The 66203-nt window shown below is 47.2% G+C and overlaps 1 protein-coding gene and 1 long non-coding RNA gene across 2 annotated transcripts; both read left to right on the top strand.

The window, feature by feature from the left end:
- The first annotated feature begins 31580 nt into the window (after positions 1–31580).
- LOC112240904 (fascin-like) lies at positions 31581–60595 on the top strand. The gene is made up of 7 exons (XM_042316125.1): positions 31581–32183; positions 36473–36523; positions 36781–37192; positions 49017–49179; positions 57176–57297; positions 57798–57968; positions 60138–60595. Exons 1-7 carry the CDS (start codon positions 31788–31790, stop codon positions 60341–60343), a joined length of 1521 nt encoding a protein of 506 aa, XP_042172059.1. The 5' UTR covers positions 31581–31787; the 3' UTR covers positions 60344–60595.
- A 2336-nt stretch (positions 60596–62931) lies between these two features.
- Positions 62932–65566, top strand: LOC121845227. Its single transcript, XR_006082455.1, has 2 exons — positions 62932–64384; positions 64420–65566. It is a non-coding gene; the product is annotated as an uncharacterized LOC121845227 (long non-coding RNA).
- The last annotated feature ends 637 nt before the right edge of the window (positions 65567–66203 follow it).

A 66203-nucleotide genomic window follows, 5' to 3' on the forward strand; every position in this document is an offset into this window, starting at 1 on the left:
GCTCTAACAGTAACCCCCAGCTCTAACAGTAACCCCCAGCTCTAACCCCCAGCTCTAACAGTAACCCACAGCTCTAACAGTAACCCCGCTCTAACAGTAACCCCCAGCTCTAACAGTAACCCCAGCTCTAACCCCCAGCTCTAACAGTAACCCCCAGCTCTAACCCCCAGCACTAACAGTAACCCCCAGCTCTAACCCCAGCTCTAACAGTAGCCCCCAGCTCTAACCCCCAGCTCTAACAGTAACCCCCAGCTCTAACCCCCAGCTCTAACAGTAACCCCCAGCTCTAACAGTAACCCCAGCTCTAACCCCAGCTCTAACAGTAACCCCCAGCTCTAACAGTAACCCCCAGCTCTAACAGTAACCCCCAGCTCTAACAGTAACCCCCAGCTCTAACAGTAACCCCCAGCTCTAACAGTAACCCCAGCTCTAACAGTAACCCCCAGCACTAACAGTAACCCCCAGCTCTAACAGTAACCCCCAGCTCTAACCCCCAGCTAACAGTAACCCCCAGCTCTAACCCCCAGCTCTAACAGTAACCCCCAGCTCTAACCCCCAGCTCTAACAGTAACCCCCCAGCTCTAACCCCCAGCTCTAACAGTAACCCCCAGCTCTAACAGTAACCCCCAGCTCTAACCCCCAGCTCTAACAGTAACCCCCAGCTCTAACAGTAACCCCCAGCTCTAACAGTAACCCCCAGCTCTAACAGTAACCCCCAGCTCTAACAGTAACCCCAGCTCTAACAGTAACCCCCAGCTCTAACAGTAACCCCCAGCTCTAACAGTAACCCCCAGCTCTAACAGTAACCCCCAGCTCTAACAGTAACCCCCAGCTCTAACCCCCAGCTCTAACAGTAACCCCCAGCTCTAACCCCCATCTCTAACCCCCAGCTCTAACAGTAACCCCCAGCTCTAACCCCCAGCTCTAACAGTAACCCCCAGCTCTAACAGTAACCCCCAGCTCTAACAGTAACCCCCAGCTCTAACAGTAACCCCCAGCTCTAACTGTAACCCCCAGCTCTAACAGTAACCCCCAGCTCTAACAGTAACCCCCAGCACTAACAGTAACCCCCAGCTCTAACAGTAACCCCCAGCTCTAACAGTAACCCCCAGCTCTAACAGTAACCCCCCAGCTCTAACCCCCAGCTCTAACAGTAACCCCCAGCTCTAACAGTAACCCCCAGCTCTAACAGTAACCCCCAGCTCTAACCCCCAGCTCTAACAGTAACCCCCAGCTCTAACCCCCAGCTCTAACAGTAACCCCCAGCTCTAACAGTAACCCCCAGCTCTAACCCCCAGCTCTAACAGTAACCCACAGCTCTAACAGTAACCCCAGCTCTAACAGTAACCCCCAGCTCTAACAGTAACCCCCAGCTCTAACCCCCAGCTCTAACAGTAACCCCCAGCTCTAACAGTAACCCCAGCTCTAACAGTAACCCCCAGCTCTAACCCCCAGCTCTAACAGTAACCCCCAGCTCTAACCCCCAGCTCTAACCCCCAGCTCTAACAGTAACCCCAGCTCTAACCCCCAGCTCTAACAGTAACCCCCAGCTCTAACCCCCAGCTCTAACAGTAACCCCAGCTCTAACAGTAACCCCCAGCTCTAACCCCCAGCTCTAACCCCCAGCTCTAACAGTAACCCCCAGCTCTAACAGTAACCCCAGCTCTAACAGTAACCCCCAGCTCTAACAGTAACCCCCAGCTCTAACAGTAACCCCCAGCTCTAACAGTAACCCCCAGCTCTAACAGTAACCCCCAGCTCTAACAGTAACCCCCAGCTCTAACAGTAACCCCCAGTTCTAACAGTAACCCCCAGCTCTAACCCCCAGTTCTAACAGTAACCCCCAGCTCCAACAATAACCCCCAGCTCCAACCCCCAGTTCTAACAGTAACCCCCAGCTCTAAACCCCAGCTCTAACAGTAACCCCCAGCTCTAACAGTAACCCCCATCTCTAACCCCCAGCTCTAACAGTAACCCCAGCTCTAACCCCCAGCTCTAACAGTAACCCCCAGCTCTAACAGTAACCCCCAGCTCTAACAGTAACCCCCAGCTCTAACAGTAACCCCCAGCTCTAACTGTAACCCCCAGCTCTAACAGTAACCCCCAGCTCTAACAGTAACCCCAGCACTAACAGTAACCCCCAGCTCTAACAGTAACCCCCATCTCTAACAGTAACCCCCAGCTCTAACAGTAACCCCAGCTCTAACCCCCAGCTCTAACAGTAACCCCCAGCTCTAACAGTAACCCCCAGCTCTAACAGTAACCCCCAGCTCTAACAGTAACCCCCAGCTCTAACCCCCAGCTCTAACAGTAACCCCCAGCTCTAACAGTAACCCCCAGCTCTAACAGTAACCCCCAGCTCTAACCCCCAGCTCTAACAGTAACCCCCAGCTCTAACCCCCAGCTCTAACAGTAACCCCCAGCTCTAACCCCCAGCTCTAACAGTAACCCCCAGCTCTAACCCCCAGCTCTAACAGTAACCCCCAGCTCTAACCCCCAGCTCTAACAGTAACCCCCAGCTCTAACAGTAACCCCCAGCTCTAACAGTAACCCCCAGCTCTAACAGTAACCCCCAGCTCTAACAGTAACCCCCAGCTAACAGTAACCCCAGCTCTAACAGTAACCCCCAGCTCTAACCCCCAGCTCTAACAGTAACCCCCAGCACTAACAGTAACCCCCAGCTCTAACCCCCAGCTCTAACAGTAACCCCCAGCTCTAACAGTAACCCCAGCTCTAACAGTAACCCCCAGCTCTAACAGTAACCCCCAGCTCTAACAGTAACCCCCAGCTCTAACAGTAACCCCCAGCTCTAACATAACCCCCAGCTCTAACCCCCAGCTCTAACAGTAACCCCCAGCTCTAACAGTAACCCCCCTAACCCCCAGCTCTAACAGTAACCCCCAGCTCTAACCCCCAGCTCTAACAGTAACCCCCAGCTCTAACAGTAACCCCCAGCTCTAACAGTAACCCCCCAGCTCTACCAGTAACCCCGCTCTAACAGTAACCCCCAGCTCTAACAGTAACCCCCAGCTCTAACCCCCAGTTCTAACAGTAACCCCCAGCTCTAACAGTAACCCCCAGCTCTAACAGTAACCCCCAGCTCTAACCCCCAGTTCTAACAGTAACCCCCAGCTCTAACAGTAACAGCCCCAGCTCTAACAGTAACCCCCAGCTCTAACCCCCAGTTCTAACAGTAACCCCCAGCTCTAACCCCCAGCTCTAACAGTAACCCCCAGCTAACAGTAACAGTAACCCCCAGCTCTAACAGTAACCCCCAGCTCTAACAGTAACCCCCAGCTCTAACCCCCAGCTCTAACAGTAACCCCCAGCTCCAACAGTAACCCCCAGCTCTAACAGTAACCCCCCCAGCTCTAACAGTAACCCCCAGCTCTAACAGTAACCCCCAGCTCTAACCCCCAGCTCTAACAGTAACCCCCAGCTCTAACCCCCAGCACTAACAGTAACCCCCAGCTCTAACCCCCAGCTCTAACAGTAAGCTCTAACCCCCAGCTCTAACAGTAACCCCCAGCTCTAACACCCCCAGCTCTAACAGTAACCCCCAGCTCTAACAGTAACCCCCAGTTCTAACAGTAACCCCCAGCTCTAACCCCCAGTTCTAACAGTAACCCCAGCTCCAACAATAACCCCCAGCTCCAACCCCCAGTTCTAACAGTAACCCCAGCTCTAAACCCCAGCTCTAACAGTAACCCCAGCTCTAACAGTAACCCCCATCTCTAACCCCCAGCTCTAACAGTAACCCCCAGCTCTAACCCCCAGCTCTAACAGTAACCCCCAGCTCTAACAGTAACCCCCAGCTCTAACAGTAACCCCAGCTCTAACAGTAACCCCAGCTCTAACTGTAACCCCCAGCTCTAACAGTAACCCCCAGCTCTAACAGTAACCCCCAGCACTAACAGTAACCCCCAGCTCTAACAGTAACCCCCATCTCTAACAGTAACCCCCAGCTCTAACAGTAACCCAGTAACCCCCAGCTCTAACAGTAACCCCCAGCTCTAACAGTAACCCCCAGCTCTAACAGTAACCCCCAGCTCTAACAGTAACCCCCAGCTCTAACAGTAACCCCCAGCTCTAACCCCCAGCTCTAACAGTAACCCCCAGCTAACAGCTCTAACCCCAGCTCTAACAGTAACCCCCAGCTCTAACCCCCAGCTCTAACAGTAACCCCCAGCTCTAACCCCCAGCTCTAACAGTAACCCCAGCTCTAACAGTAACCCCCAGCTCTAACTGTAACCCCCAGCTCTAACAGTAACCCCCAGCTCTAACAGTAACCCCCAGCAGTAACAGTAACCCCCAGCTCTAACAGTAAACCCCAGCTCTAACCCCCCAGCTCTAACAGTAACCCCCAGCTCTAACCCCCAGCTCTAACAGTAAAGCTCTAACCCCCAGCTCTAACAGTAACCCCCAGCTCTAACCCCCAGCTCTAACAGTAACCCCCAGCTCTAACCCCCAGCTCTAACAGTAACCCCCAGCTCTAACAGTAACCCCAGCTCTAACCCCCAGCTCTAACAGTAACCCCCAGCTCTAACAGTAACCCCAGCTCTAACAGTAACCCCCAGCTCTAACAGTAACCCCCAGCTCTAACAGTAACCCCCAGCACTAACAGTAACCCCCAGCTCTAACAGTAACCCCCAGCTCTAACAGTAACCCCCAGCTCTAACCCCCAGCTCTAACAGTAACCCCAGCTCTAACAGTAACCCCCAGCTCTAACAGTAACCCCCAGCTCTAACCCCCAGCTCTAACAGTAACCCCCAGCTCTAACCCCCAGCTCTAACAGTAACCCCCAGCTCTAACAGTAACAGTAACCCCCAGCTCTAACAGTAACCCCCAGCTCTAACAGTAACCCCCAGCTCTAACAGTAACCCCCAGCTCTAACAGTAACCCCCAGCTCTAACCCCCAGCTCTAACAGTAACCCCCAGCTCTAACAGTAACCCCCAGCTCTAACAGTAACCCCCAGCTCTAACAGTAACAGTAACCCCAGCTCTAACAGTAACCCCCAGCTCTAACTAACCCCCAGCTCTAACAGTAACCCCCAGCTCTAACCCCCAGTTCTAACAGTAACCCCCAGCTCTAACCCCCAGCTCTAACAGTAGCCCCCAGCTCCCCCAGCTCTAACAGTAACCCCCAGCTCTAACCCCCAGCTCTAACAGTAACCCCCAGCTCTAACAGTAACCCCCAGCTCTAACTGTAACCCCCAGCTCTAACAGTAACCCCCAGCTCTAACAGTAACCCCCAGCTAACAGTAACCCCCAGCTCTAACAGTAACCCCCAGCTCTAACCCCCAGCTCTAACAGTAACCCCCAGCTCTAACCCCCAGCACTAACAGTAACCCCCAGCTCTAACCCCCAGCTCTAACAGTAACCCCCAGCTCTAACCCCCAGCTCTAACAGTAACCCCCAGCTCTAACCCCAGCTCTAACAGTAACCCCCAGCTCTAACAGTAACCCCCAGCTCTAACCCCCAGCTCTAACAGTAACCCCAGCTCTAACAGTAACCCCCAGCTCTAACAGTAACCCCCAGCTCTAACTGTAACCCCCAGCTCTAACAGTAACCCCCAGCTCTAACAGTAACCCCCAGCTCTAACAGTAACCCCCAGCTCTAACAGTAACCCCCAGCTCTAACAGTAACCCCAGCTCTAACAGTAACCCCCAGTTCTAACAGTAACCCCCAGCTCTAACCCCCAGTTCTAACAGTAACCCCCAGCTCCAACAATAACCCCCAGCTCCAACCCCCAGTTCTAACAGTAACCCCCAGCTCTAACCCCCAGCTCTAACAGTAACCCCCAGCTCTAACAGTAACCCCCAGCTCTAACAGTAACCCCCAGCTCTAACAGTAACCCCCAGCTCTAACAGTAACCCCAGCTCTAACAGTAACCCCCAGCTCTAACAGTAACCCCCAGCACTAACAGTAACCCCCAGCTCTAACAGTAACCCCCAGCTCTAACAGTAACCCCCAGCTCTAACAGTAACAGCTCTAACCCCCAGCTCTAACAGTAACCCCCAGCTCTAACAGTAACCCCCAGCTCTAACAGTAACCCCCAGCTCTAACAGTAAAGCTCTAACCCCCAGCTCTAACAGTAACCCCCAGCTCTAACAGTAACCCCAGCTCTAACAGTAACCCCAGCTCTAACAGTAACCCCCAGCTCTAACCCCCAGCTCTAACAAGCCCCCAGCTCTAACCCCCAGCTCTAACAGTAACCCCCAGCTCTAACCCCAGCTCTAACAGTAACCCCAGCTCTAACAGTAACCCCCAGCTCTAACAGTAACCCCCAGCTCTAACCCCCAGCTCTAACAGTAACCCCCAGCTCTAACAGTAACCCCCAGCTCTAACAGTAACCCCAGCTCTAACAGTAACCCCCAGCTCTAACAGTAACCCCCAGCAGTAACAGTAACCCCCAGCTCTAACAGTAACCCCCAGCTCTAACCCCCAGCTCTAACAGTAACAGTAACCCCCAGCACTAACAGTAACCCCCAGCTCTAACCCCCAGCTCTAACAGTAACCCCCAGCTCTAACCCCCAGCTCTAACAGTAACCCCCAGCTCTAACCCCCAGCTCTAACAGTAACCCCCAGCTCTAACAGTAACCCCAGCTCTAACCCCCAGCAGCTCTAACAGTAACCCCCAGCTCTAACAGTAACCCCCAGCTCTAACTGTAACCCCCAGCTCTAACAGTAACCCCCAGCTCTAACAGTAACCCCAGCACTAACTAACCCCCAGCTCTAACAGTAACCCCCAGCTCTAACAGTAACCCCCAGCTCTAACAGTAACCCCCAGCTCTAACAGTAACCCCCCCAGTTCTAACAGTAACCCCCCCCAGCTCTAACCCCCAGTTCTAACAGTAACCCCCAGCTCCAACAATAACCCCCAGTAACCCCCAGTTCTAACAGTAACCCCCAGCTCTAACCCCCAGCTCTAACAGTAACCCCCAGCTCTAACCCCCAGCTCTAACAGTAACCCCCAGCTCTAACAGTAACCCCCAGCTCTAACAGTAACCCCCAGCTCTAACAGTAACCCCAGCTCTAACAGTAACCCCAGCTCTAACAGTAACCCCCAGCTCTAACAGTAACCCCCAGCTCTAACAGTAACCCCCAGCTCTAACAGTACAGCTCTAACCCCCAGCTCTAACAGTAACCCCAGCTCTAACAGTAACCCCCAGCTCTAACAGTAACCCCAGCTCTAACAGTAACCCCCAGCTCTAACCCCCAGCTCTAACAGTAACCCCCAGCTCTAACAGTAAGCTCTAACCCCCAGCTCTAACAGTAACCCCCAGCTCTAACAGTAACAGCCCCAGCTCTAACAGTAACCCCCAGCTCTAACAGTAACCCCAGCTCTAACAGTAACCCCAGCTCTAACAGTAACCCCAGCTCTAACAGTAACCCCCAGCTCTAACAGTAACCCCCAGCTCTAACAGTAACCCCCAGCTCTAACAGTAACCCCCAGCTCTAACAGTAACCCCCAGCTCTAACCCCAGCTCTAACAGTAACCCCAGCTCTAACCCCCAGCTCTAACAGTAACCCCCAGCTCTAACCCCCAGCTCTAACAGTAACCCCCAGCTCTAACCCCCAGCTCTAACAGTAACCCCCAGCTCTAACCCCCAGCTCTAACAGTAACCCCCAGCTCTAACAGTAACCCCCAGCTCTAACCCCAGCTCTAACAGTAACCCCCAGCTCTAACAGTAACCCCCAGCTCTAACAGTAACCCCAGCTCTAACAGTAACCCCCAGCTCTAACAGTAACCCCCAGCTCTAACAGTAACCCCCAGCTCTAACAGTAACCCCCAGCTCTAACAGTAACCCCCAGCTCTAACAGTAACCCCCAGCTCTAACAGTAACCCCCAGCTCTAACAGTAACCCCCAGTTCTAACAGTAACCCCCAGCTCTAACCCCCAGCTCTAACAGTAACCCCAGCTCTAACAGTAACCCCCAGCTCAGTAACCCCCAGTTCTAACAGTAACCCCCAGCTCTAACCCCCAGCTCTAACAGTAACCCCCAGCTCTAACAGTAACCCCCAGCTCTAACCCCCAGCTCTAACAGTAACCCCCAGCTCTAACCCCCAGCTCTAACAGTAACCCCCAGCTCTAACAGTAACCCCCAGCTCTAACAGTAACCCCCAGCTCTAACAGTAACCCCAGCTCTAACAGTAACCCCAGCTCTAACAGTAACCCCAGCTCTAACAGTAACCCCAGCTCTAACAGTAACCCCCAGCTCTAACAGTAACCCCCAGCTCTAACAGTAACCCCAGCTCTAACAGTAACCCCCAGCTCTAACCCCCAGCTCTAACAGTAACCCCCAGCTCTAACAGTAACCCCCAGCTCTAACAGTAACCCCCAGCTCTAACAGTAACCCCAGCTCTAACCCCCAGCTCTAACAGTAACCCCAGCTCTAACAGTAACCCCAGCTCTAACAGTAACCCCCAGCTCTAACAGTAACCCCCAGCTCTAACCCCCAGCTCTAACAGTAACCCCCAGCTCTAACCCCAGCTCTAACAGTAACCCCCAGCTCTAACCCCCAGCTCTAACAGTAACCCCAGCTCTAACAGTAACCCCCAGCTCTAACCCCCAGCTCTAACAGTAACCCCCAGCTCTAACAGTAACCCCCAGCTCTAACAGTAACCCCCAGCTCTAACAGTAACCCCCAGCTCTAACAGTAACCCCAGCTCTAACAGTAACCCCCAGCTCTAACAGTAACCCCCAGTAACCCCCAGCTCTAACAGTAACCCCCAGCTCTAACCCCCAGCTCTAACAGTAACCCCCAGCTCTAACCCCCAGCTCTAACAGTAACCCCCAGCTCTAACCCCCAGCTCTAACAGTAACCCCCAGCTCTAACCCCCAGCTCTAACAGTAACCCCCAGCTCTAACAGTAACCCCAGCTCTAACCCCCAGCTCTAACAGTAACCCCCAGCTCTAACAGTAACCCCAGCTCTAACAGTAACCCCCAGCTCTAACAGTAACCCCCAGCTCTAACAGTAACCCCCAGCTCTAACAGTAACCCCCAGCTCTAACAGTAACCCCCAGCTCTAACAGTAACCCCCAGCTCTAACAGTAACCCCCAGCTCTAACAGTAACCCCCAGTTCTAACAGTAACCCCCAGCTCTAACCCCCAGTTCTAACAGTAACCCCCAGCTCAACAATAACCCCCAGCTCCAACCCCAGTTCTAACAGTAACCCCCAGCTCTAACCCCCAGCTCTAACAGTAACCCCCAGCTCTAACCCCCAGCTCTAACTAACCCCCAGCTCTAACAGTAACCCCCAGCTCTAACAGTAACCCCCAGCTCTAACCCCCAGCTCTAACAGTAACCCCCAGCTCTAACAGTAACCCCCAGCTCTAACAGTAACCCCCAGCTCTAACAGTAACCCCCAGCTCTAACAGTAACCCCCAGCTCTAACAACCCCCAGCTCTAACAGTAACCCCCAGCTCTAACCCCCAGCTCTAACAGTAACCCCAGCTCTAACAGTAACCCCCAGCTCTAACAGTAACCCCCAGCTCTAACAGTAACCCCCAGCTCTAACTGTAACCCCCAGCTCTAACAGTAACCCCCAGCTCTAACAGTAACCCCCAGCTCTAACAGTAACCCCCAGCTCTAACAGTAACCCCCAGCTCTAACAGTAACCCCAGCTCTAACAGTAACCCCCAGCTCTAACAGTAACCCCCAGTTCTAACAGTAACCCCCAGCTCTAACCCCCAGTTCTAACAGTAACCCCCAGCTCCAACTAACCCCCAGCTCCAACCCCCAGTTCTAACAGTAACCCCAGCTCTAACCCCCAGCTCTAACAGTAACCCCCAGCTCTAACCCCCAGCTCTAACAGTAACCCCCAGCTCTAACAGTAACCCCCAGCTCTAACAGTAACCCCAGCTCTAACAGTAACCCCCAGCTCTAACAGTAACCCCAGCTCTAACAGTAACCCCCAGCTAACAGTAACCCCCAGCTCTAACAGTAACCCCCAGCTCTAACAGTAACCCCCAGCTCTAACAGTAACCCCCAGCTCTAACTAACAGTAACCCCCAGCTCTAACAGTAACCCCCAGCTCTAACCCCCAGCTCTAACAGTAACCCCCAGCTCTAACCCCCAGCTCTAACAGTAACCCCAGCTCTAACAGTAACCCCAGCTCTAACCCCCAGCTCTAACAGTAACCCCCAGCTCTAACAGTAACCCCCAGCTCTAACCCCCAGCTCTAACAGTAACCCCCAGCTCTAACAGTAACCCCCAGCTCTAACAGTAACCCCAGCTCTAACAGTAACCCCCCAGCTCTAACAGTAACCCCCAGCTCTAACAGTAACCCCCAGCTCTAACAGTAACCCCCAGCTCTAACAGTAACCCCCAGCTCTAACAGTAACCCCCAGCTCTAACAGTAACCCCCAGCTCTAACAGTAACCCCCAGCTCTAACAGTAACCCCCAGCTCTAACAGTAACCCCCAGCTCTAACCCCCAGCTCTAACAGTAACCCCCAGCTCTAACCCCCAGCTCTAACAGTAACCCCCAGCTCTAACAGTAACCCCCAGCTCTAACAGTAACCCCCAGCTCTAACCCCCAGCTCTAACAGTAACCCCCAGCTCTAACAGTAACCCCCAGCTCTAACAGTAACCCCCAGCTCTAACAGTAACCCCCAGCTCTAACAGTAACCCCAGCTCTAACAGTAACCCCCAGCTCTAACCCCCAGCTCTAACAGTAACCCCCAGCTCTAACAGTAACCCCAGCTCTAACAGTAACCCCAGCTCTAACAGTAACCCCCAGCTCTAACCCCCAGCTCTAACAGTAACCCCCAGCTCTAACAGTAACCCCCAGCTCTAACAGTAACCCCCAGCTCTAACAGTAACCCCCAGCTCTAACAGTAACCCCAGCTCTAACAGTAACCCCAGCTCTAACAGTAACCCCCAGCTCTAACAGTAACCCCCAGCTCTAACAGTAACCCCAGCTCTAACCCCCAGCTCTAACAGTAACCCCCAGCTCTAACAGTAACCCCCAGCTCTAACAGTAACCCCCAGCTCTAACCCCCAGTAACCCCCAGCTCTAACAGTAACCCCCAGCTCTAACAGTAACCCCCAGCTCTAACCCCCAGCTCTAACAGTAACCCCCAGCTCTAACAGTAACCCCCAGCTCTAACAGTAACCCCCAGCTCTAACAGTAACCCCAGCTCTAACAGTAACCCCCAGCTCTAACAGTAACCCCCAGCTCTAACAGTAACCCCCAGCTCTAACAGTAACCCCCAGCTCTAACAGTAACCCCCAGCTCTAACAGTAACCCCCAGCTCTAACAGTAACCCCCAGCTCTAACCCCAGCTCTAATCCCCTCTAACAGTAACCCCCAGCTCTAACAGTAACCCCCAGCTCTAACAGTAACCCCCAGCTCTAACAGTAACCCCCAGCTCTAACCCCCAGCTCTAACAGTAACCCCCAGCTCTAACAGTAACCCCCAGCTCTAACAGTAACCCCCAGCTCTAACAGTAACCCCCAGCTCTAACCCCCAGCTCTAACAGTAACCCCCAGCTCTAACAGTAACCCCCAGCTCTAACAGTAACCCCCAGCTCTAACAGTAACCCCCAGCTCTAACAGTAACCCCCAGCTCTAACAGTAACCCCAGCTCTAACAGTAACCCCCAGCTCTAACCCCCAGCTCTAACAGTAACCCCCAGCTCTAACAGTAACCCCCAGCTCTAACAGTAACCCCCAGCTCTAACAGTAACCCCCAGCTCTAACCCCCAGCTCTAACAGTAACCCCCAGCTCTAACCCCCAGCTCTAACAGTAACCCCCAGCTCTAACAGTAACCCCCAGCTCTAACAGTAACCCCAGCTCTAACAGTAACCCCCAGCTCTAACCCCAGCTCTAACAGTAACCCCAGCTCTAACCCCCAGCTCTAACAGTAACCCCCAGCTCTAACAGTAACCCCAGCTCTAACCCCCAGCTCTAACAGTAACCCCCAGCTCTAACAGTAACCCCCAGCTCTAACAGTAACCCCCAGCTCTAACAGTAACCCCCAGCTCTAACAGTAACCCCCAGCTCTAACAGTAACCCCCAGCTCTAACAGTAACCCCCAGCTCTAACAGTAACCCCCAGCTCTAACAGTAACCCCCAGCTCTAACAGTAACCCCAGCTCTAACAGTAACCCCCAGCTCTAACAGTAACCCCCAGCTCTAACAGTAACCCCCAGCTCTAACCCCCAGCTCTAACAGTAACCCCCAGCTCTAACAGTAACCCCCAGCTCTAACCCCCAGCTCTAACAGTAACCCCCAGCTCTAACAGTAACCCCCAGCTCTAACAGTAACCCCCAGCTCTAACAGTAACCCCCAGCTCTAACAGTAACCCCCAGCTCTAACAGTAACCCCCAGCTCTAACAGTAACCCCCAGCTCAGTAACAGTAACCCCCAGCTCTAACAGTAACCCCCAGCTCTAACAGTAACCCCCAGCTCTAACAGTAACCCCCAGCTCTAACAGTAACCCCCAGCTCTAACAGTAACCCCCAGCTCTAACAGTAACCCCCAGCTCTAACAGTAACCCCAGCTCTAACCCCCAGCTCTAACAGTAACCCCCAGCTCTAACAGTAACCCCCAGCTCTAACAGTAACCCCCAGCTCTAACAGTAACCCCCAGCTCTAACCCCCAGCTCTAACAGTAACCCCCAGCTCTAACCCCCAGCTCTAACAGTAACCCCCAGCTCTAACAGTAACCCCCAGCTCTAACAGTAACCCCCAGCTCTAACAGTAACCCCAGCTCTAACCCCCAGCTCTAACAGTAACCCCCAGCTCTAACCCCCAGCTCTAACAGTAACCCCCAGCTCTAACAGTAACCCCCAGCTCTAACCCCCAGCTCTAACAGTAACCCCCAGCACTAACAGTAACCCCCAGCTCTAACAGTAACCCCCAGCTCTAACAGTAACCCCCAGCTCTAACAGTAACCCCCAGCTCTAACAGTAACCCCCAGCTCTAACAGTAACCCCCAGCTCTAACAGTAACCCCCAGCTCTAACAGTAACCCCCAGCTCTAACAGCTCTAACCCCCAGCTCTAACAGTAACCCCAGCTCTAACCCCAGCTCTAACAGTAACCCCCAGCTCTAACCCCCAGCTCTAACAGTAACCCCCAGCTCTAACCCCCAGCTCTAACAGTAACCCCCAGCTCTAACAGTAACCCCAGCTCTAACAGTAACCCCCAGCTCTAACAGTAACCCCCAGCTCTAACAGTAACCCCCAGCTCTAACAGTAACCCCAGCTCTAACAGTAACCCCCAGCTCTAACAGTAACCCCAGCTCTAACAGTAACCCCCAGCTCTAACAGTAACCCCCAGCTCTAACAGTAACCCCCAGCTCTAACAGTAACCCCCAGCTCTAACAGTAACCCCAGCTCTAACAGTAACCCCCAGCTCTAACAGTAACCCCCAGCTCTAACAGTAACCCCCAGCTCTAACAGTAACCCCAGCTCTAACAGTAACCCCCAGCTCTAACCCCCAGCACTAACAGTAACCCCCAGCTCTAACCCCCAGCTCTAACAGTAACCCCCAGCTCTAACCCCCAGCTCTAACAGTAACCCCCAGCTCTAACCCCCAGCTCTAACAGTAACCCCCAGCTCTAACAGTAACCCCCAGCTCTAACAGTAACCCCCAGCTCTAACAGTAACCCCCAGCTCTAACAGTAACCCCCAGCTCTAACAGTAACCCCCAGCTCTAACAGTAACCCCCAGCTCTAACAGTAACCCCAGCTCTAACAGTAACCCCCAGCTCTAACAGTAACCCCCAGCTCTAACAGTAACCCCCAGCTCTAACAGTAACCCCCAGCTCTAACAGTAACCCCCAGCTCTAACCCCCAGTTCTAACAGTAACCCCCAGCTCTAACAGTAACCCCCAGCTCTAACAGTAACCCCCAGCTCTAACAGTAACCCCCAGCTCTAACCCCCCATCTCTAACCCCCAGCTCTAACAGTAACCCCCAGCTCTAACAGTACCCCCAGCTCTAACAGTAACCCCCAGCTCTAACAGTAACCCCCAGCTAACCCCCAGCTCTAACAGTAACCCCCAGCTCTAACAGTAACCCCAGCTCTAACAGTAACCCCAGCTCTAACAGTAACCCCCAGCTCTAACAGTAACCCCCAGCTCTAACAGTAACCCCAGCTCTAACAGTAACCCCCAGCTCTAACCCCCAGCTCTAACAGTAACCCCCAGCTCTAACAGTAACCCCCAGCTCTAACAGTAACCCCCAGCTCTAACAGTAACCCCCAGCTCTAACCCCCAGCTCTAACAGTAACCCCCAGCTCTAACCCCAGCTCTAACAGTAACCCCCAGCTCTAACAGTAACCCCCAGCTCTAACAGTAACCCCCAGCTCTAACAGTAACCCCCAGCTCTAACCCCCAGCTCTAACAGTAACCCCCAGCTCTAACCCCCAGCTCTAACAGTAACCCCCAGCTCTAACAGTAACCCCCAGCTCTCTAACCCCCAGCTCTAACAGTAACCCCCAGCTCTAACAGTAACCCCAGCTCTAACAGTAACCCCCAGCTCTAACAGTAACCCCAGCTCTAACAGTAACCCCCAGCTCTAACAGTAACCCCCAGCTCTAACAGTAACCCCCAGCTCTAACAGTAACCCCAGCTCTAACAGTAACCCCCAGCTCTAACAGTAACCCCCAGCTCTAACAGTAACCCCCAGCTCTAACCCCCAGCTCTAACAGTAACCCCCAGCTCTAACCCCCAGCTCTAACAGTAACCCCCAGCTCTAACCCCCAGCTCTAACAGTAACCCCAGCTCTAACAGTAACCCCCAGCTCTAACAGTAACCCCCAGCTAACAGTAACCCCCAGCTCTAACAGTAACCCCCAGCTCTAACAGTAACCCCCAGCTCTAACAGTAACCCCCAGCTCTAACAGTAACCCCCAGCTCTAACAGTAACCCCCAGCTCTAACAGTAACCCCCAGCTCTAACAGTAACCCCAGCTCTAACAGTAACCCCCAGCTCTAACAGTAACCCCCAGCTCTAACAGTAACCCCCAGCTCTAACAGTAACCCCCAGCTCTAACAGTAACCCCCAGCTCTAACAGTAACCCCCAGCTAACAGTAACCCCCAGCTCTAACAGTAACCCCCAGCTCTAACAGTAACCCCCAGCTAACAGTAACCCCCAACAGTAACCCCCAGCTCTAACAGTAACCCCCAGCTCTAACTAACCCCCAGCTCTAACAGTAACCCCCAGCTCTAACCCCCAGCTCTAACCCCCAGCTCTAACAGTAACCCCAGCTCTAACAGTAACCCCCAGCTCTAACCCCAGCTCTAACAGTAACCCCCAGCTCTAACAGTAACCCCAGCTCTAACAGTAACCCCCAGCTCTAACAGTAACCCCCAGCTCTAACAGTAACCCCCAGCTCTAACCCCCAGCTCTAACAGTAACCCCCAGCTCTAACCCCCAGCTCTAACAGTAACCCCCAGCTCTAACCCCCAGCTCTAACAGTAACCCCCAGCTCTAACCCCCAGCTCTAACAGTAACCCCCAGCTCTAACAGTAACCCCCAGCTCTAACAGTAACCCCCAGCTCTAACAGTAACCCCAGCTCTAACTGTAACCCCCAGCTCTAACAGTAACCCCCAGCTCTAACAGTAACCCCCAGCACTAACAGTAACCCCCAGCTCTAACAGTAACCCCAGCTCTAACAGTAACCCCCAGCTCTAACAGTAACCCCCAGCTCTAACAGTAACCCCCAGTTCTAACAGTAACCCCCAGCTCTAATCCCCAGTTCTAACAGTAACCCCCAGCTCTAACAATAACCCCCAGCTCTAACAGTAACCCCCAGCTAACAGTAACCCCCAGCTCTAACCCCCATCTCTAACCCCAGCTCTAACAGTAACCCCCAGCTCTAACAGTAACCCCCAGCTCTAACAGTAACCCCAGCTCTAACAGTAACCCCCAGCTCTAACCCCCAGCTCTAACAGTAACCCCAGCTCTAACAGTAACCCCCAGCTCTAACAGTAACCCCAGCTCTAACAGTAACCCCCAGCTCTAACAGTAACCCCCAGCTCTAACAGTAACCCCCAGCTCTAACAGTAACCCCCAGCTCTAACCCCCAGCTCTAACAGTAACCCCCAGCACTAACAGTAACCCCCAGCTCTAACAGTAACCCCCAGCTCTAACAGTAACCCCCAGCTCTAACCCCCAGCTCTAACAGTTACCCCCAGCTCTAACCCCCAGCTCTAACAGTAACCCCCAGCTTCTAACAGTAACCCCCAGCTCTAACAGTAACCCCAGCTCTAACAGTAACCCCCAGCTCTAACCCCCAGTAACCCCCAGCTCTAACCCCCAGCTCTAACAGTAACCCCAGCTCTAACAGTAACCCCAGCTCTAACAGTAACCCCCAGCTCTAACAGTAACCCCCAGCTCTAACAGTAACCCCCAGCTCTAACAGTAACCCCCAGCTCTAACAGTAACCCCCAGCTCTAACAGTAACCCCCAGCTCTAACAGTAACCCCAGCTCAGCAGTAACAGCTCTAACAGTAACCCCCAGCTCTAACAGTAACCCCCAGCTCTAACAGTAACCCCCAGCTCTAACAGTAACCCCCAGCTCTAACAGTAACCCCAGCTCTAACAGTAACCCCCAGCTCTAACAGTAACCCCCAGCTCTAACAGTAACCCCCAGCTCTAACCCCCAGCTCTAACAGTAACCCCCAGCTCTAACAGTAACCCCCAGCTCTAACAGTAACCCCCAGCTCTAACAGTAACCCCCAGCACTAACAGTAACCCCCAGCTCTAACAGTAACCCCCAGCTCTAACAGTAACCCCCAGCTCTAACAGTAACCCCCAGCTCTAACCCCCAGCTCTAACAGTAACCCCCAGCTAACAGTAACCCCAGCTCTAACAGTAACCCCCAGCTCTAACAGTAACCCCCAGCTCTAACAGTAACCCCCAGCTCTAACAGTAACCCCCAGCTCTAACAGTAACCCCCAGCTCTAACCCCCAGCTCTAACAGTAACCCCCAGCTCTAACAGTAACCCCCAGCTCTAACAGTAACCCCCAGCTCTAACAGTAACCCCCAGCTCTAACCCCCAGCTCTAACAACCCCCAGTAACCCCCAGCTCTAACAGTAACCCCCAGCTCTAACAGTAACCCCCAGCTCTAACAGTAACCCCAGCTCTAACAGTAACCCCCAGCTCTAACCCCCAGCTCTATCAGTAACCCCAGCTCTAACCCCCAGCTCTAACAGTAACCCCCAGCTCTAACAGTAACCCCCAGCTCTAACCCCCAGCTCTAACAGTAACCCCCAGCTCTAACAGTAACCCCCAGCTCTAACAGTAACCCCCAGCTCTAACCCCCAGCTCTAACAGTAACCCCCAGCTCTAACCCCCAGCACTAACAGTAACCCCAGCTCTAACCCCAGCTCTAACAGTAACCCCCAGCTCTAACCCCCAGCTCTAACAGTAACCCCAGCTCTAACCCCCAGCTCTAACAGTAACCCCAGCTCTAACAGTAACCCCCAGCTCTAACAGTAACCCCCAGCTCTAACAGTAACCCCCAGCTCTAACAGTAACCCCCAGCTCTAACAGTAACCCCCAGCTCTAACAGTAACCCCCAGCTCTAACAGTAACCCCAGCTCTAACAGTAACCCCCAGCTCTAACAGTAACCCCAGCTCTAACAGTAACCCCCAGCTCTAACAGTAACCCCCAGCTCTAACAGTAACCCCCAGCTCTAACCCCCAGTTCTAACAGTAACCCCCAGCTCTAACAGTAACCCCCAGCTCTAACAGTAACCCCCAGCTCTAACAGTAACCCCCAGCTCTAACCCCCAGCTCTAACAGTAACCCCCAGCTCTAACAGTAACCCCCAGCTCTAACAGTAACCCCCAGCTCTAACAGTAACCCCCAGCTCTAACCCCCAGCTCTAACAGTAACCCCCAGCTCTAACAGTAACCCCCAGCTCTAACAGTAACCCCAGCTCTAACAGTAACCCCCAGCTCTAACAGTAACCCCCAGCTAACAGTAACAGTAACCCCCAGCTCTAACAGTAACCCCCAGCTCTAACAGTAACCCCCAGCTCTAACAGTAACCCCCAGCTCTAACAGTAACCCCCAGCTCTAACAGTAACCCCCAGCTCTAACAGTAACCCCCAGCTCTAACCCCCAGCTCTAACCCCCAGCTCTAACAGTAACCCCCAGCTCTAACCCCCAGCTCTAACAGTAACCCCCAGCTCTAACAGTAACCCCCAGCTCTAACAGTAACCCCCAGCTCTAACCCCCAGCTCTAACAGTAACCCCCAGCTCTAACAGTAACCCCCAGCTCTAACAGTAACCCCCAGCTCTAACAGTAACCCCCAGCTCTAACAGTAACCCCCAGCTCTAACAGTAACCCCCAGCTCTAACAGTAACCCCCAGCTCTAACAGTAACCCCAGCTCTAACAGTAACCCCCAGCTCTAACAGTAACCCCCAGCTCTAACAGTAACCCCCAGCTCTAACAGTAACCCCCAGCTCTAACAGTAACCCCCAGCTCTAACAGTAACCCCCAGCTCTAACAGTAACCCCCAGCTCTAACAGTAACCCCCAGCTCTAACAGTAACCCCCAGCTCTAACAGTAACCCCCAGCTCTAACAGTAACCCCCAGCTCTAACAGTAACCCCCAGTTCTAACAGTAACCCCAGCTCTAACCCCCAGTTCTAACAGTAACCCCCAGCTCTAACAATAACCCCAGCTCTAACAGTAACCCCCAGCTCTAACCCCCATCTCTAACCCCCAGCTCTAACAGTAACCCCCAGCTCTAACAGTAACCCCCAGCTCTAACCCCAGCTCTAACAGTAACCCCCAGCTCTAACAGTAACCCCCAGCTCTAACAGTAACCCCAGCTCTAACAGTAACCCCCAGCTCTAACAGTAACCCCCAGCTCTAACAGTAACCCCCAGCTCTAACCCCCAGCACTAACAGTAACCCCAGCTCTAACACCCCCAGCTCTAACAGTAACCCCCAGCTCTAACCCCCAGCTCTAACAGTAACCCCCAGCTCTAACCCCCAGCTCTAACAGTAACCCCAGCTCTAACAGTAACCCCCAGCTCTAACAGTAACCCCCAGCTCTAACAGTAACCCCCAGCTCTAACAGTAACCCCCAGCTCTAACAGTAACCCCCAGCTCTAACAGTAACCCCCAGCTCTAACAGTAACCCCAGCTCTAACAGTAACCCCCAGCTCTAACAGTAACCCCCAGCTCTAACAGTAACCCCCAGCTCTAACAGTAACCCCCAGTTCTAACAGTAACCCCCAGCTCTAACCCCCAGTTCTAACAGTAACCCCCAGCTCTAACAATAACCCCCAGCTCTAACAGTAACCCCCAGCTCTAACAGTAACCCCCAGCTCTAACCCCCATCTCTAACCCCCAGCTCTAACAGTAACCCCCAGCTCTAACAGTACCCCCAGCTCTAACAGTAACCCCAGCTCTAACAGTAACCCCAGCTCTAACCCCCAGCTCTAACAGTAACCCCCAGCTCTAACAGTAACCCCCAGCTCTAACAGTAACCCCAGCTCTAACAGTAACCCCCAGCTCTAACAGTAACCCCCAGCTCTAACAGTAACCCCCAGCTCTAACAGTAACCCCCCAGCTCTAACCCCCAGCTCTAACAGTAACCCCAGCTCTAACAGTAACCCCCAGCTCTAACAGTAACCCCCAGCTCTAACAGTAACCCCCAGCTCTAACCCCCAGCTCTAACAGTAACCCCCAGCTCTAACCCCCAGCTCTAACAGTAACCCCCAGCTCTAACAGTAACCCCAGCTCTAACAGTAACCCCAGCTCTAACAGTAACCCCCAGCTCTAACCCCCAGCTCTATCAGTAACCCCCAGCTCTAACCCCCAGCTCTAACAGTAACCCCCAGCTCTAACAGTAACCCCCAGCTCTAACCCCCAGCTCTAACAGTAACCCCCAGCTCTAACAGTAACCCCCAGCTCTAACAGTAACCCCCAGCTCTAACAGTAACCCCCAGCTCTAACAGTAACCCCCAGCTCTAACAGTAACCCCCAGCTCTAACAGTAACCCCCAGCTCTAACAGTAACCCCAGCTCTAACAGTAACCCCCAGCTCTAACAGTAACCCCCAGCTCTAACAGTAACCCCCAGCTCTAACAGTAACCCCCAGCTCTAACAGTAACCCCCAGCTCTAACCCCCAGCTCTAACAGTAACCCCCAGCTCTAACCCCCAGCTCTAACAGTAACCCCCAGCTCTAACAGTAACCCCCAGCTCTAACAGTAACCCCCAGCTCTAACAGTACCCCCAGCTCTAACAGTAACCCCCAGCTCTAACAGTAACCCCCAGCTCTAACAGTAACCCCCAGCTCTAACAGTAACCCCCAGCTCTAACCCCCAGCTCTAACAGTAACCCCCAGCTCTAACAGTAACCCCCAGCTCTAACAGTAACCCCCAGCTCTAACAGTAACCCCCAGCTCTAACAGTAACCCCCAGCTCTAACAGTAACCCCCAGCTCTAACAGTAACCCCCAGCTCTAACCCCCAGCTCTAACCCCCAGCTCTAACAGTAACCCCCAGCTCTAACAGTAACCCCCAGCTCTAACAGTAACCCCCAGCTCTAACCCCCAGCTCTAACAGTAACCCCCAGCTCTAACCCCCAGCTCTAACAGTAACCCCCAGCTCTAACAGTAACCCCCAGCTCTAACAGTAACCCCCAGCTCTAACAGTAACCCCCAGCTCTAACTAACCCCCAGCTCTAACAGTAACCCCCAGCTCTAACCCCCAGCTCTAACAGTAACCCCCAGCTCTAACAGTAACCCCCAGCTCTAACAGTAACCCCCAGCTCTAACAGTAACCCCCAGCTCTAACAGTAACCCCCAGCTCTAACAGTAACCCCCAGCTCTAACCCCCAGCTCTAACAGTAACCCCCAGCTCTAACCCCAGCACTAACAGTAACCCCCAGCTCTAACAGTAACCCCCAGCTCTAACCCCCAGCTCTAACAGTAACCCCCAGCTCTAACCCCCAGCTCTAACAGTAACCCCAGCTCTAACAGTAACCCCCAGCTCTAACAGTAACCCCCAGCTCTAACAGTAACCCCCAGCTCTAACAGTAACCCCCAGCTCTAACAGTAACCCCCAGCTCTAACAGTAACCCCCAGCTCTAACAGTAACCCCAGCTCTAACAGTAACCCCCAGCTCTAACAGTAACCCCAGCTCTAACAGTAACCCCCAGCTCTAACAGTAACCCCCAGTTCTAACAGTAACCCCCAGCTCTAACCCCCAGTTCTAACAGTAACCCCCAGCTCTAACAGTAACCCCCAGCTCTAACAGTAACCCCCCCCAGTAACCCCCTAACAGTAACCCCCAGCTCTAACCCCCAGCTCTAACCCCCAGCTCTAACAGTAACCCCCAGCTCTAACAGTAACCCCCAGCTCTAACAGTAACCCCCAGCTCTAACAGTAACCCCCAGCTCTAACCCCCAGCTCTAACAGTAACCCCCAGCTCTAACAGTAACCCCCAGCTCTAACAGTAACCCCCAGCTCTAACAGTAACCCCCAGCTAACAGTAACCCCCAGCTCTAACAGTAACCCCCAGCTCTAACCCCCAGCTCTAACAGTAACCCCCAGCTCTAACAGTAACCCCCAGCTCTAACAGTAACCCCCAGCTCTAACAGTAACCCCCAGCTCTAACAGTAACCCCCAGCTCTAACAGTAACCCCCAGCTCTCTAACCCCCAGCTCTAACCCCCAGCTCTAACAGTAACCCCCAGCTCTAACCCCCAGCTCTAACAGTAACCCCCAGCTCTAACCCCCAGCTCTAACAGTAACCCCCAGCTCTAACCCCCAGCTCTAACAGTAACCCCCAGCTCTAACAGTAACCCCCAGCTCTAACAGTAACCCCAGCTCTAACAGTAACCCCCAGCTCTAACAGTAACCCCCAGCTCTAACAGTAACCCCAGCTCTAACAGTAACCCCCAGCTCTAACAGTAACCCCCAGCTCTAACAGTAACCCCCAGCTCTAACAGTAACCCCCAGCTCTAACAGTAACCCCCAGCTCTAACAGTAACCCCCAGCTCTAACAGTAACCCCCAGCTCTAACAGTAACCCCCAGCTCTAACAGTAACCCCCAGCTCTAACAGTAACCCCCCCAGCTCTAACAGTAACCCCCAGCACTAACAGTAACCCCCAGCTCTAACAGTAACCCCCAGCTCTAACAGTAACCCCCAGTTCTAACAGTAACCCCCAGCTCTAACCCCCAGTTCTAACAGTAACCCCCAGCTCTAACAGTAACCCCCAGCTCTAACAGTAACCCCAGCTCTAACAGTAACCCCAGCTCTAACCCCCAGCTCTAACAGTAACCCCCAGCTCTAACAGTAACCCCCAGCTCTAACAGTAACCCCCAGCTCTAACAGTAACCCCCAGCTCTAACAGTAACCCCAGCTCTAACAGTAACCCCAGCTCTAACAGTAACCCCCAGCTCTAACAGTAACCCCAGCTCTAACAGTAACCCCCAGCTCTAACCCCCAGCTCTAACAGTAACCCCCAGCTCTAACCCCCAGCTCTAACAGTAACCCCAGCTCTAACCCCCCAGCTCTAACAGTAACCCCCAGCTCTAACCCCCAGCTCTAACAGTAACCCCCAGCTCTAACAGTAACCCCCAGCTCTAACAGTAACCCCCAGCTCTAACAGTAACCCCCAGCTCTAACAGTAACCCCCAGCTCTAACAGTAACCCCAGCTCTAACAGTAACCCCCAGCTCTAACAGTAACCCCCAGCTCTAACAGTAACCCCCAGCTCTAACAGTAACCCCCAGCTCTAACAGTAACCCCCAGCTCTAACAGTAACCCCCAGTTCTAACAGTAACCCCCAGCTCTAATCCCCAGTTCTAACAGTAACCCCCAGCTCTAACAGTAACCCCCAGCTCTAACAGTAACCCCCAGCTCTAACAGTAACCCCCAGCTCTAACCCCCAGCTCTAACAGTAACCCCCAGCTCTAACAGTAACCCCCAGCTCTAACAGTAACCCCCAGCTCTAACAGTAACCCCAGCTCTAACCCCCAGCTCTAACAGTAACCCCAGCTCTAACAGTAACCCCAGCTCTAACAGTAACCCCCAGCTCTAACAGTAACCCCCAGCTCTAACAGTAACCCCCAGCTCTAACAGTAACCCCCAGCTCTAACAGTAACCCCCAGCTCTAACCCCCAGCTCTAACAGTAACCCCCAGCACTAACAGTAACCCCAGCTCTAACAGTAACCCCCAGCTCTAACAGTAACCCCCAGCTCTAACCCCCAGCTCTAACAGTAACCCCCAGCTCTAACCCCAGCTCTAACAGTAACCCCCAGCTCTAACAGTAACCCCCAGCTCTAACAGTAACCCCAGCTCTAACAGTAACCCCCAGCTCTAACCCCCAGCTCTATCAGTAAACCCCCAGCTCTAACCCCCAGCTCTAACAGTAACCCCCAGCTCTAACAGTAACCCCCCCCAGCTCTAACAGTAACCCCCAGCACTAACAGTAACCCCCAGCTCTAACAGTAACCCCCAGCTCTAACAGTAACCCCAGCTCTAACAGTAACCCCAGCTCTAACAGTAACCCCCAGCTCTAACAGTAACCCCCAGCTCTAACAGTAACCCCCAGCTCTAACAGTAACCCCCAGCTCTAACAGTAACCCCCAGCTCTAACAGTAACCCCCAGCTCTAACAGTAACCCCAGCTCTAACAGTAACCCCCAGCTCTAACCCCCAGCTCTAACAGTAACCCCAGCTCTAACAGTAACCCCCAGCTCTAACCCCCAGCTCTAACAGTAACCCCAGCTCTAACAGTAACCCCCAGCTCTAACAGTAACCCCCAGCTCTAACAGTAACCCCCAGCTCTAACAGTAACCCCCAGCTCTAACAGTAACCCCCAGCTCTAACAGTAACCCCCAGCTCTAACAGTAACCCCCAGCTCTAACCCCCAGCTCTAACAGTAACCCCCAGCTCTAACAGTAACCCCCAGCTCTAACAGTAACCCCCAGCTCTAACAGTAACCCCCAGCTCTAACAGTAACCCCCAGCTCTAACAGTAACCCCCAGCTCTAACAGTAACCCCCAGCTCTAACCCCCAGCTCTAACAGTAACCCCCAGCACTAACAGTAACCCCAGCTCTAACAGTAACCCCCAGCTCTAACAGTAACCCCCAGCTCTAACCCCCAGCTCTAACAGTAACCCCCAGCTCTAACCCCCAGCTCTAACAGTAACCCCCAGCTAACAGTAACCCCCAGCTCTAACAGTAACCCCCAGCTCTAACAGTAACCCCCAGCTCTAACCCCCAGCTCTATCAGTAACCCCAGCTCTAACCCCCAGCTCTAACAGTAACCCCCCCAGCTCTAACAGTAACCCCAGCTCTAACAGTAACCCCCAGCTCTAACAGTAACCCCCAGCTCTAACAGTAACCCCCAGCTCTAACAGTAACCCCCAGCTCTAACAGTAACCCCCAGCTCTAACAGTAACCCCCAGCTCTAACAGTAACCCCCAGCTCTAACCCCCAGCTCTAACAGTAACCCCCAGCTCTAACCCCCAGCTCTAACAGTAACCCCAGCTCTAACCCCCAGCTCTAACAGTAACCCCCAGCTCTAACCCCCAGCTCTAACAGTAACCCCCAGCTCTAACCCCCAGCTCTAACAGTAACCCCCAGCTCTAACAGTAACCCCCAGCTCTAACAGTAACCCCCAGCTCTAACAGTAACCCCCAGCTCTAACAGTAACCCCCAGCTCTAACAGTAACCCCAGCTCTAACAGTAACCCCCAGCACTAACAGTAACCCCAGCTCTAACAGTAACCCCCAGCTCTAACAGTAACCCCCAGCTCTAACAGTAACCCCCAGCTCTAACAGTAACCCCCAGTTCTAACAGTAACCCCAGCTCTAACCCCCAGTTCTAACAGTAACCCCCAGCTCTAACAATAACCCCCAGCTCTAACAGTAACCCCCAGCTCTAACAGTAACCCCCAGCTCTAACCCCCATCTCTAACCCCCCAGCTCTAACAGTAACCCCCAGCTCTAACAGTAACCCCCAGCTCTAACAGTAACCCCAGCTCTAACAGTAACCCCCAGCTCTAAGCTCTAACAGTAACCCCCCCAGCTCTAACAGTAACCCCCAGCTCTAACAGTAACCCCCAGCTCTAACAGTAACCCCCAGCTCTAACAGTAACCCCCAGCTCTAACAGTAACCCCCAGCTCTAACAGTAACCCCCAGCTCTAACAGTAACCCCCAGCTCTAACAGTAACCCCCAGCACTAACAGTAACCCCCAGCTCTAACAGTAACCCCAGCTCTAACAGTAACCCCAGCTCTAACCCCCAGCTCTAACAGTAACCCCCAGCTCTAACCCCCAGCTCTAACAGTAACCCCCAGCTTTAACAGTAACCCCAGCTCTAACAGTAACCCCCAGCTCTAACAGTAACCCCCAGCTCTAACCCCCAGCTCTATCAGTAACCCCCAGCTCTAACCCCCAGCTCTAACAGTAACCCCCAGCTCTAACAGTAACCCCCAGCTCTAACCCCCAGCTCTAACAGTAACCCCCAGCACTAACAGTAACCCCCCAGCTCTAACAGTAACCCCCAGCTCTAACAGTAACCCCCAGCTCTAACAGTAACCCCCAGCTCTAACAGTAACCCCCAGCACTAACAGTAACCCCCAGCTCTAACAGTAACCCCCAGCTCTAACAGTAACCCCCAGCTCTAACAGTAACCCCCAGCTCTAACAGTAACCCCCAGCTCTAACAGTAACCCCCAGCTCTAACAGTAACCCCCAGCTCTAACCCCCAGCTCTAACAGTAACCCCCAGCTCTAACAGTAACCCCCAGCTCTAACAGTAACCCCCAGCTCTAACAGTAACCCCCAGCTCTAACAGTAACCCCAGCTCTAACAGTAACCCCCAGCTCTAACAGTAACCCCAGCTCTAACAGTAACCCCCAGCTCTAACAGTAACCCCCAGCTCTAACAGTAACCCCCAGCTCTAACAGTAACCCCCAGCTCTAACAGTAACCCCCAGCTCTAACAGTAACCCCCAGCTCTAACAGTAACCCCCAGCTCTAACAGTAACCCCCAGCTCTAACAGTAACCCCCAGCTCTAACCCCCAGCTCTAACAGTAACCCCCAGCACTAACAGTAACCCCCAGCTCTAACAGTAACCCCCAGCTCTAACAGTAACCCCCAGCTCTAACCCCCAGCTCTAACAGTTACCCCCAGCTCTAACCCCAGCTCTAACAGTAACCCCCAGCTTTAACAGTAACCCCCAGCTCTAACAGTAACCCCCAGCTCTAACAGTAACCCCCAGCTCTAACAGTAACCCCAGCTCTATCAGTAACCCCCAGCTCTAACCCCCAGCTCTAACAGTAACCCCCAGCTCTAACAGTAACCCCCAGCTCTAACCCCCAGCTCTAACAGTAACCCCCAGCTCTAACAGTAACCCCCAGCTCTAACAGTAACCCCCAGCTCTAACAGTAACCCCCAGCTCTAACAGTAACCCCCAGCTCTAACAGTAACCCCCAGCACTAACAGTAACCCCCAGCTCTAACAGTAACCCCAGCTCTAACAGTAACCAGCTCTAACAGTAACCCCCAGCTCTAACAGTAACCCCCAGCTCTAACAGTAACCCCCAGCTCTAACAGTAACCCCCAGCTCTAACAGTACCCCCAGCTCTAACAGTAACCCCCAGCTCTAACAGTAACCCCCAGCTCTAACAGTAACCCCCAGCTCTAACAGTAACCCCCAGCTCTAACAGTAACCCCCAGCTCTAACAGTAACCCCCAGCTCTAACAGTAACCCCCAGCTCTAACCCCCCCAGCTCTAACCCCCAGCTCTAACAGTAACCCCCAGCTCTAACCCCAGCTCTAACAGTAACCCCCAGCTCTAACAGTAACCCCCAGCTCTAACAGTAACCCCCAGCTCTAACAGTAACCCCCAGCTCTAACAGTAACCCCCAGCTCTAACCCCCAGCTCTAACAGTAACCCCCAGCTCTAACAGTAACCCCCAGCTCTAACAGTAACCCCCAGCTCTAACAGTAACCCCCAGCTCTAACAGTAACCCCCAGCTCTAAACCCCAGCTCTAACAGTAACCCCCAGCTCTAACAGTAACCCCCAGCTCTAACAGTAACCCCAGCTCTAACAGTAACCCCCAGCTCTAACAGTAACCCCCAGCTCTAACAGTAACCCCCAGCTCTAACAGTAACCCCCAGCTCTAACAGTAACCCCCAGCTCTAACAGTAACCCCCAGCTCTAACAGTAACCCCCAGCTCTAACAGTAACCCCCAGCTCTAACAGTAACCCCCAGCTCTAACAGTAACCCCCAGCTCTAACAGTAACCCCCAGCTCTAACAGTAACCCCCAGCTCTACCCCCAGCTCTAACAGTTACCCCCAGCTCTAACCCCCAGCTCTAACAGTAACCCCCAGCTCTAACAGTAACCCCCAGCTCTAACAGTAACCCCAGCTCTAACCCCCAGCTCTAACAGTAACCCCCAGCTCTAACAGTAACCCCAGCTCCATCTCTAACCCCCAGCTCTAACAGTAACCCCCAGCTCTAACAGTAACCCCAGCTCTAACAGTAACCCCCAGCTCTAACAGTAACCCCCAGCTCTAACAGTAACCCCCAGCTCTAACCCCCATCTCTAACCCCCAGCTCTAACAGTAAATCAAATCAAATCAAATCAAATTTTATTTGTCACATACACATGGTTAGCAGATGTTAATGCGAGTGTAGCGAAATGCTTGTGCTTCTAGTTCCGACAATGCAGTAATAACGAGCAAGTAATCTAACTAACAATTCCCCCAAAAAACTACTGTCATACACAGTGTAAGGGGATAAAGAATATGTACATAAGGATATATGAATGAGTGATGGTACAGAGCAGCATAGGCAAGATACAGTAGATGATATCGAGTACAGTATATACATATGAGATAAGTATGTAAACCAAGTGGCATAGTTAAAGTGGCTAGTGATACATGTATTACATAAGGATGCAGTCGATGATATAGAGTACAGTATCAACGTATGCATATGAGATGAACAATGTAGGGTAAGTAACATTATATAAGGTAGCATTGTTTAAAGTGGCTAGTGATATATTTACATCATTTCCCATCAATTCCCATGATTAAAGTGGCTGGAGTAGAGTCAGTGTCATTGACAGTGTGTTGGCAGTAGCCACTCAATGTTAGTGGTGGCTGTTTAACAGTCTGATGGCCTTGAGATAGAAGCTGTTTTTCAGTCTCTCGGTCCCAGCTTTGATGCACCTGTACTGACCTCGCCTTCTGGATGGCTGCGGGGTGAACAGGCAGTGGCTCGGGTAGAATCGGGTGGTGTAGGTGTCCTGGAGGGCAGGTAGTTTGCCCCCGGTGATGCGTTGTGCAGACCTCACTACCCTCTGGAGAGCCTTACGGTTGAGGGCGGTGCAGTTGCCATACCAGGCGGTGATACAGCCCGCCAGGATGCTCTCGATTGTGCATCTGTAGAAGTTTGTGAGTGCTTTTGGTGACAAGCCAAATTTCTTCAGCCTCCTGAGGTTGAAGAGGCGCTGCTGCGCCTTCCTCACGATGCTGTCTGTGTGAGTGGACCAATTCAGTTTGTCTGTGATGTGTATGCCGAGGAACTTAAAACTTGCTACCCTCTCCACTACTGTTCCATCGATGTGGATGGGGGTGTTCCCTCTGCTGTTTCCTGAAGTCCACAATCATCTCCTTAGTTTTGTTGACGTTGAGTGTGAGGTTATTTTCCTGACACCACACTCCGAGGGCCCTAACCTCCTCCCTGTAGGCCGTCTCGTCGTTGTTGGTAATCAAGCCTACCACTGTTGTGTCGTCCGCAAACTTGATGATTGAGTTGGAGGCGTGCATGGCCACGCAGTCGTGGGTGAACAGGGAGTACAGGAGAGGGCTCAGAACGCACCCTTGTGGGGCCCCAGTGTTGAGGATCAGCGGGGAGGAGATGTTGTTGCCTACCCTAACAGTAACCCCCAGCTCTAACCCTAACAGGGTGTAGGGCCCTCAGAAGTGGTGTCAGGAAAATAACCTCACACTCAACGTCAACAAAACTAAGGAGATGATTGTGGACTTCAGGAAACAGCAGGGAACACCCCCTAACATCGATGGAACAGTAGTGGACCCCCAGGGTAGCAAGTTTTAAACATACCATCACAGACAAACTGAATTGGTCCACTCACATCAGACAGCATCGTGAGGAACCCCAGCAGCGCCTCTTCAACCTCAGGAGGCTGAACTAACAGCTTAACCCCCAAAGCACTCACTAACTTCTACAGATCTACAACAGAGCATCCTGGCGGGCTGTATCACCGCCTGGTATGGCAACTGCCCGCCCTCAACCGTAAGGCTAACAGAGGGTAGTGAGGTCTGCACAACAGCATCACCAGGGGCTAACAGTACCTGCCCCCAGGACACCTACACCCCCAGATCTAACAGGAAGGCCTAAAGATCATCAAGGACATCAACCCCCAGCCTAACTGCCTGTTCACCCCGCTGTCTCCAGAAGGCGAGGTCAGTACAGGTGCATCAAAGCTGGGACCCCGAGAGACTGAAAAACAGCTTCTATCTCAAGGCCATCAGACTGTTAAACAGCCACCACTAACATTGAGTGGCTACCCAACACACTGTCAATGACACTGACTCTAACCCCAGCCACTTTAATCATGGGAATTGATGGGAAATGATGTAAATATATCACTAGCCACTTTAAACAATGCTACCTTATATAATGTTACTTACCCTACATTGTTCATCTCTGCATACGTTGATACTGTACTCTCTATCAGTGACTGCATCCTTATCTAAACATGTATCACTAGTAACTTTAACTAACATGCCACTTGGTTTACATACTTATCTCATATGTCATATACTGTACTCGATATCATCTACTGTATCTTGCCTATGCTGCTCTGTACCATAACTCATTCATATATCCTTATGTACATATTCTTTATCCCCTTACACTGTGTATAAGACAGTAGTTTTTTTTTGGAATTGTTAGTTAGATTACTAGTTGGTTATTACTGCATTGTCGGAACTAGAAGCACAAGCATTTCGCTACACTCGCATTAACATCTGCTAACCATGTGTATGTGACAAATAAAATTTGATTTGATTTCTAATTTACCCCCAACAGTGAACATTACACATACAGAAGTTTCAAAGAATAAGGACATTTCAAATGTCATATTTTCTATATATACAGTGTTGTAACAATGTACAAATGGTTAAAATACAAAAGGTATCTCTATATCTACACAACCTCTCTGTCTGGCTGCTAACGGTAACCCCCAGGGTACTGTATCTCTATATCTACACAACCTCTCTGTCTGGCTGCTAACGGTAACCCCCAGGGTACTGTATCTCTATATCTACACAACCTCTCTGTCTGGCTGCTAACGGTAACCCCCAGGGTACTGTATCTCTATATCTACACAACCTCTCTGTCTGGCTGCTAACGGTAACCCCCAGGGTACTGTATCTCTATATCTACACAACCTCTCTGTCTGGCTGCTAACGGTAACCCCCAGGGTACTGTATCTCTATATCTACACAACCTCTCTGTCTGGCTGCTAATATCTACACAACCCTCTGTCTGGGCCGGTAACCCCCAGGGTACTGTATCTCTATATCTACACAACCTCTCTGTCTGGCTGCTAACGGTAACCCCCAGGGTACTGTATCTCTATATCTACACAACCTCTCTGTCTGGCTGCTAACGGTAACCCCCAGGGTACTGTATCTCTATATCTACACAACCTCTCTGTCTGGCTGCCTCCCTATCTCTCTTTCTCTCTCTCTTTCCTCCCCCCTCCTCTCTCTCTCTCTCTCTCTCTCTCTCTCTCTCTAGGCTACTGTATCTATAGTCTATCTACCCTATTTAGCCCCCCCACACCCCCACATCTCTCTCTCTCTCTGTCGTTTTCTCTCTCTCTATTTCTCTCTCTCTCTCTTTATCTCTATTCTCTCTCTCTCTCTCTCTCTGTCTCTCTCTCTCTGTCTCTTTCTCTCTATCTGTCTGTCTGTCTCTCTCTGTCTGTCTCTCTCTCTTTCTCTAAACAATAACAAATGAACAGTAAACATTACACTCACAGAAGTTTCAAAAGAATAAAGACATTTCAAATGTCATATTATGTCTATATACAGTGTCGTAGCGATGTACAAATAGTTAAAGTAGAAAAGGGAAAATAAATAAACATAAATCTCTCTCTCTGTGTGTGTCTCTCTCTCTCCCTGTGTCTCTCTCTCCATCGGTCTCTCTCTCTCTGTGTGTGTCTCTCTCTCTCTCTCTCTGTGTGTGTCTCTCTCTGTGTCTGTCTCTCTCTCTCTGTGTCTGTCTCTCTCTCTCTCTGTGTGTGTCTCTCTCTCTCTCTCTCTCTCTGTGTGTGTGTGTCTCTCTCTCTCTGTCTCTCTCTCTCTCTCTCTCTCTGTGTCTGTCTCTCTCTCTCTGTGTGTCTGTCTCTCTGTCCATCCATATCTGTAACCTGAGAGATGTAATAATGATTACCAGATAAACGACTTGTAACTGTCTATTCATAGTGATGGGCCAGGTTGATATTTGCATGCAAGTGGTGTGTGTGTGACGCGTGTGTGTGTGTGTGTGTGAGTGTGTGTGTGTGTGCTGCAGTTCCCTGGCCCATCCTCCTCGCCTGTATCCCATCCCCTGCAGCACGGAGTCTGTCTGTAGTCAGGGGACAGAGCCAGCGGCGCGCCAACTCTACAGCCCCGTCACACAGCACAAAGAACCTCCTTTATTTCAATCCACGCACTACATTTACCGGAGCCTCCTCACGCACACAGCAACTCTTTTTCTCTCTCTCTCTCTCTCTCTGGTCCCCGGTCAGAACGGACGGTTCGGTAAGGATCATGTCTTCCAATGGCTGTTGTACCGGCGGCGGTGACGTGCTGCAGATCCAACTCGGGCTGATTAACGCAGGAAATAAATATCTAACGGCTGAAACGTTCGGTTTTAAAATCAACGCCTCCGCACCGAGTCTGAAGAAGAAACAGATGTGGACGTTGGAGCAGAACACCGGTGACACAGCGGGAGACTCGAGCAGCAGCGTGGTGTTCCTCCGGTCGCACCTCGGGCGGTATCTGGGTACGGATAAAGACGGGAACGTTACCGGGGAGAGCGAGTGTCGAGGTAAAGACTGCAGGTTCGTGTTAACGGCGCATGATGACGGCCGCTGGTCGCTGCTCTCTGAGCCCTTCGGGAGGTACCTGGGAGGCAGCGAAGACCGGATCAGCTGCTTCGCTCAGGTATTGGAGGTTGTTATAGGAGTTGTGTGTCCGCATCCTGGCTTCATAGACGAGACGTAACATAGTTAACGTAAATCGGGGACCTTTTATATTATGTTACAAGACAGAAAGGGGTTGGTTGGTCGATGTGTATGTGTGGTCGGGGTGTATGTGTGGTGGGGGTGTATGTGTCAGGGTGTATGTGTGGTCGGGGTGTATGTGTGGTCAGGGTGTATGTGTGGTCGGGGTGTATGTGTGGTCAGGGTGTATGTGTGGTCGGGGTGTATGTGTTGTCAGGGTGTATGTGTGGTCGGGGTGTATGTGTGGGGGTGTATGTGTGGTATGTGTGGTCGGGGTGTATGTGTGGTGGGGGTGTATGTGGTCGGGGTGTATGTGTGGTCGGGGTGTATGTGTGGTCAGGGTGTATGTGTGGTCAGGGGTATGTGTGGTCGGGGTGTATGTGTGGTGTGGGGGTGTATGTGTGGTCAGGGTGTATGTGTGGTCGGGGGTGTATGTGTCGGGGTGTATGTGTGGTCGGGGTGTATGTGTGGGGTGTATGTGTGGTCAGGGTGTATGTGTGTGTGGTCGGGGTGTATGTGTGGTCGGGGTGTATGTGTGGTCGGGGTGTATGTGTGGTCGGGGTGTATGTGTGGTATATGTGTGGGGTGTATGTGTGGTCGGGGTGGTGTGGTCGGGGTGTGTGGTCGGGGTGTATGTGTGGTCATGTGGGGTATGTGTCAGGGTGTATGTGTGGTGGGGCGTATGTGTTGTCAGGGTGTATGTGTGGTCGGGGTGTATGTGTGTGTGGGGTGTATGTGTGGTCAGGGTGTATGTGTGGTCGGGGTGTATGTGTGGTCGGGGTGTATGTGTGGTCGGGGTGTATGTGTGGTCGGGGTGTATGTGTGGTCGGGGTGTATGTGTGGTCGGGGTGTATGTGTGGTCGGGGTGTATGTGTGGTCAGGGTGTATGTGTGGTCAGGGTGTATGTGTGGTCAGGGTGTATGTGTGGTCGGGGTGTATGTGTGGTCGGGGTGTATGTGTGGTCAGGGTGTATGTGTGGTCGGGGTGTATGTGTGGTCAGGGTGTATGTGTGGTCGGGGTGTATGTATGTGTGGTCGGGGTGTATGTGTGGTCGGGGTGTATGTGTGGTCATGTGTGGTCAGGGGGTGTATGTGTGGTCAGGGTGTATGTGTGGTCAGGGTGTGTGTGGTCAGGGTGTATGTGTGGTCGGGGTGTATGTGTGGTCAGGGTGTATGTGTGGTCGGGGTGTATGTGTTGGTCAGGGTGTATGTGTGGTCGGGGTGTATGTGTGGTCGGGGGGTGCATGTGTGGTCGGGGTGTATGTGTGTCGGGGTGTATGTGTGGTCGGGTGTATGTGGTCGGGGTGTATGTGTGGTCGGGTGTATGTGTGGTGTGTGGTCGGGGTGTATGTGTGGTCGGGGTGTATGTGTGGTCGGGGTGTGGTGGTCGGGGTGTATGTGGTCAGGGGTATGGGGTGTTATGTGTGGTCGGGGTGTTTATGTGTGGTCAGGGGTGTATGTATGGTCTGGGTGTATGTGTCGGGGTGTATGTGTCGGGGTGTATGTGTGTGTATGGTGGTCGGGTGTATGTGTGGTCAGGGTGTTATGTGTGGTCAGGGTGTATGTGTGGTTGGGGTGTTATGTGTGGTCAGGGTGTATGTGTGGTCAGGGTGTATGTGTCGGGGTGTTATGTGTGGTCGGGGTGTATGTGTGGTCGGGGTGTATGTATGGTTTGGGTGTATGTATGGTCTGGGTGTATGTGTGGTCAGGGTGTATGTGTGGTACGGGTGTATGTGTGGTACGGGTGTATGTGTGGGTGTATAAACATTAGCTAGAAACCCAAAGGTTATGTGTTGGAATCTCATCATGGACAACTTGAGCATTTTTACCTTACTAACCCTAACCTTAACTTTGCAACTACTTAGCATGTTAACCCTTCCCCTAACCTTAAAACCATTTAACCTACCTTAATCCTGGGTTAAGGGTAGCCTAGTGGTTAGAGCGTTAGACTAGTAACCGCAAGGTTGCAAGTTCAAACCCCTGAGCTGACAAGGTACAAATCTGTCGTTCTGCCCCTGAACAGGCAGTTAACTGTTCCTAGGCTGTCATTGAAAATAAGAATTTGTTCTTAACTGACTTGCCTAGTTAAATAAAGGTAAAAAAAATATATTAAAAAAATCCCTAACCTCTAGCCTAGCTAAAGTTAGACACAACAGATTGAAATTTGTAACATATTGTATGACTCACAATTGAAAACATATCATAGGAATTGTAATTCGTAACATACAGTATCATATGAGTTGTAATTTGTAACATACAGTATCATATGAGTTGTAATTTGTAACATACAGTATCATATGAGTTGTAATTCGTAACATACAGTATCATATGAGTTGGATAATGGCCACAAATGAATTACATACCAATAAGAAACTGTAACATCATACTTCATATTTCCCCATACTGAATAGTAGGGGAATCCTCTGAGACCAGGTTGGAGTGTGCAGGTGTATAGCCTGTAGTGCTTGTGCTTGTGTGCAGTGTTGAGGAGTAGTGAACTACATTTTGCCATGTAGCTGAACTAAATTCAAAATCTAGGTAGTGTTTTCAGTAGTTAATTTCTTTATTGCCATGTAGCGGTGTAGCTAACGACTGGAACTACCCACTACTGTTTTACCATGTAGCGGTGTAGCTAACTAACTACTGGAACTACACACTACTGTGTTACCATGTAGCTAACTACTGGAACTACACACTACTGTTTTACCCTGTAGCGGTGTAGCTAACTACTGGAACTACACACTACTGTTTTACCATGTAGCGGTGTAGCTAACTACTGGAACTACACACTACTGTGTTACCATGTAGCTAACTACTGGAACTACACACTACTGTTTTACCATGTAGCGGTGTAGCGGTGTAGATAACTACTGGAACTACACACTACTGTTTTACCATGTAGCGGTGTAGCTAACTAACTATTGGAACTACCCACTACTGTTTTACCATGTAGCGGTGTAGATAACTACTGGAACTACACACTACTGTTTTACCATGTAGCGGTGTAGCTAACTACTGGAACTACACACTACTGTTTTACCATGTAGAGGTGTAGCTAACTAACTACTGGAACTACACACTACTGTTTTACCATGTAGCGGTGTAGCTAACTACTGGAACTACACACTACTGTTTTACCATGTAGAGGTGTAGCTAACTAACTACTGGAACTACACACTACTGTTTTACCATGTAGCTAACAACTGGAACTACACACTACTGTTTTACCATGTAGCGGTGTAGCTAACTACTGGAACTACACACTACTGTGTTACCATGTAGCGGTGTAGCTAACTACTGGAACTACACACTACTGTTTTACCATGTGTATTAACAGGATGTGTATATTAACAGGATGTGTGTGTGTATTAACAGGACATGTGTATTAACAGGATGTGTGTAATAACAGGATGTGTGTGTATTAACAGGATGTGTGTGTGTATTAACAGGATGTGTGTGTGTGTTAACAGGATGTGTGTGTGTGTTAACAGGATGTGTGTATTAACAGGATGTGTGTATTAACAGGATGTGTGTATTAACAGGATGTGTGTGTGTATTAACAGGATGTGTGTATTAACAGGATGTGTGTATTAACAGGATGTGTGTGTGTATTAACAGGATGTGTGTGTATAAACAGGATGTGTGTATTAACAGGATGTGTGTATTATTAACAGGATGTGTGTGTATTAACAGGATGTGTGTATTAACAGGATGTGTGTATTAACAGGATGTGTGTGTGTATTAACAGGATGTGTGTGTATAAAAAGGATGTGTGTATTAACAGGATGTGTGTATTATTAACAGGATGTGTGTGTTAACAGGATGTGTGTATTAACAGGAGGTGTGTATTATTAACAGGATGTGTGTATTATTAACAGGATGTGTGTATTATTAACAGGATGTGTGTATTATTAACAGGATGTGTGTATTAACAGGATGTGTGTATTATTAACATGATGTGTGTATTATTAACAGGATGTGTGTATTATTAACAGGATGTGTGTATTATTAACAGGATGTGTGTATTATTAACAGGATGTGTGTATTATTAACAGGATGTGTGTATTATTAACAGGATGTGTGTATTATTAACAGGATGTGTGTATTATTAACAGGATGTGTGTGTAAACAGGATGTGTGTGTGTTTAACAGGATGTGTGTGTATTAACATGATGTGTGTATTAACAGGATGTGTGTATTAACAGGATGTGTGTGTGTGTGTGTGTTCCAGACAGTATCAGCAGCAGAGAAGTGGTGTGTCCACCTGGCCATGCATCCCCAGGTAACTAATGCACACACACACACACACACACACACACACACACACACACACACACACACACACACACACACACACACACACACACACACACACACACACACACACACACACACACATCACCCTGCCTCCCCCCAGGTGAACCTGTTCAGCCTGGCCAGGACATGCCCACCCTGACCTCTAAACCTCCCCCAGGTGAACCTGTTCAGCCTGGCCAGGAAGCGTTATGCCCACCTGACCTCTAACCCCTCCCCCACCAGGTGAACCTGTTCAGCCTGGCCAGGAAGCGTTATGCCCACCTGACCTCTAACCCCGACCACTCTGAGGTCTCTATAGACCGTGACTTCCCGTGGGGTGTCGACTCTCTGGTCACCCTGGTGTTCCTGGATCAACGCTATCACCTGCAGACGTCTGATAACCGCTTCCTGAAGAACGACGGCAGCCTGGAGGCCGCGCCGGACAAGACCACCGGATACACGCTGGAGTTCCGCTCCGGCAAGGTGGCGTTCAGGGATTGTTCCGGGCGCTACCTGGCACCGTCGGGCCCGAGCGGGACCATGAAGAGCGGGAAGAACAGCCGCTTGGGGAAGGATGAGATGTTCTCTCTGGAGCAGAGTCACCCTCAGGTGGTTCTCACCGCCGGCAACGAGAGGAACGTCTCCACCAGGCAAGGTAGGACCAACACAACCTTCTAGAACAGTACTAGAACCTAACCAGGCAAGGTAGGGCCAACACAACCTTCTAGAACAGTACTAGAACCTAACCAGGCAAGGTAGGACCAACACAACCTTCTAGAACAGTACTAGAACCTAACCAGGCAAGGTAGGGCCAACACAACCTTCTAGAACAGTACTAGAACCTAACCAGGCAAGGTAGGGCCAACACAACCTTCTCGAACAGTACTAGAACCTAACCAGGCAAGGTAGGGCCAACACAACCTTCTAGAACCTTACCAGGCAAGATAGGACCAACACAACCTTAGTGGAACCTTACTAGAACCATACCAGGGAAGATAGGACCAACACAACCTTACTAGAACCTTACCAGGCAAGATAGGACCAACACAACCTTAGTGGAACCTTACCAGGGAAGATAGGACCAACACAACCTTACTAGAACCTTACCAGGGATGATAGGACCAACACAACCTTACTAGAACCTTACCAGGGAAGATAGGACCAACACAACCTTACTAGAACCTTACCAGGGAAGATGGGACCAACACAACCTTACTAGAACCATACCAGGGAAGATAGGACCAACACAAACTTAGTGGAACCTTACTAGAACCATACCAGGGAAGATAGGACCGACACAACCTTACTAGAACATTACCAGGGAAGATGGGACCAACACAACCTTACTAGAACCTTACCAGGGAAGATGGGACCAACACAACCTTAGTGGAACCTTACTAGAACCATACCAGGGAAGATAGGACCAACACAAACTTAGTGGAACCTTACTAGAACATTACCAGGGAAGATAGGAGCAACACAGCCTTACTAGGACCTTACCAGGGAAGATAGGACCAACACAACCTTACTAGAACCTTACCAGGCAAGATAGGACCAACACAACCTTAGTGGAACCTTACCAGGGAAGATAGGACCAACACAACCTTACTAGAACCTTACCAGGCAAGATAGGACCAACACAACCTTAGTGGAACCTTACCAGGGAAGATAGGACCAACACAACCTTACTAGAACCTTACCAGGGATGATAGGACCAACACAACCTTACTAGAATCTTACCAGGGATGATAGGATCAACACAACCTTACTAGAACCTTACTAGAACCTTACCAGGGAAGATAGGACCAACACAACCTTAGTGGAACCTTACTAGAACCTTACTAGGGATGATAGGACCAACACAACCTTACTAGAACCTTACTAGGGATGATAGGATCAACACAACCTTACTAGTTTAACCTTACTAGAAATTTATCAGGGAAGAACAACAACAACCTAGAACTAGAGACCTGTAGAACCTTTCTAGAACATCCACCAGGCAAAGTAGGACACGCAGAACTAGAATGAGGTGATATCTATAATGGTTGACCTAAACAGAATTGATCTCATTTCTTCAAACAGCTCAAATTTTAAAGGAACAAGAACATCCAAACAAACGATTTTTACACAATACTGGAATTTCCAGTAGTGTTTCTAGTCTGATGGAGACTGTGTCCTGTGACTTTATTTCAACTTCTATGAGCATCTAAATGACACAGCTACAAACCTCTAGCGGTGTCTGGGGTGTGACCTTATGACCTCTAGCGGTGTCTGTCCTGTGACTTTATGACCTCTAGCGGTGTCTGGGGTGTGACCTTTATGACCTCTAGCGGTGTCTGGGGTGTGACCTTATGACCTCTAGCGGTGTCTGGGGTGTGATGCTTCCTCTGGTACAGGACAGGAAAGAGGAGAGGGGAATGTTTTCATTTAGGGAAACCCATTCCACGTTCCTCTGGTGACATCACTGTCTCTCACAGCTGGGAGAGAGCGGGGGGGGTATTAGGGGCTCAGACAGGGTCAGATTTGTCTCCTCAGACAGGGTCAGATTAGAGTCTCCTCTCTCATCTTCTTTTACAGATTGAAGACCTCTTCCTCCCTCCTCTTGTCATCATCCCCTTCTCCTCCTCCTCTTCTCCACCTCTGCTCCTCTTCCTTATCCCTTCCTCTCCTTCTCCTTCTCTTCCCCTCCCCTCTTGTCATCATCCCCTCCTCCTCTTCTCCTCCTCTCTCCTCTTCTTCCTTATCCCTTCCTCTCCTTCTCCTTCTCTTCCCCTCCCCCTCTTGTCATCATCCCCTCCTCCTCTCTCCGCCTCCTCCTCTTCTCCACCTCTTGTCATCTCCTCCTCCTCCTCCTCCTCTTCTCCACCTCCTCTTCCTTATCTCTCCTTCTCCTTCTCTTCCCCTCCCCCTCTTGTCATTCCTCTTCTCCACCTCCTCTTCCTCCCTTCCCTCCTCCCTCTTCCCCTCCACCTCTTGTCATCATCTCCTCCTCCTCCTCCTCCTCTTCTCCACCTCCTCTTCCTTATCTTCCTCTATCTCCTCTCTCTCTTCCCTTCTCCTCCTCCCTTCTCCACCTCTTGTCATCATCCCCTTCTCCTCCTCCTCTTCTCCACCTCCTCTTCTCCGCCTCCCTTCCCTCCTTCCTCTCCTTCTCCTTCTCTTCCCCTCCCCTCTTGTCATCATCCCCTCCCCTCTTCTCCTCCTCCTCCTCTTCTCCTCCTCTTCCTTATCCCTTCCTCTCCCTCCTCTTCTTCCTCCCTCCTCCCTTCTCCTCCCCTCCCTTATCCCTCTTCTCTTCTCCCCTTCCTCCTCCTCCTCCTCTTCTCCACCTCCTCTTCCTTATCCCTTCCTCTCCTTCTCCCTCTCTTCCCCTCCCCCTCTTGTCATCATCCCCTTCCTCCTCCTCCTCCTCCTCTTCTCCGCCTCCTCTTCCTTATCCCTTCCTCTCCTTCTCCTTCTCTTCCCCTCCCCTCTTGTCATCATCCCCCTCCTCCTCCTCCTCTTCTCCACCTCCTCTTCCTTATCCCTTCCTCTCCTTCTCCCTCTCTTCCCCTCCCCTCTTGTCATCATCCCCTCCTCCTCCTCCTCCTCTTCTCCACCTCCTCTTCCTTATCCCTTCCTCTCCTTCTCCTTCTCTTCCCCTCCCCCTCTTGTCATCATCCCCTTCCCTCCTCCTCCTCCTCTTCTCCGCCTCCTCTTCCTTATCCCTTCCTCTCCTTCTCCCTCTCTCCTTCTCTTCCCCTCCCCCCTCTTCATCATCATCCTCTCCCTCTCCTCCTCCTCTTTCTACCTCCTCTCTTCTCCACCTCCTCTTCCTTATCCCTTCCTCTCCTTCTCCCTCTCTTCCCCTCCCCCTCTTGTCATCATCCCCTTCTCCTCCTCCTCCTCCTCTTCTCCACCTCCTCTTCCTTATCCCTTCTTCTCCTTCTCCCTCTCTTCCCCTCCTCCCCTTCCTCTCCTCCTCCTCTTCTCCTCCTCCCCTTCCCCTCCTCCCTTTCCCCACCTCCTCTTTCCCCTCCTCCTCTTGGTCCTCCCCTCCTCCTCTTGGTCCTCCCCTCCTCCTCTTTGTTCTCCCCTCCTCCTCTTCATCTCCTCCTCTTCCTCCCCTCCACCTCTTTCATCCCCTCTTCCTCCCCTCCACCTCTTTCATCCCCTCTTCCTCCCCTCCTCCTCCTTCTCTTCCCCAGCTCCTCTTTCCTCCTCCTCCTCCTCCCCTTCCCCAGGTCCTCTTTCCTCCTCCTCCTCTTCCCCAGCTCTCTTTCCTCCTCCCCCTCCTCTTCCCCAGCTCCTCTTTCCTCCTCCTCCTCCTCTTCCCCTCCTCCTCTTCCCCAGCTCCTCTTTCCTCCTCCTCTTCCCCGGCTCCTCTTTCCTCCTCCTCCTCCTCTTCCCCTCCTCCTCTTCCCCAGCTCCTCTTTCCTCCTCCTCCTCCACCTCTTCCCCTCCTCCTCTTTCCTCTTCCTCCTCCCCTTCCCCAGCTGCTCTTTACTCCTTCCCCCTCCTCTTCCCTCCTCCTCCTCCTCCCCTTCCCCTCCTTCTCTTTCCTCCTCCTCCTCCTCCTCTTCCCCAGCTCCTCTTTCCTCCTCCTCCTCCTCCCCCTTCCCCTCCTCTTTTTCCTCCTCCTCCTCCTCCTCTTCCCCTCCTCCTCCTCTTCCCCTCCTCCTCTTTCCTCCCCTCCTCTGCCCTGCATCATGTGTTTTCCATCTGCTCTCCCTTGCCCCCTTTCTCTTCCTCCCTCTTTCCCCTTTTCTCTGTTTGTCTCTCTGCCCTTTTCTCTGTCCACTGAACACATTTTTCCGCAGAAATTCTATCCGACCTTTGTGGTCGGTCCCAGTTTAGAAACTGTGTGTGTGTATGTGTGTGTGTGTGTGTGTGTGTGTGTGTGTGTGTGTGTGTGTGTGTGTGTGTGTGTGTGTGTGTGTGTGTGTGTGTGTGTGTGTGTGTGTGTGTGTGAGGGGGAGGGGTTAGAACAGCATAAGTCAGCAATTACTTTGAGAAAACTAAACGAGGGAGGAGAGGAGAAAAGAGCTCTGTAGACAAAGAGAGATGGAGGAAGTTGAAAAGGGAGAGATGATGTCGCTCTTGCTGCTGGTGATTCTCTGATCCACCTCTACGCAAATGACACCTTTCTGTATACTTCTGGCCCCTCTTTGGATACTGTGTTACCTAACCTCCAGACGAGCTTCAATGCCATACAACACTCCTTCCATGGCCTCCAACTGCTTTTAAATGCTAGTAAAACTAAATACATGCTATTCAAACGATCGCTGCCCGCACCTGCTCGCCCATCTAGCATCACTACTCTAGACGGTTCTGACCTAGAATATGTGGTGTCTGGCTAGACTGTAAACTCTCCTTCCAGACTCACATTAAGCACCTCCAATCCAAAATTAAATCTAGAAACAGGCTTCCTATTTCGCAACAAAGCCTCCTTCACTCATGCTGCCAAACATACCCTCGTAAAACTGACTATCCTACCTATCCTTGACTCCGGCGATGTCATTTACAAAATAGCCTCCAACACTCTACTCAGCAAATTGGATGCAGTTTATCACAGTGCCATCCGTTTTGTCACCAAAGCCCCATATACTACCCACTGCCGCAACCTGTATGCTCTAGTCGGCTGGCCCTCGCTTCTTACTCGTGTGAGGGGAAGGTTTCTCTCAAAAAAGTATTTAGTCATCCACCAATTGTGCAAGTTCTCCCACTTAAAAAGGTGGGAGAGGCCTGTAAGATGAGAAAAAGAAATCCAGAAAATCACATTGTAGGATTTTTAATGAATTTATTTTTAAATTATGGTGGAAAATAGGTATTTGGTCAATAACAAAAGTTTATCTCAATACTTTGTTATATACCCTTTGTTGGCAATGACAGAGGTCAAACGTTTTCTGTAAGTCTTCACAAGGTTTTCACACACTGTTGCTGGTATTTTGTCCCATTCCTCCATGCAGATCTCCTCTAGAGCAGTGATGTTTTGGGGCTGTTGCTGGGCAACACGGACTTTCAACTCCCTCCAAAGATTTTCTATGGGTTTGAGATCTGGAGACTGGCTAGGCCACTCCAGGACCTTGAAATGCTTCTTACGAAGCCACTCCTTCGTTGCCCGGGCGGTGTGTTTGGGATCATTGTCATGCTGAAAGACCCAGCCACTTTTCATCTTCAATGCCCTTGCTGATGGAAGGAGGTTTTCACTCAAAATCTCACGATACATGGCCCCATTCATTCTTTCCTTTACACGGATCAGTCGTCCTGGTCCCTTTGCAGAAAAACAGCCCCAAAGCATGATGTTTCCACCCCCATGCTTCACAGTAGGTATGGTGTTCTTTGGGTGCAACTCAGCATTCTTTGTCCTCCAAACACGACGAGTTGAGTTTTAACCAAAAAGTTCTATTTGGGTTTCATCTGACCATATGACATTCTCCCAATCTTCTTCTGGATCATCCAAATGCTCTCTAGCAAACTTCAGACGGGCCTGGACATGTACTGGCTTAAGCAGGGGGACACATCTGGCACTGTAGGATTTGAGTCCATGGCGGCGTAGTGTGTTACTGATGGTAGGCTTTGTTACTTTGGTCCCAGCTCTCTGCAGGTCATTCACTAGGTCCCCCCGTGTGGTACTGGGATTTTTGCTCACCATTCTTGTGATCATTTTGACCCCACGGGTGAGATCTTGCGAGGAGCCCCAGATCGAGAGAGATTATCAATGGTCTTGTATGTCTTCCATTTCCTAATAATTGCTCCCACAGTTGATTTTTTCAAACCAAGCTGCTTACCCATTGCAGATTCAGTCTTCCCAGCTTGGTGCAGGTCTACAATTTTGTTTCTGGTGTCCTTTGACAGCTCTTTGGTCTTGGCCATAGTGGAGTTTGGAGTGTGACTGTTTGAGGTTGTGGACAGGTGTCTTTTATACTGATAACAAGTTCAAACAGGTCATTAACAGCCATTAATACAGGTAACGAGTGGAGGACAGAGGAGCCTCTTAAAGAAGAAGTTACAGGTCTATGAGAGCCAGAAATCTTGCTTGTTGGTAGGTGACCAAATACTTATTTTCCACCATAATTTGCAAATAAATAAATAAATTCATAAAAAATCCTACAATGTGATTTTCTGGATTTTTTCCCCTAATTTGGTCTGTCATAGTTGAAGTGTACCTATGATGAAAATTACAGGCCTCTCTCATCTTTTTAAGTGGGAGAACTTGCACAATTGGTGGCTGACGAAATATTTTTTTGCCCCACTGTATATGTTGGGTATTAGTGAGTGATCTACTAGACTGGTACTGTATATAATATATGTTAGGTATTAGTGAGTGATCTACTAGTATAGACTGGTACTGTATATCTAATATATGTTGGGTATGAGTGTTCTACTAGACTGGTACTGTATATATAATATATGCTGGGTATTAGTGAGTGATCTACTAGACTGGTACTGTATATCTAATATATGTTGGGGATTAGTGATATACTAGTATAGACTGGTACTGTATATATAATATATGTTGGGTATTAATGAGTGATCTACTAGTATAGACTGGTAATGTATATCTAATATATGTTGGGTATTAGTGAGTGATCTACTAGACCGGTTCTGTATATCTAATATATGTTGGGTATTAGTGAGATACTAGTATAGACTGGTACTGTATATATAATATATGTTGGGTATTAGTGAGTGATCTACTAGACTGGTACTGTATATATAATATATGTTGGGTATTAATGAGTGATCTACTAGTATAGACTGGTAATGTATATCTAATATATGTTGGGTATTAGTGAGTGATCTACTAGACCGGTTCTGTATATCTAATATATGTTGGGTATTAGTGAGTGATCTACTAGTATAGACTGGTACTGTATATCTAATATATGTTGGGTATTAGTGAGTGATCTACTAGTATAGACTGGTACTGTATATAATATATGTTGGGTATTAGTGAGTGATCTACTAGTATAGACTGGTACTGTATATATAATATATGTTGGGTATTAGTGATCTACTAGTATAGACTGGTACTGTATATATAATATATGTTGGGTATTAGTGATCTACTAGTATAGACTGGTACTGTATATCTAATATATGTTGGGTAATAGTGATCTACTAGACTGGTACTGTATATCTAATATATGTTGGGTATTAGTGATCTACTAGACTGGTACTGTATATATAATATATGTTGGGTATTAGTGATCTACTAGTATAGACTGGTACTGTATATCTAATATATGTTGGGTATTAGTGATCTACTAGACTGGTACTGTATATATAATATATGTTGGGTATTAGTGATCTACTAGTATAGACTGGTACTGTATATCTAATATATGTTGGGTAATAGTGATCTACTAGTATATACTGGTACTGTATATCTAATATATGTTGGGTAAAAGTGAGTGATCTACTAGACTGGTACTGTATATAATATATGTTGAGTATTAGTGATCTACTAGACTGGTACTTTATATATAATATATTGTGGGTAGTAGTGATCTACTAGTATAGACTGGTACCATATATATAATATATGTTGGGCATTAGTGAGTGATCTACTAGACTGGTACTGTATATATAATATACGTTGGGCATTAGTGATCTACTAGTATAGACTGGTAATGTATATAGTATATGTTGGGTATTAGTGATCTACTACTATATACTGGTACTGTATATCTAATAAATGTTGGGTGTTGGGTATTAGTGAGTGATCTACTAATATATACTGGTACTGTATATCTAATATATGTTGGGTATTAGTGATCTACTAGTATAGACTGGTACTGTATATATAATATATGTTGGGTATTAGTGATCTACTAGACTGGTACTGTATATATAATATATGTTGGGTATTAGTGATCTACTAGTATAGACTGGTACTGTATATCTAATATATGTTGGGTATTAGTGATCTACTAGTATAGACTGGTACTGTATATATAATATATGTTGGGTATTAGTGATCTACTAGACCGGTTCTGTATATCTAATATATGTTGGGTATTAGTGAGTGATCTACTAGTATAGACTGGTACTGTATATATAATATATGTTGGGTATTAGTGATCTACTAGTATAGACTGGTACTGTATATATAATATATGTTGGGTATTAGTGAGTGATCTACTAGTATAGACTGGTACTGTATATATAATATATGTTGGGTATTAGTGATCTACTAGACTGGTACTGTATATATAATATATGTTGGGTATTAGTGAGTGATCTACTAATATAGACTGGTACTGTATATCTAATATATGTTGGGTATTAGTGATCTACTAGACTGGTACTGTATATATAATATATGTTGGTTATTAGTGAGTGATCTACTAGTATAGACTGGTACTGTATATCTAATATATGTTGGGTAATAGTGATCTACTAGTATAGACTGGTACTGTATATCTAATATATGTTGGGTATTAGTGACCTACTAGACTGGTACTGTATATATAATATATGTTGGGTATTAGTGATCTACTAGTATAGACTGGTACTGTATATATATATATGTTGGGGATTAGTGATCTACTAGTATAGACTGGTACTGTATATAATATATGTTGGGTATTAGTGTGATATAACTAGTATAGATCTACTAGTATAGACTGTACTGTATATAATATATGTTGGGTATTAGTGAGTGATCTACTAGTATAGACTGGTACTGTATATATAATATATGTTGGGTATTAGTGAGTGATCTACTAGTATAGACTGGTACTGTATATATAATATATGTTGGGTATTAGTGATCTACTAGACCGGTTCTGTATATCTAATATATGTTGGGTATTAGTGAGTGATCTACTAGTATAGACTGGTACTCTATATATAATATATGTTGGGTATTAGTGATCTACTAGTATAGACTGGTAATGTATATAGTATATGTTGGGTATTAGTGATCTACTACTATATACTGGTACTGTATATCTAATAAATGTTGGGTGTTGGGTATTAGTGAGTGATCTACTAATATATACTGGTACTGTATATCTAATATATGTTGGGTATTAGTGATCTACTAGACTGGTACTGTATATATAATATATGTTGGTTATTAGTGAGTGATCTACTAGTATAGACTGGTACTGTATATCTAATATATGTTGGGTAATAGTGAGTGATCTACTAGTATAGACTGGTACTGTATATATAATATATGTTGGGTATTAGTGATCTACTAGTATAGACTGGTACTGTATATATAATATATGTTGGGTATTAGTGATCTACTAGTATAGACTGGTACTGTATATATAATATATGTTGGGTATTAGTGATCTACTAGTATAGACTGGTACTGTATATATAATATATGTTGGGTATTAGTGATCTACTAGTATAGACTGGTACTGTATATATAATATATGTTGGGTATTAGTGATCTACTAGACTGGTACTGTATATATAATATATGTTGGGTATTAGTGATCTACTAGTATAGACTGGTACTGTATATATAATATATGTTGGGTATTAGTGAGTGATCTACTAGTATAGACTGGTACTGTATATATAATATATGTTGGGTATTAGTGATCTACTAGTATAGACTGGTACTGTATATATAATATATGTTGGGTATTAGTGATCTACTAGTATAGACTGGTACTGTATATAATATATGTTGGGTATTAGTGAGTGATCTACTAGTATAGACTGGTACTGTATATATAATATATGTTGGGTATTAGTGATCTACTAGTATAGACTGGTACTGTATATCTAATATATGTTGGGTATTAGTGATCTACTAGTATAGACTGGTACTGTATATATAATATATGTTGGGGATTAGTGATCTACTAGTATAGACTGGTACTGTATATAATATATGTTGGGTAATAGTGAGTGATCTACTAGACTGGTACTGTATATAATATATGTTGGGTACTAGTGAGTGATCTACTAGTATAGACTGGTACTGTATATATAATATATGTTGGGTATTAGTGATCTACTATTATAGACTGGTACTGTATATAATATATGTTAGGTATTAGTGAGTGATCTACTAGTATAGACTGGTACTGTATATATAATATATGTGGGCATTAGTGATCTACTAGACTGGTACTGTATATAATATATGTTGGGTATTAGTGAGTGATCTACTGGTATAGACTAGTACTGTATATCTAATATGTTGGGCATTAGTGATCTACTAGACTGGTACTGTATATCTAATATTTGTTGGGTATTAGTAATCTACTAGTATAGACTGGTACTGTATATATAGTATATGTTGGGGATTAGTGAGTGATCTACTAGTATAGACTGGTACTGTATATATAATATATGTTGGGCATTAGTGATCTACTAGACTGGTACTGTATATAATATATGTTGGGTATTAGTGATCTACTAGTATAGACTGGTACTGTATATATAATATATGTTGGGTATTAGTGATCTACTAGTATAGACTGGTACTGTATATCTAATATATGTTGGGTATTAGTGATCTACTAGACTGGTACTGTATATATAATATATGTTGGGTATTAGTGAGTGATCTACTAGTATAGACTGGTACTGTATATCTAATATATGTTGGGTAATAGTGAGTGATCTACTAGACTGGTACTGTATATAATATATGTTGGGTACTAGTGAGTGATCTACTAGTATAGACTGGTACTGTATATATAATATATGGTGGGTATTAGTGATCTACTAGTATAGACTGGTACTGTATATCTAATATATGTTGGGTATTAGTGATCTACTAGACTGGTACTGTATATATAATATATGTTGGGTATTAGTGAGTGATCTACTAGTATAGACTTGTACTGTATATATAATATATGTTGGGTATTAGTGAGTGATCTACTAGTATAGACTGGTACTGTATATCTAATATATGTTGGGTTTTAGTGAGTGATCTACTAGTATAGACTGGTGCTGTATATATAATATATGTTGGGTATTAGTGAGTGATCTACTAGTATAGACTTGTACTGTATATCTAATATATGTTGGGTATTAGTTAGTGATCTACTAGTATAGACTGGTACTGTATATATAATATATGTTGGGTATTAGTGAGTGATCTACTAGTATAGACTGGTACTGTATATATAATATATGTTGGGCATTAGTGATCTACTAGACTGGTACTCTATATATAATATATGTTGGGTAATAGTGATCTACTAGTATAGACTGGTACTGTATATATAATATATGTTGGGTATTAGTGATCTACTAGACTGGTACTGTATATAATATATGTTGAGTATTAGTGAGTGATCTACTAGACTGGTACTGTTTATAATATATGTGGGGTATTAGTGAGTGATCTACTAGACTGGTACTGTTTATAATATATGTGGGGTATTAGTGAGGGATCAACTAGTATAGACGGCATGTTGATTGAAACTCAACCCTAAATAATTCCTAGTTTCACAACACATTGTTCACAATTAACCCTGTATGATCTCTGTGACCCCTACCCCTGACCCCAGGCATGGACCTTTCGGCCAATCAGGATGAGGAGGGTGACCAGGAAGTGTTCCAGGTGGAGATGAGTCGTGAGACAGGAAACAGGAAGTGTTCGTTCCGCACTGCTGCAGGAAAGTACTGGACTCTCACCTCCACCGGAGGACTGCAGTGTACCGCCTCTACCAAGTAATACACTACACACTATACACACTATGCACTATACACTATACACACTACACACACTGCACACTATACACTATACACACTACACACTATACACACTACACACACTGCACACTATACACTATACACACTACACACTGTACACACTACACACTATACACACTATACACTACACACACTGTATACACTATACATTACACACACTATACACTATACACACTACACACACTGCACACTATACACTATACACACTACACACTATACACACTATGCACTATACACTATACACACTACACACACTGCACACTATACACTATACACAATACACACTAAACACACTATACACACTACACACTATACACACTATACATTACACACACTATACACACTACAAACTATACACACTATACACACTATACACACTATACACACTATACACACTATACACACTATACACTATACACTATACACACTATACACACTATACACTACACTACACACACTACACACTATACACTATACACACTATACACACTATACACACTATACACTATACACTATACACACTATACACACTATACACACTATACACACTATACACACTATACACACTATATATATACACTATATACACACTACACACTACACACTATACACTATACACACTATACACACTACACACTACACACTATACACACTACACACTATACACTATACACACTACACACTACACACACTATACACACTATACACACTATACACACTATACACACTACACACTATACACACTATACACTATACACTATACACACTACACACTATACACACTATACACACTACACACACTATACACACTATACACACTACACACTATACACACTATACACACTATACACACTATACACTATACACTATACACACTATACACTATACACTATACACACTATACACACTATACACTATACACACTATACACACTATACACTATATACACTATACACACTATACACTATACACACTATACACACTATACACTATACACACTACACACTATACACACTATACACGATACACACTATACACTATACACACTATACACACTATACACACTATACACTATACACACTCTACACTATATACACTATATACACTATACACTATATACACTATACACACTATACACTATACACACTATACACACTATACACACTATACACTATACACACTCTACACTATATACACTATATACACTATACACACTACACACTACACACACTACTATACACACTATACACACTATACACACTATACACACTATACACTATACACTATACACACTATACACACACTATACACACTATACACACTATACACACTACACTATACACTACACACTATACACACTACACACTATACTATACACTATACACACTATACACACTACACACTATACACACTATACACACTATACACTACTACACACTATACACACTATACACACTATACACTATACACTATACACACTACACACTATACACACTATACACACTATACACACTATACACTATACACACTATACACACACTATACACACTATACACTATACACACTATACACACTATACACTATACACACTATACTATACACACTATACACACACTACACACTACACACTATACACACTATACACTATACACACTATACAATACACACTATACACACTATACACACTATACACACACTACACACTATACACACTATACACACTATACACACTATACACACTACACACTATACACACTATACACTATACACTATACACTATACACACTATACACACTATACACACTATACACACTATACACTATACACACTATACACACTATACACACTATACACACTATACACACTATACACTATACACACTATACACACTATACACACTATACACACTATACACACTATACACACTATACACACTATACACTATACACACTACACACACTATACACTATACACTATACACACTACACTATACACACTATACACACTATACACTATATACACTATACACACTATACACTATACACACTATACACACTACACATATACACACTATACACACACTACACACTATACACACTATACACTATACACACTACACACTATATACACTATACTACTACACTACACACTATACACACTACACACTACACACTATACACACTATACACACTATACACACTACACTATACACACTATACACACTACACACTATACACACTACACACACTATACACACTATACACACTATACACACTACACACTATACACACTATACACTATACACACTACACACACTATACACACTATACACACTATACACACTACACACTATACACACTACACACACTATACACACTATACACACTATACACACTACACACTATACACACTATACACTATACTATACACACTATACACACTATACACACTATACACTACACTATACACACTATACACACTACACACACACTATACACACTACACTACACACATACACACTACACTACACACTATACACTATACACACTACACACATACACACTACACACACTATACACACTACACACACTATACACACTATACACACTATACACACTATACACACTACACACACACTATACACACTATACACACTATACACACTATACTATACACTATACACACTATATACACTATACACACTATACACACTATACACTATAACACTATACACACTATACACACACACACTACACTACACACACTATACACACTATACACTATACACACTATACACACTGACAATACACACTATACACACTATACACACTATACACACTATACACTATACACTATACACACTATACACTATAACACTATACACACACTATACACACTATACACTATACACACTATACACACTACACACTATACACTATACACTATACACACTATACACACTATACACACTATACACTATACACACTATACACACTACACACACTATACACACTATATACACACTATACACACTACACTACACACTACACTATACACATACACACACACTATACACACATATACACTATACACACTATACACTATACTAACACTACACACTATACACACTATACACACACACTATACACACTATACACTACTACTACACTATACACACTACACACACTATACACACTACACACACTATACACACTACACTACACACACTATACACTATACACACTATACACACTATACACACTACACTACACACACACTACACACTATACACACTACACACTATACACACTATACACACTATACACTATACACACACTATACACACTATACACACTATACACACTACACTACACACTATACACACTATACACACTACACACACTATACACACTACACACACTATACACACTACACACACTATACACACTATACACACTACACACTATACACACTATACACACTATACACACTATACACACTATACACACTACACACTACACACTATACACACTATACACACTACACTACTACACACACTATACACACTATACACACACACTATACACACTACACTATACACACTATACACACTACACACTATACACACTATACACACTATACTATACACACACTATACACACAATACACACACTACACACACACACACTATACACACTATACACACACACTACACATATACACTATACACACTATACACACTATACACACTATACACACACTATACACACTATACACACTATACACACTACACACTATACACACATATACACACTATACACACACTATACACACTACACACTACACACATATACACTATACACACTATACACTATACACATACACACTATACACACTATACACACTATACACACTATACACACTATACACACTACACACTATACACACTATACACACTATACACACTATACACACTATACACACTATACACACTATACACACTATACACACTATACACTATACACACACACTACACACTACACACACTATACACACACTATACACACTATACACACTATACACACTATACACTATACACACTATACACACTATACACACTATACACACTATACATACACACTACACTATACACACTATACACACTATACACACTATACACACTATACACACTACACACACTATACACACTACACACACTATACACACTATACACACTATACACACTATACACTATACACACTATACACACTACACTATACACACTATACACACTATATACACACACTATACACACTATATACACTATACACACACACTATACACTATACACACTACACACTACACACACTATACACACACTATACACACTATACACACTATACACACTACACACTACACACTATACACACTATACACACTACACACTATACACACTATACACACTAAACACACACTATACACTATACACACTATACACACTACACACTATACACAATATACACACTACACACTATACACACTATACACACTACACACACACTATACACTATACACACTATACACAATAAACACACTACACTACACACTATACACTACACACTATACACACAATACACACTACACTACACACACTCTATACACTATACACACTATACACACTACACACTATATCATAAAATCAAATCAAATTTATTTATATAGCCCTTCGTACTGCTGATATCTCAAAGTGCTGTACAGAAACCCAGCCTAAAACCCCAAACAGCAAGCAATGCAGGTGTAGAAGCACGGTGGCTAGGAAAAACTCCCTAGAAAGGCCAAACCTAGGAAGAAACCTAGAGAGGAACCAGGCTATGAGGGGTGGCCAGTCCTCTTCTGACTGTGCCGGGTGGAGATTATAACAGAACATGGCCAAGATGTTCAAATGTTCATAAATGACCAGCATGGTCGTATAATAATAAGGCAGAACAGTTGAAACTGGAGCAGCAGCACGACCAGGTGGACTGGGGACAGCAAGGAGTCATCATGTCAGGTAGTCCTGGGGCATGGTCCTAGGGCTCAGGTCCTCCGAGAGAGAGAAAGAAAGAGAGAAGGAGAGAATTAGAGAACGCACACTTAGATTCACACAGGACACCGAATAGGACAGGAGACAGTACTACAGATATAACAAACTGACCCTAGCCCCCCTACACATTAACTACTGCAGCATAAATACTGGAGGCTGAGACAGGAGGGGTCAGGAGACACTGTGGCCCCATCCTACACACCCACGGACAGGGCCAAACAGGAAGGATATAACCCCACCCACTTTGCCAAAGCACAGCCCCCACACCACTAGAGGGATATCTTCAACCACCAACTTACCATCCTGAGACAACTGAGTATAGCCCACAAAGATCTCTGCCATGGCACAACCCAAGGGGGGCACCAACCCAGACAGGATGACACAGTGAATCAGTGAATCAACCCACTCAGGTGACACACTATACCCTTCCAGGGACGACATGAGAGAGCCCCAGTTAGCCAGTGACTCAGCCCCTGTAATAGGGTCAGAGGCAGAGAATCTCAGTGGAAAGAGGGGAACCGGCCAGGCAGAGACAGCAAGGGCGGTTCGTTTACTCCAGAGCCTTCCGTTCACCTTCCCACTCCTGGGCCAGACTACACTCAATCATATGACCCACTGAAGAGATGAGTCTTCAGTAAAGACTTAAAGGTTGAGACCGAGTTTGCGTCTCTCACATGGTTAGGCAGACCATTCCATAAAAATGGAGCTCGATAGGAGAAAGCCCTGCCTCCAGCTGTTTGCTTAGAAATTCTAGGGACAATTAGGAGGCCTGCATCTTGTGACCGTAACGTACGTGTACGCTATACACACTATACACACTATACACACTACAGACACTACACACACTACACTACACACTACACACACTACACACTATACACACTATACACACTACACAAACTATACACACTATACACACTACACACTACTACACACTATACACACTATGCACACTACTATACACACTATACACACTATACACACTACACACTATACACACACTACACACTATACACACTATACACACTATACACACTATACACACTATACACACTACACTACACACACACACTACACTACACTACACACATATACACACTACACACTACTACACTACTACACTACACACTACACTATACACACTACACACACTACACACTATACACACTACACACTATACACTACACACACTATACACACTATACACACTACACATACACACTATACACACTATACACACTATACACACTACACTACACACACTATACACACTACACTACACTACACACTATACACACTATACACTATACACACTACACACACACTATACACACTATACACACTACTACACACACTATACACACTACACACTACACACACACACTATACACACTATACACACTACACTATACACACTATACACACTACACACACTACACACACTATACACACTACACACTATACACACTATACACACACTACACACTATACACACTACACTATACACACACACTATACACACTATACACACTACACACTACACACACTATACACACTACACTACACACACACTATACACACTATACACACTACACACACACACACACATACACTATACACACACATACACACTACACTATACACACTATACACACTATACACACTACACACTACACACACTACACACTATACACACTATACACACTACACACACTATACACACTATACACATATACACACTACACACACTATACACACTATACACACTACACACTATACACACTATACACACACACACTATACACACTACACACACTACACACTATACACTATACACACTATACACACACTATACACACTATACACTATACACACTACACTATACACTACTACACACTATACACACTACACACTATACACACTATACACACTATACACACTATACACACTACACACACTATACACACTATACTACACACTATACACACTACACACACTATACACACTATACACACTATACACACTACACACACATACACTATACACACTATACACACTACACACACTATACACACTATACACACTACACACACTATATACACATACACACTATACACACTGTGTACACACATGTGTGTGTGTATGTGTGTGTATACACACTATGTACACAATCTACACATTTTGACACACTGTGAGGGAAACACTCATACACTAATAAACACTACACTATACACACTGTGTGTGTGTGTAATCCACTACACACACTATACACACTGTGTGTGTGTGTGTGTGTGTGTCACACACACACTCTACTTGTGACTGAACCTCTTAATGAAATATGTTATTTTGTGTGTGTGTGTGTGTAGGTGTCTAACAGTCATTTTGATCTGGAGTGGTGTTGTGGGAAGGTTTGTCTCAAAGCCTCTAATGGGAAATGTGTGTGTGTGTGTGTGTGTGTGTGTGTGTGTGTGTGTGTGTGTGTGTGTGTGTGTCATCTAACAGTCATTTTGATCTGGAGTGGTGTGAGGGAAAGGTTTGTGTCAAAGCCTCTAATGGGAAATGTTGCTGTGTGTGTGTGTGTGTGTGTGTGTGTGTGTGTGTGTGTAGGTCATCTAACAGTCATTTTGATCTGGAGTGGTGTGAGGGGAAGGTTTCTCTCAAAGCCTCTAATGGGAAATACGTTGCTGTGTGTGTGTGTGTGTGTGTGTGTGTGTGTGTGTGTGTGTGTGTGTGTGTGTGTGTGTGTGTGTGTGTAGGTCATCTAACAGTCATTTTGATCTGTGTGTGAGGGGAAGGTTTCTCTCAAATCCTCTAATGGGAAATGTTGTGTGTGTGTGTGTGTGTGTGTGTGTTGTGTGTGTGTGTGTGTAGGTCATCTAACAGTCATTTTGATCTGGAGTGGTGTGAGGGGAAGGTTTCTCTCAAAGCCTCTAATGGGAAATACGTTGCCGCCAAGAGGAACGGACAGCTAGCTGCTACCGTCGACAACGCAGGTTAGTCTGTCACCGTGGATACCATTACCGTAACCGTGACGATACGTGCTGTAACTATGGCCGCAGCGGCCAGTGAATCTTATCGTTGGCGTCAGTTTTCCTTATTGTTGAAATATCTGTCAATTAAACAATCAATCAACTAACTGATCAGAAACCTATTCATTAACTTATCAAACGATCAGCTAATCAATCAACTAACTGATCAGAAACCTATTCATTAACTTATCAAACAATCAGCTAATCAATCAACTAACTGATCAGAAACCTATTCATTAACTTATCAAACGATCAGCTAATCAATCAACTAACTGATCAGAAACCTATTCATTAACTTATCAAACGATCAGCTAATCAATCAACTAACTGATCAGAAACCTATTCTTTAACTTATCAAACTATCAGCTAATCAATCAACTAACTGATCAGAAACCTATTCATTAACTTATCAAACGATCAGCTAATCAATCCGTGTTTGATCCGTTTCCTTGTTTTGTCCCCAGGGGAGGCGGAGCAGTTCCTGATGAAGCTGATCAATCGGCCAATCATAGTCCTCCGTGGAGAACACGGTTTCATTGGCTGTCGTAAGGTTGGCACGGGAACGCTGGATTCTAACCGCTCCTCCTACGACGTCTTCCAGCTGGAGTTTAAAGACGGAGCCTACAGCCTCCGAGGTACACAGACACACCTACACAGGGCCCGACGGGGCCTACAGCCTCCGAGGTACACAGACACACATACACAGGGCCCGACGGGGCCTACAGCCTCCGAGGTACACAGACACACCTACACAGGGCCCGACGGAGCCTACAGGGCCCGACGGGGCCTACAGGGCCCGACGGAGCCTACAGGGCCAGACACAGCCTACAGGGCCCGACGGGGCCTACAGCCTCCGAGGTACACAGACACACATACACAGGGCCCGACGGAGCCTACAGGCCCGACGGAGCCTACAGGGCCCCAGGAAAATATATTTTATTTGTTGCCTGAGTCCGTTTTAGTTTTTTTTCTCCCAAATTCCGTTTTCTTCTCTTTGTTTTTCCAGGTTTCCGTTTTCCCTTTTTCTAGTTTTCGTTCTCAAAATCACACTTTTTGTAAAGGAAAAAAAACAACTTAATTTGATGTTCTGAGTCCACAACAATGCTTAAATCACATCAGCAGACCACTTTCAAGGTCTGGATTTGTTTTTGATAAATATTTTATTTTTGCGGGTGTAGTAACCTTATAATTCCAGTGCCAAGGCAGATCATGTGACCTCATTGCTCATAAACCGCTGCATCGCTCCATGTCCCCTCCTACTGCTCGGGCTAAAAACCACTCCGCGCTCACAGGGGAACGATCTGCCGCTGCATCGCTCCATGTCCCCTCCTACTGCTCGGGCTAAAAACCATTCCAGTGCTCACAGGGGAACGATCTGCCGCTGCATAAACCGCTCCATGTCCCCTCCTACTGCTCGGGCTAAAAACCACTCCGCGCTCACAGGGGAACGATCTGCCGCTGCATCGCTCCATGTCCCCTCCTACTGCTCGGGCTAAAAACCACTCCGCGCTCACAGGGGAACGATCTGCCGCTGCATCGCTCCATGTCCCCTCCTACTGCTCGGGCTAAAAACCACTCCGCGCTCACAGGGGAACGATCTGCCGCTGCATCGCTCCATGTCCCCTCCTACTGCTCGGGCTAAAAACCACTCCGCGCTCACAGGGGAACGATCTGCCGCTGCATGTTCCATGTCCCCTCCTACTGCTCGGGCTAAAAACCACTCCGCGCTCACAGGGGAACGATCTGCCGCTGCATCGCTCCATGTCCCCTCCTACTGCTCGGGCTAAAAACCACGCTCACAGGGGAACGATCTGCCGCTGTTTTCGATCCATGTCCCCTCCTACTGCTCGGGCTAAAAACCACTAATTCCAGTCACAGGGGAACGATCTGCCGCTGACCTCCATGTCCCCTCCTACTGCTCGGGCAAAAACCACTCCGCGCTCACAGGGGAACGATCTGCCGCTGCATCGCTCCATGTCCCCTCCTACTGCTCGGGCTAAAAACCACTCCGCGCTCACAGGGGAACGATCTGCCGCTGCATCGCTCCATGTCCCCTCCTACTGCTCGGGCTAAAAACCACTCCGCGCTCACAGGGGAACGATCTGCCGCTGCATCGCTCCATGTCCCCTCCTACTGCTCGGGCTAAAAACCACTCCGCGCTCACAGGGGAACGATCTGCCGCTGCATCGCTCCATGTCCCCTCCTACTGCTCGGGCTAAAAACCACTCCGCGCTCACAGGGGAACGATCTGCCGCTGCATCGCTCCATGTCCCCTCCTACTGCTCGGGCTAAAAACCACTCCGCGCTCACAGGGGAACGATCTGCCGCTGCATCGCTCCATGTCCCCTCCTACTGCTCGGGCTAAAAACCACTCCGCGCTCACAGGGGAACGATCTGCCGCTGCATCGCTCCATGTCCCCTCCTACTGCTCGGGCTAAAAACCACTCCGCGCTCACAGGGGAACGATCTGCCGCTGCATCGCTCCATGTCCCCTCCTACTGCTCGGGCTAAAAACCACTCCGCGCTCACAGGGGAACGATCTGCCGCTGCATCGCTCCATGTCCCCTCCTACTGCTCGGGCTAAAAACCACTCCGCGCTCACAGGGGAACGATCTGCCGCTGCATCGCTCCATGTCCCCTCCTACTGCTCGGGCTAAAAACCACTCCGCGCTCACGGGGAACGATCTGCCGCTCCAAACTGAGGCTGTTCTGAGAACAAAAAGGGGAGGCAACTCAATATTAGGAAGGTGTCCCTCATGTTTTGGTATAATCTACAATACATCTCTGTTCTCCCTCCTCTCTAGATTCACAGGGGAAGTTCTGGTGCGTGGGGGAGGAGTCCGCAGTGGTGTGCAGCGGGGACACGCCCACCTACTTCCTGTTTGAGCTGTGTGACTACAACAAGATGGCGGTGCGAGCGCCGGGGGGGCGGTACCTTAAAGGAGACCACGCTGGGGTTCTGAAGGCCAACGCTGAGGGGTTGGACAATGCAACACTGTGGGAGTACTGACCACCCTATAAAGTTAACATACATCATCCTGGGTAACATCAATTACCCCACTGTAGAAATCCTTTAAATAAGTATCCTCCGTCTGTTATGACTTTATATGGGCAAATAGAATGTATAGAATAAAAAGGAAAGTTTCAGACCTTCCTGAGTCTGAGGGTGGTTTTAACCTTCCTGAGTCTGAGGGTGGTTTTAACCTTCCTGAGTCTGAGGGTGGTTTTAACCTTCCTGAGTCTGAGGGTGGTTTTAACCTTCCTGAGTCTGAGGGTGGTTTTAACCTTCCTGAGTCTGAGGGTGGTTTTAACCTTCCTGAGTCTGAGGGTGGTTTTAACCTTCCTGAGTCTGAGGGTGGTTTTAACCTTCCTGAGTCTGGGTGGGGTGGTTTTAACCTTCCTGAGTCTGACCTTCCTGAGGTGGTTTTAACCTTCCTGAGTCTGAACCTTCCTGGTGGTTTTAACCTTCCTGAGTCTGAGGGTGGTTTTAACCTTCCTGAGTCTGAGGGTGGTTTTAACCTTCCTGAGTCTGAGGGTGGTTTTAACCTTCCTGAGTCTGAGGGTGGTTTTAACCTTCCTGAGTCTGAGGGTGGTTTTACCCTTCCAGACATGGACTTGTATCAGCTCACCACCCAGGGTTTTTACTTGTGACATGTAGTTAAATGCACTAAAGAGGAACCATGGGTCCATAATGAAGATGCACATCTTTTAACCTGTCTGTTTTCAGAGGATAAAGATACGAACATGAACAACGTCATAGTTTAGAACACTATAAACAAAATGGAAGAAAATGAAACGGAATCTACAAGAACCAAATATCAGTCCCTAGAAACACAACACTATGGAACAGTCCTTTCACAGTTCCCTAGAAACACAACACTATGGAACAGTCCTTTCACAGTTCCCTAGAAACACAACACTATGGAACAGTCCTTTCACAGTTCCCTAGAAACACAACACTATGGAACAGTCCTTTCACAGTTCCCTAGAAACACAACACTATGGAACAGTCCTTTCACAGTTCCCTAGAAACACAACACTTTGGAACAGTCCTTTCACAGTTCACTTGTTGGTCCACATGGAAAACTAAAGGCATTTTCATGACAGAAGCAATTACAATTTAAACATGCAACTTTAAAAAAGTTTATATCACCAAATGTCGATTTTAAATATTTTCAAATTAGAGAATCTTATTTGAGTCAGACAATGATGTTCATATGATAGGTAAGATATACACTATTGGTCAAAAGTTTGGACACATCTACTTATTCAAGGGTTTTTCTTATATTATTTTTTACTATTTTCTACATTGTGGGATAATAGTGAAGACAACAAAACTATCAAATTACTACATGGAATCATGTAGTAACCAAAAAAGTGTTAAACAAATCAAAATATATTTTATATTTGAGATTCTTCAAAGTAGCCACCCTTTTGCCTTGATGACAGCTTTGCACACTCTTGGCATTCTCTCAACCAGCTTCACCTGGAATACCTTTCAACATATGCTGAGCACTTGTTGGCTGCTTTTCCTTCACTCTGCTGTCCGACTCATCCCAAATCATCTCAATTTGGTTGAGGTAGTGGGATTGTGGATGCCAGGTCATCTGATGCAGCACTCCATCACTCTCCTTTATAAATTAGCTTTTTCACAGCCTGGAGGTGTGTTGGGTCATTGTCCTGTTGAAAAATAAATGATAGTCCCACTAAGCTCAAACCAGATGGGATGGCGTATCGCTGCAGAATGCTGTGGTAGCCATGCTGGTTAAGTGTGCATTGAATTCTAAATTAATCACAGACAGTGTCACCAGCAAAGCATCCCCACACCATCACACCTCCTCCTCCATGCTTCACGGTGGGAACCACACATGCAGAGATTATTAGTTCACCCACAGAGTGTCTCACAAAGACAAAAATTTTCCAATTTGGACTCCAGACCAAAGGACATATTTCCACCAGTTACGGGTTAGGGTTAGGGTTCACTCAGTCTCCTCCGAACAGTTGATGTTGAGATGTGTCTGTTACTTGAACTGCGTGAAGCATTTATTTGGGCTGTAATTTCTGAGGCTGGTAACTAATTAAGTTATCCACTGCAGCAGAGGTAACTCTGGGTCTTCCTTTCCTGTGGCAGTCCTCATGAGAGCCAGTTTCATCATAGCGCTTGATGGTTTTTGCGACTGCACTTGAAGAAACTTTCAATGGTATTGAAATGTTCCGGATTGACTGACCTTCATGTCTTAAAGTAATGATGGACTGTCGTTTCTCTTTGCTTATTTGAGCTGTTCTTGCCATAATATGGACTTGGTCTTTTACCAAATAGGGATATCTTCTGTATACCACCCCTACGTTGTCACAACATAACTGATTGGCTCTAACACATTAAGAAGGAAAGAAATTCCACAAATTAACATTTAACAAGGCACACCTGTTAATTGAAATTCATTCCAGGTGACTACCTCATGAAGCTGGTTGATAGAATGCCAAGATTGTGCAAAGCTGTCTTCAAGGCAAAGGGGGGTGGGGGGGGATATTTTAAGAATCTCAAATATAAAATATATTTTGATTTGTTTAACACTTTTTTGGTTACTACATGATTCCATATGTGTTATTTCGTAGTTTTGTTGTCTTCACTGTTATTCTACAATGTAGAAAATAGTAAAAAATAAAGAAAACCCTTGAATGAGTAGGTGTAAAACCTTTGACCGGTAGTGTACTAAACCTTGCATAGAGCCAATACATTCTATACACTTTATACTGGATTACGTTTATATTTTGTTTAACTTTCATTTAGTTATGTTCCAACTTTCCCTCCATCTTGTGCCAACATCAGTTCTTTTTAAGTCTTGGTTCCAATAGTTTATAGTTGTTTTTCTAAGAGATGCAAGAGACAAAATTCACAACTTCTACAGCACAAACGGCAGAGTCATGTCTTCAGTGTAAAACTAACAATGACTCAATAACCCATGCATTCTGGGAATGTTATGATGTCATAAAGATACGGGCGGAGTTGGAACGTTGGCTGTCAGAAGTATTACAATGTAAACTTCATTTTAAATCCGTCTGTCTGCATATTTCAGGACATGACATATGAAGGGTGTAATGAGAGACCCATGGGGGGGGGGGATACTTTACTCGTCAATGATTTAGAAGAAAACGTTGACCTAAAAAAAACTGGAAATCACATGATCATACATCATTACAACAGTGGATGAATCCAAATGTTTATTTAAATATTGAAAATGTGTGGGCTACGGAGAAACATTCTACAGTGCCATTTGAGGCCATATTTCATAGAGTTCTACAAGCACCGGAACCTTCCAGGGGAGGACGGATGAGGGGGGGGGACATATGTGATGTGTACAGTAACAGTGGGAACATGTGGGTCTGAGCAGGTGTGATGTCATTGATGTTTTGGTAACATTAGTGGTCTGTTTATGGTCTTTGTTTATGCATGTTGTTATTGTAAAATTATATTTCAACATGAAAACACTCACAGTTTACAGTTATACACTTTACAGTTATACACTTTACAGTTAACATTCACACTTTACAGTTAACACTCATACTTTACAGTTATACACTTTACAGTTAACACTCATACTTTACAGTTATACACTTTACAGTTAACACTCATACTTTACAGTTATACACTTTACAGTTAACATTCACACTTTACAGTTAACACTCATACTTTACAGTTATACACTTTACAGTTAACACTCATACTTTACAGTTATACACTTTACAGTTAACACTCATACTTTACAGTTATATACTTTACAGTGAACACTCACACTATACAGGTAACACTCACACTTTACAATTATACACTTTACAGTGAACACTCACACTATACAGGTAACACTCACACTTTACAATTATACACTTTACAGTTAACACTCAAACTTTACAATTATACACTTTACAGTTAACACTCACACTTTACAGTTCAAACTTTACAGTTATACACTTTACAGTTAACATTCACACTTTACAGTAACACTCATACTTTACAGTTATACACTTTACAGTGAACACTCACACTATACAGGTAACACTCACACTTTACAATTATACACTTTACAGTTAACACTCACACTTTACAATTATACACTTTACAGTTAACACTCAAACTTTACAATTATACACTTTACAGTTAACACTCACACTTTACAGTTCAAACTTTACAGTTATACACTATACAGTTACCCTCACACTTTACAGTTAACATTCACACTGTACAGTTATACACTTTACAGTTCACACTCACACTTTACAGTTCACACTCATAGTTAACACTCAAACATCAAAACATCAATATACACACTTAGTGCCACATTATATTTGGCTCTGTTGTATCAAAGGCCCTATAGTTTCCTAATGTCCCTGGGCCTATACGGCTGTATATGGGGCTACATATAGGGGCTATACCCCAAACTGGAAATGATCACATCTGGAATGCTATAGGTTCACTCTCTGCCTTAAATGAGTCAGCTGGGATCTGAAAACAGAGACAGAACGTTCCTCATCTGTCTGAACTCTTAACCATCTCAGAGACAAGACGTTTCTCATCTGTCTGAACTCTTAACCATCTCAGAGACAAGACGTTTCTCATGTGTCTGAACTCTTAAACCATCTCAGAGACAAGACGTTCCTCATCTGTCTGAACTCTTAAACCATCTCAGAGACAAGACGTTTCTCATCTGTCTGAACTCTTAACCATCTCAGAGACAAGACGTTTCTCATCTGTCTGAACTCTTAACCATCTCAGAGACAAGACGTTCCTCATCTGTCTGAACTCTTAACCATCTCAGAGACAAGACGTTTCTCATCTGTCTGAACTCTTAACCATCTCAGAGACGAGACGTTCCTCATCTGTCTGAACTCTTAACCATCTCAGAGACAAGACGTTTCTCATCTGTCTGAACCCTTAACCATCTCAGAGACAAGACATTTCTCATCTGTCTGAACCCTTAACCATCTCAGAGACAAGATGTTTCTCATCTGTCTGAACTCTTAACCATCTCAGAGACAAGACGTTTCTCATCTGTCTGAACTCTTAACCATCTCAGAGACAAGACGTTTCTCATCTGTCTGAACTTTTAACCATCTCAGAGACAAGACGTTTCTCATCTGTCTGAACTCTTAACCATCTCAGAGACAAGACGTTTCTCATCTGTCTGAACTCTTAACCATCTCAGAGACAAGGCGTTTCTCATCTGTCTGAACTCTTTACCCTCTCAGAGACAAAGGCTGGGGATCCCTGATTAGAGGGGAATCACCCATGTGCTGTCCCAGGTTTAAATCAAGCCCTGATTAGAGAGGAATCACCCACGTGCTGTTCCAGGTCTAAATCAGGCCCAGATTAGAGAGGAATCGCCCACGTGTTGTCCCAGGTCTAAATCAGGACCTGATTATAGGGGAATCACCCACGTGCTGTTCCAGGTCTAAATCAGGCCCTGATTATAGGGGAATCGCCCACGTGTTGTCCTAGGTCTAAATCAGGACCTGATTATAGGGGAATCGCCCACGTGCTGTTCCAGGTCTAAATCAGGCCCTGATTATAGGGGAATCGCCCACGTGTTGTCCCAGGTCTAAATCAGGCCCTGATTAGAGGGGAATCGCCCACGTGCTGTCCCAGGTCTAAATCAGGCCCTGATTATAGGGGAATCGCCCACGTGTTGTCCCAGGTCTAAATCAGGCCCTGATTATAGAGGAATCGCCCACGTGTTGTCCCAGGTCTAAATCAGGCCCTGATTATAGGGGAATCGCCCACGTGTTGTCCCAGGTCTAAATCAGGCCCTGATTATAGAGGAATCGCCCACCTGCTGTCCCAGGTCTAAATCAGGCCCTGATTATAGGGGAATCGC

The sequence above is a fragment of the Oncorhynchus tshawytscha genome, unplaced genomic scaffold (genome assembly GCF_018296145.1).
Source record: "Oncorhynchus tshawytscha isolate Ot180627B unplaced genomic scaffold, Otsh_v2.0 Un_contig_242_pilon_pilon, whole genome shotgun sequence".
NCBI lineage: Eukaryota > Metazoa > Chordata > Actinopteri > Salmoniformes > Salmonidae > Oncorhynchus > Oncorhynchus tshawytscha.

Bases quoted from the DNA above. Each gene is read 5' to 3' on its own strand.
- LOC112240904 (XM_042316125.1), top strand. From the start codon at position 31,788: ATGTCTTCCAATGGCTGTTGTACCGGCGGCGGTGACGTGCTGCAGATC. The intron at 37,193-49,016 runs GTAGGACCAACA...CCCTGACCCCAG, and splicing joins GAACGTCTCCACCAGGCAAG to GCATGGACCTTTCGGCCAAT. The intron at 57,298-57,797 runs GTTAGTCTGTCA...TTTTGTCCCCAG, and splicing joins TGCTACCGTCGACAACGCAG to GGGAGGCGGAGCAGTTCCTG.